Source organism: Papaver somniferum, chromosome 6 (assembly GCF_003573695.1).
Source record: "Papaver somniferum cultivar HN1 chromosome 6, ASM357369v1, whole genome shotgun sequence".
Taxonomy (NCBI): domain Eukaryota; kingdom Viridiplantae; phylum Streptophyta; class Magnoliopsida; order Ranunculales; family Papaveraceae; genus Papaver; species Papaver somniferum.
The window spans coordinates 173972965-174043562 of record NC_039363.1 but is presented as its reverse complement, the minus strand read 5'-3'; the positions used below and the strand labels follow the sequence as shown (position 1 = coordinate 174043562).

At 37.7% G+C, this 70598-nt stretch overlaps 3 protein-coding genes across 3 annotated transcripts; 1 reads left to right on the top strand and 2 right to left on the bottom strand.

The window, feature by feature from the left end:
• The first annotated feature begins 28828 nt into the window (after window positions 1–28828).
• Window positions 28829–29876, top strand: LOC113290164 (glutathione S-transferase-like). The gene is made up of 2 exons (XM_026539711.1): window positions 28829–29074; window positions 29191–29876. Exons 1-2 carry the CDS (start codon window positions 28925–28927, stop codon window positions 29680–29682), a joined length of 642 nt encoding a protein of 213 aa, XP_026395496.1. The 5' UTR covers window positions 28829–28924; the 3' UTR covers window positions 29683–29876.
• A 34-nt stretch (window positions 29877–29910) lies between these two features.
• LOC113290165 (histone H2A.1-like) lies at window positions 29911–30731 on the bottom strand. The gene is made up of 2 exons (XM_026539712.1): window positions 30425–30731; window positions 29911–30313 (listed from the first exon to the last, which is right to left on the bottom strand). Exons 1-2 carry the CDS (start codon window positions 30623–30625, stop codon window positions 30068–30070), a joined length of 447 nt encoding a protein of 148 aa, XP_026395497.1. The 5' UTR covers window positions 30626–30731; the 3' UTR covers window positions 29911–30067.
• Window positions 30732–53286: 22555 nt separating this feature from the next.
• On the bottom strand, window positions 53287–57001 carry LOC113290163 (putative protease Do-like 14). The gene is made up of 11 exons (XM_026539710.1): window positions 56813–57001; window positions 56588–56726; window positions 56075–56188; window positions 55803–55985; window positions 55556–55683; window positions 55160–55371; window positions 54838–54919; window positions 54578–54720; window positions 54217–54337; window positions 53960–54052; window positions 53287–53622 (listed from the first exon to the last, which is right to left on the bottom strand). Exons 1-11 carry the CDS (start codon window positions 56825–56827, stop codon window positions 53506–53508), a joined length of 1347 nt encoding a protein of 448 aa, XP_026395495.1. The 5' UTR covers window positions 56828–57001; the 3' UTR covers window positions 53287–53505.
• Window positions 57002–70598: the final 13597 nt, after the last annotated feature.

Here is a 70598-nt window from a genome sequence, read left to right as displayed (position 1 = left end):
AATTCACCCTAGCATTGGTAACAACTTGAATCGTGGGCCCCACCTATCACTTAGAGAAACATAGTTTAAAAACAAAATAAAATAAAAATAGAAGTGAAAAGGACTCAACGAGATATGGTGAAACTATCATGTTATTTCTAACATCTGAGCTCTGTGCTTTTATGAATAGACTCTTTAGATGTTTCCATCTAATCAGATTGGTTCCTCAAACTCCTACAATCAAAATGCTTCCATCCACTTAGATTAGTTAGTGCAATCCTCAATAGGCATAAATTTCTAGGCTCTGGAGTTTATTTATTGCAACTAAAAGCTAACAAAAAGTGTTTCTTCCCCACCCCCAAACTTAAATCTTACATTGTCCTCAATGTTCTAAGGATGAAAATAAAAGCATGAACAAGGAGAAACTATTACCACTGGAGGGAAAAGAAATAAGGAAGGATATTACCGTATCACATGAACGCGAGAGCCTCCCAGTAAATGCTAAATTTATAGTCATTAGCTAGACATCAAATACCTCAAAAAGAATTTTCACCTTCCAAAGTCGTATACCAATAGTCGAAATAATTGTGGGTCCATAAGACCAAATAGAACTGCCACAAATAGGAGACAAATGCTCAAGATCAGAAAAATGAGCAGATAGAGCACAACCTGATCTAAAGTTTCTCGCAAGACAACTGGATTTATCTGAGGTGCCCACTTGGGCTTCATATGAGTGTCTCGGCAAACAGATTCATCCGAAAAACGGGTCTCTAACATATGGATTTTCTCCTGGACATTATCAGGCGGATCAGGTTGTGGAGTCTGAATACACTCAAGCGATACCTCAGATGCACTAGGCTTGAGTCCCAAGTTAGGGACTTCTATTGGGGATAATTGACAATCTCTACCCCCAAACTTAGAATGTTGGGTGCCTCTACAATGACTAGTCACAATGTTCTTAATTTCTAGACCATCGGGTTCTTGAAAAAGGTCAATTGCTTTCTCTAAGTCATAATCAGGTGGTTCATCCTCAGCTTGCTTCATATCTTCTATGGTCCACTCTAAGGCTTCCTTATTTTCTTGAAGCACGGTCTCTGGACTACTTTCCTGATCACTATCCAAATCGGATGCTATAATCACAGGGAAAGACTCGGGTGGGCCTAAAAATGTATAGTTAGACTCCAACTCAGGAGGCTCTTTTAAATAAGGTATTAAGATAGACTCAGAAGCTAGTAATGGTTCGAACCTATCTTTCCATATATCAATATCTAACATAGGAACAGAATCCAACAGAGCATTTACTTGTTCAATGTTACTATCATCGTCGAAATCCAGGCTAAAATGGGATAAACAACTCTCCAATGTATTTTCCGGTACGATGTTTGGTAATGACTCCTGAACTAAGGTTCCTATCATGTTCACCTCTTCAATACATGTGCTATCTAGCTCAGAATGTAGCTTGTTTACATGAAAAATATTCAGCTCAATAGTCATATTACCAAAAGATAGATTCATAATACCATTTCGACAGTTTATGATCGCATTAGACGTAGCTAAGAATGGGAGACCTAAAATCACAGGTATTTGGTTCTCTGGGTCGGGGACAGGTTGGGTATCTAGGACCACGAAATCCACTTGATAAATAAACTTGTCGACCTCAATAAGAACATCCTCGATCACACCACGAGGGATTTTAACAGACCTATCAGCTAACTGGAGTGTTATCTGGGTAGGTTTCATCTCACCAAGTCCTAGCTTAAGGTACACATGGTATGGCAGTAAGTTCACACTGGCTCCTAAGTCAAGCAACGCTTTCTCAACACGATACTTACCTATTGTACAAGAAATGGTAGGGGACCCTGGGTCTTTATACTTAGGAGTAGTGGTATTCTGAATAATAGAACTCACATGACTAGCTATGAAGGCTTTCTTCTAGACACTGAGCTTACGCTTTCGCGTACACAAGTCCTTAAGGAACTTGGCATAAGAGGGAATCTGCCTAATTGCATCTAATAATGGAAGGTTGATATTAACCTGCTTAAAAACCTCCAATATATCATTAAAGTTGGACTCCCTCTTAGTCGGAACTAGCAGATGTGGGAATGGGGCTCTGGGAACAAAGCCGGGCTCAACATGACCCTCATTGGTCTCTTTGGAGACTCTATCAGTCTCCTCATTTTCTGGCTCAGCAGGGTGAACTACAGCATGTTCACTATCAGGCATGGCGACCTTGTTGTCAACTTTCTTTCCACTCCTAAGGGTTGTGACAGCATTCACATGATTGTACGATTTCTCTCCTTTTGGGTTGGGATCAGTACGACTAGGGAACCTTCCATATTCTCTCTCACTTATGAACTTAGCTATTTGTCCTACTTGAATTTCTAATTTGGCAAGACTCTTGGAATTATTCTTCAATTCTTGCCTAGTTTCTTGTTGAAAGCTCATGTGGTTCTTTGTTAGCATTTCATGGTTATTTGCTAACATAGTGAGAGTATCCTCTAAGGTAGAGATCTTTTTCTCGGAAGTGTTTTGAAACTGGGTTTGACCTGAAGAGTTCTTAAAACCAAAACCTGGGGGAGGCTGAGAATTGCTAGACTGGCCTTGACTCTGGCCCTTAGACCAAGATAAATTAGGATGGTTTCTCCAACCAGGGTTGTAGGTTTCTGAGTATGGGTCAAACTTCTGACGGTTCTCAAACCTAGCATTGTTATAGACAGCATGGGCTTGCTCTTCACTAACCTGACCTTCCCAAAATGAATTATCGGGCTCTATTCCACAACTAGAGACTTGAGAGGCTCTATTAGGTTCAACAAGGGACCTATTTTTAGTCTGACCCATTTCTAAAGCTTCTAACCTTCTAGATAAAGCAGCAAACTTAGCATCTGAACCAAAACTCGTATCTACCATATTGGTGCTACTTATATTGACCAAGAGTCTTTTAGGGGGTTCAACACAAGATTCCCACTGTTGGGATTTTTCAGCGATAGCTCCTAAGAAGGCAAAAGCATCATCAGCATTTTTACTAGTGAACTCACCAGCGCACATAGACTCAACCATGGCTTTGGTCGAATAGTCTAAACCATCATAAATAATTTTTACAAGTTTCATATTATCAAATCCATGGTGAGGACACTGAGATAGGAGATCATTGAATCGCTCTAAAAACCTATAAAGAGACTCTCCCTCTTGTTGCACACTAGCACTAATTTTCTGCCTAACAGCTGCAGTTTTATGCTTAGGGTAGAATTTCATATAGAAGGCAGCAATAAGTTCCTGCCATGTTTCAATGGATTCAGATGGTAGGTTGTTCAGCCAGGTCTTGGCTTTATCTCTCAAGGAAAAGGGAAACATCTTAAGTTTCAAGACTTCATCAGTAAGGTCTTTTATTCTAATTGTCCCACAAATTTCCTCAAAGTCCCTAATATGAAAATAAGGGTTCTCATCATCCTTTCCTAAGAATATAGGGATCATATGAAGAATACTAGGTTTTATCTCAAAATTAGCCGTAGTGGCTGGCAATTTAATGCATGAAGCTCGGTTGGTCCTAGTTGGGAACATGTAATCTTTCAAAGTTGCCATCGCTGGCACAACAGAAGTACTAGGGGTACTATCCTCACAAAGAGACAGATTCTCAAAACAGAAGTTTCCAAAAACAGGGCTCTCAAAAGAAGAATCTTCGAGCTCCCTGCTTAAATCAGAAGAACTACTAGGTTTTTCGCTAATCAATCGACCTAGAGTATCTCTTTTCCAAGCCCTATTAAAAAAATCGGGCATACACTAAAAAGAATTCAAAAAGAAATAAAAAAAATCCTAACAGGAAGGTTCTAACAATCACACAGCAGGCTGACTCGAATTTACCACAGCAAACCTAAAGATTTCTAGCAAACAACAAGCATGATGGCTCCACTTAGATTGTTTCTAGACCAGCTTCTAATCCTTCGAAAGGGAATTCGTTACAATTTGAGAAAACCCCTATGGAATCAATCCGAGTTTAAGCAAGTTGAATCGAGGCGAGGGAAGCTCAGTGGAGCTTTGATACCCAAAACCTCACCGCTCCAATGCGGCGCAGTCACGCATTCAACTCGCAGAAACCGTCAAGAACTTCGAGGTGTGCTTAAAAGAGTAACCAATATTTTTCGAATGATTGTCATGTTAAGCTCGATACCCTATAGGTCTCTTTCTAGTCCAAATTTTAGGCTTAGGTTCGCTTTAGGTTTCGTTTTCCTAAGGCGGGCAAGAAGGGAGCGGTGATGAAATCCGAACCCTTATCTTATATGGTCCAGTCCTTGCCCTTTACTAGGAATTTAAAAACAGTCCATATTCAAGTCCTCAGCATATATTCACCTTAAGGAGTCCAGTAACCCGCTTGCAGGAGATTCGCGGGTGTTTAGAATTTTACCTCCCGTACCAGACGGGCGAAGAACCACTGAAGTCGACTCGGGCCACGACTCCTATGTCGTGTGCGAACCCGAGGGGCCGAGGTGATATTGTAATCACCGTCCTTCCCTGCAAACAGTTTGTATTTAAGGTACCCTTCCGTAGGGTTTAAAAATAAAAATAAAAATGTCCCAAAATTAATGTCCAAAGTCCATAAAAAAAAGAAAAGAAAGTCTGAAAAAAAATTACAAAAATAAAAATGTCTCTCTTTTTATCAAAAAATAAAAAAAATTCTTCTTCTTTCGTTCCTATAGCTTTGCTTTTCGCTCCCAAACTTTAAGTAAATCACCACAAGCTTTGGCAAAATTGTCTTTCGCTCCAATCTTCAAAAATCTGCAAGGAAACAAGAAAAACCCAAAAAACGTAAAGAAGAACAAAAATAAATAAATAAAATCTAAAAAAAATGCTAACTAAACACAGGTCCGCGTCGGCGGCGCCAAAAATTTGAGTTTGAAAATTGAGAAGGGATGCCCCCTATCCTCTGATGGGGTGCGAATAGCAAGTGGGGCTGAAATAAAATTGTTGGGTGGAAATAACCAAAACTTGGGTGCCTTTAGTGATTTTTCTGGGATGTTTTCCGCACTTTTTCGGGGTTCCTCCGCGATATTCCTGGGGTACTTCCGGTACAATTCTGGGGCGCTTCCGGTACGTTATCAACGGAGGTCCAAATGCCGCATTTTTAGCCAATTTCGCCACAAAGCCTTATTTTTCCAAACACACCTACAAATAAATAAAATAACCAAATAAGTACGATATCGAGCACTAACAATATATACAAATGAGCTATATTAGACACACAAATGCGTCTATCAATTATCAACAGTTGAAGACCGAAGACCAAGAAGATGAAGAAGACGAGCTGAAGACTACGTTTCTATTGGATGCTATGAGAGTGGTGTTATCATCATTGCAATCAGATGTGAAGGTGTAAAGTACTCTCATCCTCGATAATAGTGGTTGATTTCCTTTCTTAGAGATCATCAGAAAAAGATTTTTATTTCTCACGATCTTGTGGGGTCTCCAGAAATAATTCGGAAGGTTTCCTTCGCACCATTCAACATGTGTAGGATTTCTCTCTTCATTCCTACCTGCACACATGTGAGACCCATAAAAAGCCGTCTTATTGAGTGCAATTATCATAAAATCCTTTTAAGTGAGGCAGAAGTCGAGGAGAAATGCTTATTGATCGCTCTCAAACATGCGTTCTCTCATTATGGTGTGGTTATTTCTCACTCAACATTTAAGAATGAGAATATGTTCTTTGGTATTTCTAACTTATTATTACTGGCATGCATAAATCTATGTCATCATAGCTCTTTGGATGCTTGTGATGCTGGAACGCTTTGAAGTTGGAGTAGGTTTTGTTGGTACATCTCCCATAAGCCCTTACGAGACTATAACTCGTCCACTAGGGACACCTAGGGGTTTAAAGGCATGTTGCATTTGCTAAGTGCATCTGTATCCTTGACGACATGGAGTTGTTGTAATTTTCGTTAAGTAGTTTGCTCGAAGACTAGCAAAAGCTAAGTGTGGGGGAATTTGATAAGTGCTTAATTTACATATTTAGAATGTCAATTTCATACTTGTTTTAGCTATAATTCTTGCACATTACTTGTTATTATGATTATTTTCTAGTTTATGTGTCACATCAGGTGAATCATCCAAAAAGGAGCTAAAAAGTGCTTAAATAAATTAGGAAGTGGAGCCTATCAATGAAGGAAGGCCAAATACCAAATTCAACTCACTCAAATCTAGGAGTTCTTGATACCATCTTGAAGAGAACGAGAATACGAAAAGAACGCAAAAAGAATGAGGTCATTCCGAGTTCGGACGAAGAAGTTATAGGCAAAACAAGATTGAAACTTGAAATTACAGAGAGAGGTTCGGCTGATAACTTCATCAGCTCGAGTCAGCCGAACCTGGAGCTTAAAAATCAATATTTTCGAAGAGTATACAGAAGAGTGTTCGGCTCAAAATCAATTTAATCAATTGAGTCGAACCTAACACTCGCCTACAATAAATTTCACTTGTCAGGTTCGTCCGGGAAAGGTCGACAAGTTATGAGCCGAACCTGACAACTTCCTGGGACATATTTGGACTCGAAATTGACTTTTATCTCAAGGAAACACGGTCCCGGAAGGATTCTAAAGCCTAACTTTGAGAGTTCTATATAAGAAGACATCCAGAGCCTTAAGAAGATATACCATACCTTGGGAGACACAATTCTACCTCCCATACCACAACTTCTACATCAAAACCTAGGGTTTACCCCTTTAGGGGGAACCCATTCTCTTGTAATTATGAGTAGCTAAACCTTTATTGATTGAGGATGAATTCAATGTTCTAGACGTGAAGTCTGATTTGTTAATATAAATTTATTCGAAGTTTTAATCATCATTGTTTGTTTTCACTATTTTTAGGGCTTATGATTGATTAATTAGATTGTTTGGAGTGCACGCTAGATTAATCTATTTATCATTCTATTGCCAGTATTGAGTTAGGAGATAAGTAATCGTCGAATAATTCATATAAAAGTGGAAATCACGAGACCCTGCAGAGGTATTCTGTGGAGCAATCGCGAGTGAAGATAACACCGGCAAGTGGACCTTGAGATAAGCATTCAACTATTGAAATCAACCTAATTCACAAAGCCTAAAGCATTCGATTGGATTACACCTTGAGTGAGCTACTACTTGGTGGTTCGGTTGGATAGAATCTGATATTGGAGAGCTTTCGTATCCGTGGTATAAGGACTTTTGGGGATAGCACTGAGCTAGTTGTTATTCTACGGTTGGTGAAGAATGATTCTGACGAAAGATGTATAAGTATTCCAATCCAGTTAACGTTTGGTAACGGCGAAGGATTCCTTGATCATTTTTCTTTTATTTGTTATTCTTTTTATTCTACTCTAAACCAACCCCCCTTTGTTTTATCTTATTTTGCTATCTAAATAACCTATCAATTACACACTCTTTGTGGGAACGTTCCTTACTATCGCTATATTACCAGTTAATTAGCGGGAAATATATCGATTAATTTGTTGTGGTTACGACACGCATCATGAATCACGATTTAGACTATGAACAATAAATTTTCCTTAACCGAAATTCATCAAGTATGAACAAATGTTCATTAATCTTATCAATATACATTTCGAGAACTAATTATCAAGATAAATTTGACTCGAAGTCCTTGATATGCTTACAATAGTCTAATTAGTCATGCGACATCGTCTCATAGATCGAAAGATAAATATAACTTGAAAAATAGGTGGTTTGGTCTTCACTTACCTTTTGTTGAAGAATTTCTCCAAAAAGCTTCGGTCCAAACGGTAGAATGCAGCGATGTCTGATTATCAATTACACATGTATCCTAATCTGAGACTTGACTAATTGTAGACTAAAAATCAAGATATAGTTTTGATCAGCTAAGTTTGACAACAAGCTTGATATAGCAACACTTGTGAGTTCGACCGATCAATGCTCAAACTATCTCACCCTTTGTCAATTTTAATGACAAAACTATTAATACATATGGATTAAAAAAATAAAGCTTCAAAAACTCCTTGAATCCATCATGCTTGATTTTCTTGGTTTCTTCAACTCCTTGAATTCTTTATTACTTGAAGTTGCAATGATTCTGAACATGTTCATCTCAGCATCGTTGTTGTTGAAGATCCGTAGCAATAACAACTTTAAAAAAATATTCCCAATCGTCGTTATTGTATCACAACTTTGAAGTAATACTACGGTGATATGTTTCTTTCCCCTAATCAATACTTACATATTTTGCATAATAGGTGAAACCTATTGATATTGATTCACTCCCACTTACATAATGATGTGTAAACCATATTGTATGTAATGCGAAACTACTAATTAATTCTTCCCCTTTTTGTAAAAAAAATCGACAAAGGTACGAAAATCATGGGATCATAATGAATACAACCAAAAGATACTTCAAGATGTAAAGAAATTACTATCAACTATATTTAGATGATATCATAGAGTATGAAATACTTAGTGCTCATCTAGGATATTTAAGATACAAGCATCCCCTTTAAATTCCACAGCCACACACCCCACAAAGATATAACAATTATGCACAAGTTCATTTAAGAACTCTCCCACATTTGATATCATTCTCAAGAGAACAACATGGGTGACCTTTATTTTGTAAAAAGAAGGATTTTGTCGGGCATTGACAAATCATATGGATTTGTATACTGAACATCGACATAAATTAATCTCAACGCCAATTACGAACAAAGAGATAATTGTAATTGATATGACTCAACATAAGAAAATCTTATGGAGTGTATAGTGCATTAATAACACAGAAGTGTGATCACAAGTAGATCGGTACTGCGAAAAAATTCTCACAAAGTGTATTCTATTTTCAGTTTATAAAAAACATAATAGATTTAACTTCTGAGCATATATGAGATATCAGTTCAATTTACAAAGACTAAAGGACACATACATCTCATAAGACTTTGCAATATATTAAACCAATTGTTAGAGCACTGCTCGGTCGAACTCGCATGCGTTGTTATCTCAAGCATGTTTATCAATGTTAGTGATCAAAACTATAAGTCTTGATTTCTAGTCTACTATTAGCTAAGTCTCGGACTAGGATAGAAAGTGTAGTTGAGCTCAAGACTCCATGACGATCATCATACAAAGACGAAGAACTACTCAAGGAACTTGTGGAACTTCATCGACTAAAAGGTATGTGGAGACTTGAACTTATCTATCACTCAAAAGTCTATCTACTCTATATCTTATCTTGAGACAAAAGTCGTATTGCTATATAGACTTTGATTATACACATTTGCTATTTCGAACCGAGTTTATCTCGCTTATCTATTTCTCGAAATATGTGTTGGTAAGCTTTCTGTTTGGCCAAGTTCATCTTTACTAGTGACGAAAGTTATATAACTTTCAATTACTTGAAAATTGCTTTGACGAAAAATGGTTTGTGAATAACCACTGTATAACATCCTCTAAGAATGTTTCAATAATTGAAATGAGGGTTTAGAATATATAACCTTGGAAGGATATAAACATTGTGTGGTAACACATACGTGTGTAAGTCCTTATTCCTTGAACCAAAGTATGCGTACTTTGCTGCTCAGGAAAACCGGAACTAAAGTCCGCGTACCAGTACGCGCACTGTCGGAAGTTCACGCCCCGCGATTTTCTGCTGGAGTTTGTGAACTGAAAACAAACTTATTCCGGGTACTTAAGTCCGCGTATCAGTATGCGTACTTAAGTTGGTTATTTTCTAAAAACCGTTATTCGTGAACCTAAATTTATATAAACTAAGGAATGCATAAATGCAAACTGTGGCTATAAAGTTCATGAATTGATTCGAGTGAATCAAATCGTTTTTGCTTCTATTGTGTCTTGTATACTTCTATAAGATCTAAGCAATTGAACAACTCTCTAACTAGTTCATTTGAGTCATTTGAACTAGCTGTGCTAAAGAAGAATATGGTTGATATGGAAGTGCTCATATGGCTAACCATTTGGTTAATTGTTGTTGAACCAACTAAGTGTACATGTTTGGGTACGGTTACACAAACCTAAATAAACGTGCATTTCATTTGTATGTAACAAGCTAAGTTTGATCTAACGGTTGAAATATATTAGCTTGAATCTAATCAGGTTTTCATCTAGTGGTGAATATTAAATGTGAAAAAGCGGCGGTCTAACAACCACACCTAATATTTTGCTTGCAAATATGTATGGACTAACTCCAATATACTTTTGAGAGAATCAACTAGACAGTCAGACTTAATCTAAATAAAAGTATATCAAAGAGCTATATCTCTCTTTCTCGATTCAATACTTACTCAAGCGAATAGAAATCTGCGAGTCTAATTGAATACGAGAGAAATCACTTGAACGGTACCAAAAACCAATGTTCAAGTACCAATCAATTTCAATCAACAACCAAAGGTTGGATTTCCTAATTGATTGATTCAAACGCACAACCTGTGATATTTCAATTATATAATAAAATATAATACGGAAAAGAAATAACACAGGCACCAGAAGTTTTGTTAACGAGGAAAACGCAAATGCAGAAAAACCCCGGGACCTAGTCCAGATTGAACACCACACTGTATTAATCCGCTACAGACACTAGCCTACTACAAACTAACTTCGGTATGGACTGTAGTTGAACCTCAATCAATCTCACACTGATTCAAGGTACAGTTGCGCTCCTTATGTCTCTGATCCCAGCGGGATACTACGCACTTGATTCCCTTAGAGGATCTCACCCACAACTAAGATTTGCTACGACCCAAAGTTCAAGACTTCAATAAACAAATCTGTATCACACAGAAAAGTCTACGGTAATAGATAAATCTGTCTCCCACAGAAATACCTACAAGTTTTCGTTCCGTCTTTTGATAAATCAAGGTGAACATGAACCAATTGAAAAACCAGACTTATATTCCCGAAGAACAGCCAAGTATTATTAATCATCTCATAATAATCTTAATCGACTCATCGAAATAAGATATTGTGTAATCACAAATGATGATACGAAGGTGTTTGAGATTGATTTCTCAGATAGGCAAGATATGAAAGTAATCACAAACACCTTCATCTCATCGTTTATGATTCCACAATAACTTGTTTCGTTAGTCGATTAAGTTTATTGTGAGGTGATTGATAATACTAGGCTCTTCTTCGGGATTATAAGTCTGCTTTATCAATTGGTTCTTGTTCACCTTGATTTATCAAAAGACAGAATGAAAAATCGCAGGTATTTATGTGGGAGACAGATTTATCTATTATCGTAGACTTTTCTGTGTGATACAAAATTGTTTATTAAAGTGTTCGACTTTGGGTCGTAGCAACACTTCATTGTGGGTGAGATCATCTAAGGGAATCAAGTGTGTAGTATCCTACTGGGATCAGAGACGTAACGAGTGCCATTGTAACTTGAATCAGTATGAGATTGATTGAGGTTCAACTGCATTCCACACGGAAGTTAGTTTGTAGTAGGCTAGTGTCTGTAGCGGCTTAATACAGTGTGGTGTTCAATCTGGACTAAGTCCCTGGGATTTTCTGCATTTGCGGTTTCCTCGTTAACAAAACTTCTGGTGTGTGTGTTATTTCTTTTCCGCATTATATTTTGTTATATAATTGAAATATCACAGGTTGTGCGTTTGAATCAATCAATTGGGAAATCCAACCTTTGGTTGTTGATTGAAATTGGTTGATACTTGAACATTAGTCTTTGATACCGTTCAAGTGATTTCTCTCGTATTCAATTAGACTCGCAGATTTCTATTTGCTTGAGTAAGTATTGAATCGAGAAAGAGAGATATAACTCTTTGATATACTTTTATTAATATTGAGTCTAACTGTCTAGTTGATCCTCTTAAAAGTATATTGGATTTAGTCCATACAGATTGTTAATCGAAATATTGGGTGTGGTTGTTAGACCCCCGCTTTTTCAATTGGTATCAGAGCAGGCAAACACGTTTAAAGACCTTATAAGTCTATGTTTGTAGCGATCTGACTCTATGGACAAGAGTGTTATCTCTGATAAACGCTTCACCAGAAATAAAAGTTCTGTCTCTACTATATTTATTAAATAGAGAGATTCTTCAATCTCAAATATAGACGAACCTAGTGTTCTGATGAGACAGAGAAACACTGACATGTGTTGTTCTGATTATCCTTCAAAAGAGTCTATCTCCTTTAATGAAAGGGAAACAGCTGAAGAGAGTAAACTGATTCTAAATCTTGTTAGAATCCAAGCTGATAGATTTAATCGGTTGAAAAACCATGTCAATGTTCTTCTTGGTGTAGTAAGATACTACAATTCCAAAAATGTTGAAGATCAGTCTTCACGTATCCTACTTGAGGCAAGTCTTGAAAAGGATGTTTTGGAAATTGAACATCGCTTGAATAAACTCTCTATTCAAGGTCGTGTAAAAAAATCCTTTATACCATCTACTTCTATTGAAACCAAAGCTCCAGGTTTAGAAGTAAAATCGGAATCCCTTCCTATTAAAAAGGATGTGCCTGAAATCTCCATCAATCAAGGATGTTGCACATCAAGTGGAAGGAATAAATCTTCAAACGATGATGTTAAGACAAAACCTTTTAATCATCCTCATCATCAGAAAGTATGTCTCTTTTGTTATTCAAAAGGGCCTGTTAAGCTAAAGAGAAACTCTAGGTTGAATAAGAATTCCATTGTTCAACTTCAATACACCTTAGACTTCATTCTCAAAGGTGTAACCGACATTCGCATTTCTAAACCAATTGTTTTTAGTACTTACCCTGTGCTTGATACCAGGAGAGTCGGTTCAATGAGTTCCTCGAATGCTCAAAAGCAGAATAGATATCTTAACAAAAATCGTCTAAGGAAAGATCAAGTCGTTTCCTCTGGAAATAACATTACCTTTGATGTGAACGAAATCCCAAGAGAGAGAAGAAAAATTGATGATATGCGAAATAACTTGAATGAGATAATTGAAGGCTATAAAGAAATTGTCAACAGGTTGTCATCCTCTTCAAGTCAAAATTCTTTTGGTAAGAACTCAAACTATGTCTCATATTTTGATGACAATAAGTTTTATGATAATTTTTCACATCAAAAGAGAGTTTTTCCTAGACTAGAAAGGAATAAGAAACTAAACCATGAACTTCGTTCATTTAATGAGTTGAAAGCTTATTCTTGTGCTAATTAATCATAAGGGTTGAGAACTTACTCATAAAAATCCTGTTGGGTAAGTCGTGTTAATAATCGGGTATACTTCTGTCAAATTATTTTCTGTTTAGTTGGGTTGTCTTCTTATCGTTTATGACTCAACAATTGACTGCAGATAACTTTTCCTAAAGTATTAACTGTGTCAAATGTGATTCTTCGTTTCTCCTTCTATTTTCCGAAGAAGTCTTTATTAGTTGCAACCATGTTGCTTGCTACTTTTGTGCTCTAATATTGTTTCTCTACTGAGATATAACATTTATTGAGCCAAAAACCTTGTGATATTTTTCATATAACAGAAACTCTGTCTTGTCGTAAATTTACTACCGGTTGCGTATCTTTTTTCTTGGGTCAAGATTGTGTTCGTACGAGTACCCGTGTTACTGTCACGAATCAATTTTTAGAAACCATAAAAGTTATCGTCCCTAAGAAACCATTTTTAAATACCAAAACCCTTGAGTCTCGTACGCATACTCTGGGATTTTTTTGCGGCAGTCAAGAATGTCTGCTTCTAACTCTAGCGGTTTTGCAAAAGGGTTTCTTGACAAAGGTATTGGTTTCGAGTCCAAGGGAAAGAAGAAAATAACCCTAGTAGAAGATGATCATCCTAATACCTCATGTTACTATTCTTATACACATAAGGATGTTGTGAATGAGGATATGGTTTTTGCTGAAGTGGTTCATGATTTTCTTAAATATTTTGAGGAAGCAAAACAGCAGCTCATTGGTACTTTGAAGAGTCTTGATGTGTTAAGAACTGAGTTGAAAAAGGTTACTTATGACCTTGGTCTCATAAAGACACATGTTAAAGATCTTCTCAATAAGGATATCTTCTCTGAAGAAGAATAAGATGTTGTCAATCACAAGCTCAAAGACCTCAAGCCTCGTGAGGATTCCGAAACGTCTATTTGATTTCAGTTCGTGTTCGGTTTTGATGGTTTGAGAGTCTGGCCTTGTTCTTTAGCTTGTTGATTTTATTTTGTATAGTAAATCTTCCTATGAGAATTTTATTTTTGTGTTTTTAGGAAGAATAACTAGAGCATGGAATAGCCATTATTGTGATTACACATAGCTATGTCCAACGTTTTCATCTTTTTTTGTAGGTTTTTTTGATTAAATTCTAAAAAGTTGTTTGGAAGATGATTTTTGCAGTATTAATATTTATGGTTTTATATATTGCAATATGTTATGGGATATGTGTGTTTGCGTCCGTGAACTATAATTGTCCCATACCTTGTCAAAAGTTAAGTCTTTCATATGTCGATATGCATGTATTGATAAAAGAATGAATGAGCTTTTGACATGACAAAAGTTTTAAGCCTATTATGTCATTATGCAAGTATTGATGGAAGATAGGATGAACTTTTGATTACGAGGATTATGTCTATTGTATGTCATTGTGCAAATAGTGATGGGAAATAGAATGAATCCTTGTCTATTCCGCAGTATTGATCTTCCCTGGCCCATATTTTTATGTATATACTGTGCGGCTCCATAAGTTCTCTTATGTTGAGAATTTCCGGTTAAATTAGTCATGAGTTTTCTTGTGGTTAATTTAATTGGGTGTTTTGGATTCAAATTCATATTTGTATGTGATTTGTTATGTCCAAAGAAATCCTTCTTTTCTTGTGAAAGTAAGGTCGCTCTTGTTGTTCTTTGGTATTTTGTCCACTAGAGCATCTGGGCTACATGGTCGACTCATCATCCCATGTAGCCGGTCCCTCCTTCACTCCTGGTTGATTTTCGATAAATCATCAATTGATCAGCAATTGATCGAAATTAGGGTTCGAATCCAAGGTTCATAATTCCAGATTCAAACACTAATAATTTTACGTTGATCCCATGATCGTCTCTTCACTTCCTTAAAACCAGCAACTCGTTTTGCCCCATCTACAGATTGGCGACCACATTGGGGATCATTCTATCGGTTGCAATCTCACATTTTCACAAGATGGTTGATCTTAGGTCAGGTTTAGTTACAAACCCTAACCAAACAATGCTAGCACTAGCAATACTGGTGGTACTCCGGAAACTGCTTCGGTTCCTAGCAACGACACTAGAGGTACCACTCCTCCCCAAACTAACATCGGGAACAATCCTCTCTTCGGCCGGTCTCCTGAGGAAGTCAGAGAAAACCCGCCTACCATAGGTGATCTCATGAAGGTGCAAGATACTCTTGCCAAGAATCAGATTGACATGGCTGCCACTCAGAAAGAGTTATGCAATTATCTCAAAACTCTCACAGACAAGATGTCAGAGAAAACTCAAGAGAAAGTAAAAGCTAAATAAACATCTTCGGACGCTGATCCTGAAGTCACTCCAATCTATGTAGTAGATGATGAAGAAGTTCCTAAAGCTAAAGCTGCAGACAATCCGCCAGCGAAGGAACAATCCAGTTTCATCATCAGTGAAGACTTGGAGCGCCTCTTGGAGGACCATGGAAAAGATAAAACTTCATATGTCCATCGTCACCAACCTCCATACCCTGCTGCTACACAAAGGATTCCTCTACTAACAGGTTATACCTCTTCAACATTCACCCTTTATGATGGAACAGGCAATGCTCGAGAACATGTTTCCCAGTTTTTGGAGGCATTAGGCGAACATGAACACAACCATGTCGTCCTTCTGAAGGAATTTTCAAAATATCTGAAAGGAAGGGCATATACCTGGTACAACAACATCACACCAGGAAGTATCACTAGTTGGGGAGAAATGATTAATGCTTTCTACAGAAAATATTTCTTCTTTTCAGAGCAAATCACCCTCTCTGATCTTGGAAGGATGTTTCAAAGGAGCAATGAACATCCTAAGATTGTGTGAAAAGGTTCAGAATTCAAGCTCTGGACTGTCATGATCCAAATGTCACAGAACAACAACTCGTGGACTTGTGCATCAATGGAATGATTCCAGTCTACAGGGCTTTATTGGAAAATCTCAGGTTCCAGACTTTCTCAGAACTTCATGAAGCGTCTAAGAGATCTGCAACTACTGCACCTGCTTTATTGGAGAGAGCTAAAACCACAAAAACTGAAGAACCATGAAAAACTCGAGGTAGCAGACGTTTAATCAACAAACAGTACAACCTCCAACCTTCCACAAATGTTGTCGCAGAAGGGAGCAAACGAAGAGCCGAGCCGCAGCGCAAGCACACTTCTCCGACCCCTTCGAAAGCACAATGAAAGGATAATCAAACTCGAGATGCACAAGCTCCTACCCAACGCGCAGGGGCTGATCAAGAAGCACCTGATTTCCCTTTTCCCATTGAAGAGGTGATTGAATTATTAGATGTCTGGGTTCAAGACGATGCAATCAAGTTACCTTATATCAAGAAAGAACCAACTGAAGAAGACATGGAAAATCCTCGTTACTATCGCTTTCATAAATTCGTCAATCATCCCACAAGGGACTGCAGAATCTTGAAGCGCATATTCCAAGAAAAAGTCGAATCAGGATAACTTAACTTGGGGACTGAAGGAGTGCACAGAGACCCTCTCACGGTCAGAAGCTTCACTCTCTCTGAACCACCCGTCAAGGAAGCAGTTCAGTCCTTAATCGAGCATGTCTGCGAATTGTCGTACTTATCAAAGGATCAAAGGAAAGACATGTTTGCTGCATTGAACCACATCGTGTCAGAGAAACGCTTATTGATCCAGGAGACGTTTCCTGACACTTCAGCAATAGACAAAGAAATGTACGACTGGGGACTTCTCACCACACTCCATCTCAAAGGGAACGAGTTCAAACGAGAACTTATAGATGTTGGCACTGTTGTTAATGTTATCCCTCTGAAAACTTTCAGAGCTGCTGATATCACACGATAAGAAGACATTCATGCTCCAGTATCAATCATGGATCACGAATGGATTCCCAGATATGCTTATGGACACATTACTCTCAAGGTGAATGTAAACTCAACCTGGACAGAAACCAAGTTCTACATAATCCGAGAAGATCCAGGATACAATATGATCCTTGGGCGTACGTGGATTCATTCTGGAAAGGTAACTCCAACACCTTCAATTGCACATTTCTCTGTTGAAGAAAGCTCTGTTTCGGAAGAAATAGAGGATACTCCACCATTTGAGCATCTGAAGGAAGTCAAAACCTTGATGGAGCTGACACAAAAGCATGAAGAAAACGCACATGCTTTCATCAAAAGTTTCCGCACTCAGGCAAGTCTTATTCCTCCTCATGCGTCCATTTTATCAGTTTTCAAGTATGCTACTTGGGTCTGAGGGCTTCACTCCACCAACAACTTAGCAATTGCAAAATGCTATGAATAGATAACCTCACCTCAGCAATATTTCACCAAGTGGTTGGACGCAGAACCTCTCCGAGTCGAGCATTTCGCTGATACTATTGTTTTTAAAATAATGGTTGAATTCAACAAGCAGTATCCCAAATATTCTCCCTTGCACGAATGTCCATATGTACCTCAAGATTGGAAGGCTTCACCAACGTGTAATCCCACTGCACGAGGAATTCTGAACCAACGGCAGATATTCAGGGCGCGGACAACCAAGTCTAACAAGTTCCAGGAAGGAGATTTAGTTCTCAAAGCAACTAAGCGTAATTCTCATCCTGCAAATAACTCCAACTGGGAAGGGCCTTTTATGATCTCTAAGTCTGTTGCTGGTGGATACTACAGATTGATCAACATGGATGGAAAAGAGAATGTGGCAGTAATACACGAAACATGGCTCAAAGCATTCGACGCCTAAGATATGGGATCTTTGAGGTAATTGGGTTAAGGCATAAACGCCAAAAATACCCGAATTTGGCATTTACGATTTTCTTTCATGTATTTCGGTTTCCTCCAAAATGTTTGCAATACTTGCATTCAGTAATTTAAGTTCAGCAATTTATCAAAATTCAGTTTACTTAAAGAAAATCTCTATCAAATCCAAATAAAATCCTCAATCATCTACTTATCCAAAACCAATCAAAACCAAAAATAAAACCTCACATCTCTCAGAAGTTCATAAGTTCAAGAGATTGTGGAAAGGAAATCAAAGAAAATAAGCAAAGAAAGATTTTCACTCCTCTGCATCCTTCAAGACTTATAAGGCCATATTCTCCATGTCCAGCTCTTCAGTCAGCCTAGCAATCTTGTCTTGCTTCTCCATCACAGCATCATTGGGAAAGGGTATATTATTTTCACATGAATCCTTGATGTAATTTATCTTCTTACGAATCCATTTCACGTTGAAGCCAAGTCTCTCAAAATTCTCCAAGTTGAACTCCGAATCAAAGAGTACATCTGGAGTAACAGTATTTCTGGCCCTAGCGCATATATCACTTACAACACGCAAGATAACACTTACTTGCATTGTTACGGAATAAGCAAGCTTAGGGTCTCTGTTAAGGATGATGTGACCGAACTTCCTCCATATCTTCTCGTACAAGCCTGCATATCCAATAGGAACGCTGAATCCACCAACTAGTTCATGGTATGGGAGTGATGCATCAAATGGAGGATCAAAAGCAACTCCTGCACTCGGGTATTCATGCACAACTATGCGAGTTTCCACCATTGGAACAGTCTCGTTTATCTCAAGAGCAGTCTCCTCCATCTCTGGGAGGTTTCTTGAGCAGCTTTTTCTATTTCCATCGATGGAGCAAGAGCAGTTTGGTTTATCACATTTCTTCCACACGAGGCGTGGTTTCTTCCGTCCCTGGAGTAATGACGATGTCGTTTTCCTTACTAGCTTCAACAATGACCTTTTCATGATCTTGAGGTGCATAAATGTTTTTGTTGCCACTTTGATTCATAATACCGCGCGTGCCATCGTCATCAACTCGGGTATTCTCAACTTCATCATTTGGCACCTAATATGATGATCTCGTTTTCCTTACTAGCTTCAACAACGACCTCTTCATGATCTTGAGGTGCATAAATGTTTTTGTTGCCACTTTGATTCATAATACCGCTCGTGTCGTCGTCATCAACTCGGGTATTCTCAAGTTTATCATTTGGCACCTAATATGATGATTACGTGAGATTAGAGCACACCAAGCATAAAAAGTAAAGGCAATTGTAAATTCAGGATGTGAGTGGTCTAACATCATCAAATTTCATCATTATGCATTCAAGACGCGAGCAAATAGCGTGAAAGTCATAAAAACGCGTTTTACGACAAGCTCATCTGAAGAGATTTTACACTGCCATGTATAAGACGGCGAACTAGGAGCAATTGGTGAATAATATAAGGTTGGGTTATATACCATTCTCTTCGTATGGATGTTATCAAAAACATATCAAAATTTCATAACGATTGGATGAACGAGTAAAACTATGTGGCCAAAACATCTAACTACATGTCAGCTGAAAAATTCCTGAAGCTCTCCTGGAAGTTTACTGTTTCGCTGATTTCAGCCCCTAAACGTGCCCAAAACTATAAAAGATTCTTTTCTAATCTTGGAAATTTCCTGGGCATAAGGATACATGGGTATATCGTGAAAATCTGACATTGTATGAAGATTCTACAGCGTTTTTGCTAAAGGGCTGAATTCTGGAATTTCTGGTGACGTATTTCGGCAAAACTTTTCGTATATTCACATGAGTTCTCATTCATTCATTCATAAATCAACAAATTTATACTTCTATGGATAAAATACAAGATAAATACTTACTTGGGTGGTCTCTGAAGCATTCAAAGAGCCGTGATTGCCTGTATCAGTATTAAGAGCATCATTACTCTCATTCGGTCTTGAGTTCTAAGAATCCTCTTCGTCACCAACTTCTGAAGATGAACGAGCATCGCCAGTATTCTCCACTTCCATGGCAACATCCTCCTGGATATATTTTCAACAATTAGCATTTTATCTACAAATCATCATGATTGGTTATGCGAAGAAATACTTACGTCAGCCTCTTCTTCAACACTCGAGTCGGAAACCGTTTGCCCAACAACAGAGAATTGAAGGCCGTCAATACTTGATGGAGTAAAGTTCTGCAACGGAATAACAAATATGAGTTTTATAATCCTAATTATGCGGATAAGAAGAAGTCGCGGCAAAAGAAATATTGACAACTCACCAAGGAAACAACTTGGGACTTTATGGTATTAGGTGACAGCTTATAATTTTTGCTCTTGCCTTCTCCGCCATGAATAATCGCCTCAGTTTCTGAGAAGTCTACATGGATTCGAGGTCTTACGTTACGACCGTCCTGTGATAAAATTTGATGCAATGATTAAAATACAATTATCATAATTTTAAGAAGATTATATAAAAGGTACATACTTGTGAACATCCTAGAGACGTCTTTCGTTTATCACCACCACAGAGATGCTTCAATCTTGGTCGAGTAGAAATCATCTCAACAGAGGGAGGATTTTTCACCGGAGATTGGCCAACCATCACGAAATCATGTAACCACTCAAGTTGTTGATTCCAAAAGTCTACATAACCTGGAGTTACATACGTAATTCTCTCAGAGCAAGGGAGCCAGTAATCGCTTCCTTCCACATGTGTACGGTCTAAATGGGTCCTAAGTTGCTCGACCGATAGTTTCCTTCTTCGAAAAGTCGGAACACACTAATCCATACCCATTTGTCGATCTGCTCTATCAATATTGTATTCCTCCACTGAAAGTTCTCCATATATCGCTGATATCAAGTGACCAGGAGTGCAACTCAACATAAAAGATCTCTCGCCATCACTCAGACCTGTACCAGACGCCAAATCCATACTCTCTCCAAAATTGAAAGTTGTCAGCTGGGAAATATAAGAAGAAATTTACACCCATGGGCGAAAATCTAACTCAGATTCATTATCTAACACATCAATGAGACGTGTCTTGAACCGAGGCTGCTTTGTAGACCAGCGCATAATCCTGGCATTATCTTTCTCAGAGAAAACATGACGAACATAAGCATTCGGTCCTTACAAGATAGTACGTGGAATAGGTGTGTAATTCTTGAAATGTTCCCACATCAAAGCTTGAAGAAACTTCGTATTGGCATAGTATGCGATCTTCATAAAGCCATTCGATACACTGGAGTCTATAATCAGGAAGTCTTAAGTTAGAGTACAAAGAACCCAAAAATAGGCTACCTATTGGAAGTTGCTCACCTTGATCCACCTTGATAGCAAAGGGAATCACGAACGGCTTCAACAAATCTCCACTATCTTCAAATACGTCTCTGGACAACCATAAACATAAGAAAGCAGCAATGGATAACATACCGTCAATGGGACTATCGGTAGCCTCATCTCTTGGCCACCAGCGTGTCCACCAGTGAGCATAACAACACTTGCTGGACACCTTGTTAATACTCTCCATTTCTGCTGCCAAGATGTTAGAAACTGCCGTCTCCTCAGCTGAGAGATCCTCAGGGAGATTTCCCGTGATTGGGAGATGCAACAAAGCAACTACATCCTCTAAGGTGATGGTAAATTCTCCTTATCTGCATATGAAGGTATGGGTCAGAATGCACCAACGAGCAAGTAGAGCCATTATACCTCGCATATCATGAAAGATGAATAAGTCTCCAGATGCTTGAATAGCTCTTGTCACATGTGCCTGATTTAGCATAGCTCTGATGCGAGGGAAACCCAGCATATGTCTCGCCCATCCAGAGAATTTTTCTAAAGGTCATCGAGAAAGCTTAAACTCTATAATTGACGCAAGGAAAAGTCCTCGTTCAAGACAAAATCGGATCACTTTCTTAGGAGTCACCAATTTTTTTTGAGTAAAACTTCTTGGATTTATCAGAAGACGATACGCTGGGGTTTTGAGACGTTTTTCGGCTTCCTGCTGAACCTCAAAAAACGCATCATCTATATTCGGAACATTCTTAATTCCAGGTGTTTCTTCTTCTTCTTCACCAACAGAAGTCTCATCCATGCATGTATCGTCTCTGGAAACATCATTTTCTTGGGAGTCGGACATCCTTGCGAGCTGTAATATGCACATAAAACTCTACTTCAGTATATTATCCATGCAAGATGCGAACATCAATGATGGAATGAAGCAATTGGATGATAAAAATGCTCATGCAGGCATCTACAAAATGGTAACTCTTAACTCTTACCCGTTTACGATTCCACTAACAGTAGTGATTGTGATAAAGGAGTTAACACTTCAAAACTTGCTCGCTTCTTCGAACCTGCAAAGAATGAGCAAAACGTTTTCAAAAATCGAAACCTGATTTTCATAAAATCATGAACATAATTTTCACTGTGTGAGCATTCACCATAGACTTATGAAAACTAAACAATATTTCATCATAAATAATTGTTCACTTTTAAATGTTACTCAAAGTCAGGCTTTGTCTTTCAAAATATATATATATAAAACGTGAATTATTCATGAAAAATAAATTTTATTATTTTGGTGTGAGCAAAAACTCACATTAAAAAAAATCCATGAACATGTCACGGTTTTATATACAAAAAAAATCGTGGATATTCCACGGTTTTATCAAAAAAAAAATCTCTTTTCCTTCGTACCATCGTCCGTTTTTGAAACGAAGGTTTATTCAGATTTCATGAAAATTCATACATCAAGATAAAGTTTTGGTTTTCATGAAAGCTCATAAACAAAAATTTATCACTAGACACAGGTCTGTATATATAAAAAAATAAATCTCTCTTAAGTCAGGGATTATTACTAGTTTCTTAAACTAACGATCGAACGAACATACGTTTTTCAAACAAGGGTTTTCTACAAAACTCACACTCATATATGTACATGTATATAACTTTAGCATTAACAAAGCATGAACAACTCATGAACTTCTGAAGAAAAAAAAATTACCTGTCGGTGCCGGACGGTGATCGGCCGGCCGGCGACGGTGGTTCCGATGAATTTTTCCTGCTTTTCTCTGTTGCTAACGTGAAGGGAGGAAAAAGATGAAGGTGGTGGTCGGTCGTGGAGGAGAAATAAAAAAAAACGGATTAATTCCTTTTATATCAAATTTTATTTCCAAAACCTAATTCCACAAGGATTTCCTTTCTTGGGCCCGGACCGTGAATCCTAAATCGACAAGGTCCCTTCACCAAATCAGCGGTGCTATACCACTTTACGCTCGTTAGACGATGCTCTATCATGCCACTGGGATCCTCGTTCAAGCCATGGTTCGCTCGTGTAATCGAAAATCCGGTAACATATTATCTTACGACTAAGTTCAATTACTTATTTCGTATATAACTGGAAAATCACCATCCAGTGCTGATTGAGGAACATGACTGTCCCTCACTAAGCAGGAGACTTAATGTAAAAGGGGGATTTTCGAAAAGCGCTAAAATCGTAAAATCATAATTATACATGCTCCTGATCCAGCAATCAGATGAGTATTGAGGATCATGTCTCTCATCGAAGCATGAAAGCTCATTCCTCAAGAACCTCTGACTGAGAATACTGTCTCTCAGAGTATATGTAGATGTGTAGTCTCTCGGCTGAGGCAACGACATATCTCATAAATACTGAGCAATTTCAGTAAATATTTCTATATAGAATCGAACGATTGGACGGCTCCTAAACAGCTTACCTGCTAGTATAGAGCAATAACGTCTTCAGGATGTAACAATGTTTTCCCTGACTATATAAAACAAATATGACGCTTCAACAAGCTCATATTACTCTACTCTTAGATAATAAATGCTCCTAGACAACATGCCTAAATTCATTAACTGAATATTCGAAAATATTCTACGTTTTTCATAATATTCCATTACTTCAATTTGTGGTTCTTCCCAACAGAATTCCATGGGTTAGTGATAAATATTTAACGTACGGGCATCTGAGCCGCTATCGAGTAAGCCCCGACCAAAATGGTGCAAGTGTACTCAGCAATAATGCACTAACGAGCACTTGAATGCACGAACGAGCATTCCAAAATACGAAGGAACGATGAACCTATGCAAAATAGGAAGAAAAATAATAATAAAAAAATATTAGCTAAGGCGCTAGGGGACTGGGCCCACCGACCGGCCAATCACGTCATGGCCAGTCCCACGCCTGATTCTCTATTTTATTATTTTTCCTTGATCTCATGAAAATCCCTTCATTTGAACAAATATCCTTCATAATAAGGAAACTCCTCAGTTTCATGGTGTTTCCCCCGTATCAAAGAAATAATTAAAAAATTAGGAAAGGTGTCGCGGGACCAAGCTCACTAGCCGGCCGGTCATGCCCTAGTTGTGGCCGGTCCCACACCTTGCTTTCCTTATTATTTTATTATTATTACTTCCTTCATCCCATGAAATTCCTTGGTTTCATGATATTTCCTTCGCATCAAGGAAAAGATATAAAGTTAGGGAAGACTCACGGGACCGGCCCTAGCCGGCCAACCGTGCCCTAATCGTGGCCGGTCCCACACGTCCCTTATTTTATTATTATTAATTATCAATGTTTCCTTCATCTCATGAAAACTCCTTCATTTTAAGGAAAACTCCTTTATTTCAACAAATTCCTTGATTTCATGGTATTTCCCTAAAATCATGAAAAATAATATAAAATTAGGAAAAGTGCTATGGGACCGAGATTATTGGCCGGTCGGCCATGCCTTGGCCATAGTCGGTCCCACACTTCATGATTCCTTATTTTATTATTATTATTTCCATCATCTCATGGAAATTCCCTAATATTATGAAACTCCTCAATTTCATGGTATTTCCTTCACATCAAGGAAATTACATAAAATTGGAAAGGTGTCACGGGACCGGGCTTGCTAGCCGGCCAGCCATGCCCTAGTCGTGGCCGGTCCCACACCTTGTAATCCCTTATTTTATTATTATTTCCATCATCTCATGGAAATTCCTCAGTTTCAGCAAAACCCTGAATTCTTCATATTTTCTCAAATGAATGCTCAAATGCACGCCAGAAAATATCAAAGTTCTCAGGACTGAGGAATGAACGCTTTAGTAACATGAGCATATTACCTTGACCGACCAAGGTTGGCTCTTTAGCTTGCAAGAGGCCGGTCCCGCACATTTTCATCATTTGACCTAATTTGTTCACATTAGGTTGAAACTCTTCCAAACAACTTGGAATTTCATAAAATGATCGCCAGTCGGTCCCATGACCAACCAGGGCCAGTTTCATGACCCCTTGGTCGGTCCTTCATCTCTTCATAATTAATTAGGTTTTATCACCTAAGGTTCAGACGAGTATTATTTCAATAAATGATTAAATCAGCATTTGTTCATCTTTTCACCAACTGGTCTTCAAGAGACTTTGGTATTTTGCACACTAGAGCATCTGGGCGTTACATGGTCGATTCATCATCCCATGTAGTCGGTCCCCCCTTCACTCTGTGGTTGATTTTCGATAAATCATCAATTAATCAGCAATTGATCGAAATTAGGGTTTTCGAATCCAAGGTTCATAATTCCAGATTCAAACGCTAATAATCTTATGTTGATCCCATGATCAACATTTTTATTAATTATACTCGGTTCAGTTGCCAGTATTCTAAATTAATATTTTATTTGGTTCTGTTACCAACAATTCATCAAAGGAGCAACATTTGCTCAGGTGAGCAATATTTGCTCAGACTAAGGAATATTGGTTCAACTATCAATATTTTACAATCCATCGAATGAGCAATATTTGCTCACTTTAACTATCAACGTTTACTCGAAAATTATACCTCTGTCTCAACAGACACGTTCGATTCATGAGTCTTAGAACATCTGCAAATCACGTTCAACTCAGCAATACAAGGACTCATCGTCCCATGAAGTCGGCAACTGACTAAATAAATACACGTCTGCCTTGCAGACCCACAATCACGAGACATCAATCATGTTACATGGGGGGATATTAACTAGGGTTTTGGTCTGGCGGTGTACGGCACGTGTGTTCATACACACGATGAGAATGTGAGCAAGTCGTGCAATCAGTTGGAGGAGTTAGCAAAGTAGTGGATGGAAAATCAACTAAGTCTCTGCACAATGAGCAACTGGTTTTAACACGATTTCCACTTCCCCACTCTTTGACTCCAGCAACTGTCAGACTTCATGGGATCAAGGTGTTTACAATTCTAGCAATCTGAATCATGATTGAAACAACAAACAGTTTTTGTAAAACAAGAGCACACAAACTCATCGTCTGAAAAAATTACTCTCAATAGAGCAAATTTAATCAATCAGAACTTATTTTATTTCTTCACGCAGAATACACAACACACCTACAATTTCGATCACCATTGATCTCACACATTTCTCAGCTTCCCTCCTACAGATCAACCCATCCTCTCTTGTGACCGAATTGACTCTGGAACGGCCATTGTCTTGGTTTAGGCCGGAGTCCTACAGATTGATCTCTCGAATTCAAAGCACTCCCTCTTGCAGTGCATCCGTGTGAGGTTAGACAGTTCGCTCGGTTCAAGGAGTTTCCTCCGCACGGTCGTCTTCTCAATTCCTTAAAAACCAGCAACTCGTTTTTCCCCATCTACAAATAGTTATATACATCGGGAAAATGTTGTTCACTGTTATCTACACTGCAAACATATGACAGTTATAAGTGTTGCTAAATATTTGGCAACAGTTATAAGCATCAGTAAATTTAATATTATTTTGAAAATCACCAACAAATTTTTGGGGCTTAGGCTGTATGACCAATATTCACAGACATATAACCCAATATTTAACGAACAGTGCTGAAAAGATTTGGGGAGCCTTTGGTCGCATAGGCAGTTCAATGTCGTTACTTTAAGTATATAAATCTATCTCTTCCTAGATTAAAATTCTAACTTTACTCCTAATATGATAACCCATAAAAGAGCCCATATTATTAGGTCACCTAGAACACCCCAAGCCTATAAAATGGCCCGGTCCGGACAACTGCATGGGACAGCAAGTCTCATTTTTCAGAAATGATCCTTCAGAAATGAAAGGTTAAAATATATATATGTATATATATAATCCGAAATGAGGTTTGATAACACACCTAACGTCCAGTAAAAATTATGTATCTTAAGTACTAGTTTGGATAATTTTGAAAAAAATCTATTCTCTACATTTTCTAATTTACGTGTAAAAATCAATTTACTGGCAAGTAAACTAGGATGGAGGAGTGGTTGAAATACAAACAGAGTCGAACTCCCCAAGTTCCAACAAGACGTCGGTCATTCAGTACGTCAGTGTACAATATAATGTGATTAAAAAACTTCAATTATTTTTCAAAGCTCAAAGAATCAAATAAAATTATTGGAAATTGATCTTCACCTCGAAAGAAGTACAAATTTAGGCCCTACCAGTCGGGGAGAAGAAATATCGTGTTAATCGTGCAAGCATGGCCGACCATCATCCAACTCTTGCATTTTGAATTCGTTGTCTCTTTTCCTGGAATTTGATTTTCTAAACAATAACTTTGTCCTACCAAACAGTCTAATGTCTAGAAGCTTCAGGTAAAAAAAAAAAAAAACTACCGCTAGAACCCATTTGACAATCTGGCAACTCCATTCGACATATTGGTCGATCTAATAACTAATAAGGCTGTCATCTAAACTCACAAAAGGCAAGATTGCTAATAGGGGGAATGGTTTTGTTTGGGGTGAACCAAAATGTTAATAAGACAAAACATCATTTGCTTTGGGTTGGTACATCCTCGGACAAATTGGTACCTCATTAACAGCCTTGATAAAAGGCAGCTCACTTGCCGGTCAGCTGCGTCAATCGTAAATTAAACCATGGACTTTTAGTTGAATTGATCAAATCCAATCCGTTATCTATATGGGGAATCAACACATCACTTTGGCCCAATTTCCTAATACGAGAAAGGAATTTTATCTATGAAATGATTCATTATTTTAAAAGGATGTTATTGGGGCGTCATACTCTTTCAGAAGGGCGTCGCTTGGATATCTGGTGACCAAAAATCTGATTAAGGGATACTTTTGATTCAATAGCAATTTGTCCAAAATGACCCTTCAATTAAAACTAATAAAAACAGATGAGGAAAAAGCAAACTGATCCTAGTGATGGTAATCAACATCTCAAACCTCAACTTCATCCTTAACTCATTCCACCGATTCATTCAATTGAAGAATGAAGTTTTCAAACTACTCAACAACAACCCATGGTGTATGTAAGGTAATAATCGAACAAACCCATCTTTTTGTACTCGTTTTTGTGCTTAAATCGAATGAAATCGAAGTAAAATTAGGATTTTATTTACTTTCTGCTAGTGTTACGCCTGGGTACGGTACTAGATTTTTTAATCGTAATTTAGTTTTTAAAGAACTTACGCCTAGGTTTAGTTCAATTTAAGCGTAAACTTTGATTTGCATGTCGTTCACGTCTAGGTTTAGTTGATTTCCAGGCGTAATTTCAATTTACGCCTAGGTTTAGTTGATATCTAGGCGTAATTGGGTTTAGTTGATTTCCAGGCGTAATTCCAATTTTACGCCTAGGTTTAGTTGATTTCCAGACGTAATTCCAATTTTACGCCTAGGTTTAGTTGATTTACACGCGTAATTCTAATTTTACGCCTAAGTTTGCTATATCTCCAACCTAAACGTAATTAATTAAACTAAATTAAAATTAACCAAATAAGTATTGTTTGGTCATCACAAAATTATATAAAATAAGGGGTTTTTGATATTATTTATGGGCGATCCGTTTTTGTCTTATTAGGTGATGTCCCTCTGAAGGAGTGTGACACCCCGATAACAGCCTTTTTATTTTATTGTTTTGCAATGATCCATTATTGCTTTGCTCCATTATAAATTGTCATGAAACCTCCTTTCACTTTCTGCATATTACAATCAAATCAAGATCTTCATTTTAATTTCGCTATCTCATAGTAATAATAATGGCTGTTCTCAAGGTTCATGGAAGTCCAATTTCAACTGCAACTCAAAGAGTTCTTGTTACCATCATCGAAAAAGGTCTTGAATATGAACTACTCTTCGTTAACTTAGCTGAAGGTGAACACAAGAAAGAACCCTTCATCTCTCTCAACGTAAGCAGCTAGACCAAACTTTGATCTTTTAATTTTTCAGTTCTAATTCATGGATCTATCATCTACAAGTCACACGAATTTTCACTAATTCTTCTTTTTAAATTTTTTTTGGGTAGCCATTTGGTCAAGTCCCAGCTTTTGAAGATGGGGATTTGAAGCTCTTCGAATCAAGGGCCATCTCACAGTACATCGCACATGATTACGCTAGCAGCGGAACGCCGTTGATTTCATTCGAGAAGATGCCAGTAATGGTGAACTGGATGGAAGTCGAGGCTCACCATTTTGAGCCAGTAGCATCAGTTTTGGGTTGGGAATTAGTTTACAAGCCCATGTTCGGTATGACTACAGATGCAGCTGCTGTTGAAGAAAATGAAGCCAAGCTAGCTAATGTCCTGGATGTGTATGAGAAAAGACTCGGCCAATCCAAATATTTGGGTGGAGATGAGTTTACTTTAGCTGATCTTCATCATCTTCCTTATCTCAATTGTTTGATGGGTACACCAACTAAGAAGATTTTTGAATCTCGACCATGTGTTTCTGCTTGGTCTAAGGATATCTTGGCTAGACCTTCCTGGGCTAAAGTTCTTGATTTACAGAAGAACCACTAAAATTTGGGTTTCTGAACCCTGAACCCCAAATCTGAAATTTCAAAATTACTGGTTTTCTTGTTTTGTGTTTTGAGTTCTAGATCTAGAACAGAAGAATAAAATCTTTCGTAGAGAAAATTTCTGATTAATAAATGATTTGTAGCTTTGTTGTTAGAATGTTAATTGAATGCTGTTTGTGAGATTTGGTTTGGAAACTAAGATTTCTAGCAATTGATTACAGAATCTAAATGTAATAAGATTAATTCCATTGATTTGTAGAGATTACAAACAGACTTTCAGATCTGAAACAAAGACAGATCTTGAAATCAGGAAAATGATCTTAAAACCCAAAATAGTTGAACCCTAAACTTCAATACACATTACTACTGCACTAGATCTATAGATCTTACTTCTTCTTTGGAGATTTAGCAGCAGTAGATTTTGATGGAGATTTTGGAGTACTGGCAGCCTCATCCTTCTTCTTTGGTAACAGAACAGAGTTGATGTTGGGAAGAACACCACCACTAGCAATAGTAACACCAGAAAGCAATTTCCCCAATTCCTGGTCATTCCTGATTGCTAACAACAAATGTCTTGGGACGATTCTTGATTTCTTGTTGTCTCTGGCAGCATTTCCAGCCAATTCCAAAACCTAAAAACCCAATTCAAAAAAAAAAACACAAATTAAAATTAAAATCAAAATTCATTAAAACCCCAGATTCAAAAATGAAGAACAAGACTGAAGATTAGGTTTTTGTTTTACCTCAGCAGCGAGGTACTCAAGAACAGCAGCCAAGTAAACTGGAGCACCGGAACCGAGTCTTTGAGCATAACGACCTTTCTTCAAGAAACGAGTGATTCTTCCGACTGGGAATTGAAGTCCTGCTTTGGCTGATTTTGTTACTGCTTTCTTTCTATCACCACCTTTCCTTCCTCCCTTTCCAACCTTTGCTGTTCCTTCCATTGATAATAACTTAAAGTGTTTCTGAAAACTAGAGTTTTTTTTTGAGAGTGAGAATTTTGCTGTGAATCGTTTGAGAGATGGAGATAAGATTTGTGATTAAAACTGTTGGTCTTTGCTGCTTATTTATATTGAAAATGAATTCTCAAATTCTTGGTATTCTGTTCTCTTTAGATTATAATCTAACGGCTGTTGGCTTATGCAAACGCGATCCGTATGCTTCATTACTAACCAATGAAATTTGATTGTTTTCTATCGTTTTGAAAGTTCAGATTAAAATCTGACGGCTGTGAATTAGTGGCACGTCAACAATCCGTATGTTTCGTGACTAACCAATAAGATATTAAAGTTGTTAGCTTATGGAAACCAATGATCCGTGTGCTTCGTTACTGACCAATGACATTTGTTCTATATTTAACATTTGAAGTTGAATTTACATCCCTCCGATTAAAATCTGATGGCTAAGAGATTATAACACGTCACTAATCCGTATGCTTTTTTTTCTTTTTGTTAATGCCAATAGTAAGGGCAAATCCAACAGGAGTTGGTTATTGGACGGTCCGGGTGGATAGGCAAATCCAATTTTGGGAACACATACCAACGAAGAATGAACTGATCAATCAATGGAAGAATATCCGTCGGATATTTGGAAATTCGATATCCGATAGATTAAGCGCTATCGGATATTCGATATCCGATAATATCCTATAGGATATCAAAATCAGATATCGATTCCGATAGGCTAAGCTATCGGATATCGGATATTTATCCGATAACATCCGGTTCCGATAAAAATTGTTAAAAACCCTATAAAACATGTTCATAATTGAAATTTAAGTTCAACTTTTCAAACATTTCATATCGGATATCGGATATTTTTCCTTACTCTTCTACTCGACTCTAATATGGTTAAGGTAAATCGCAAATAAGTCCTTGTTCTATCGGATATCGGATATTAACAATTCGGATGGAGCCTAATCCGATTCTGATATGTTAAGCAAGAAATATCTGATAGAATATCCGATTTGATATCCGATATCCGATAAAACGAATAAAATCCTATAGGATCTCGAATATTCAGAAACGGATTCCGGATATCGGACAGATATTGACAGGCCTACTGATCATCTCAACAAGGACGGTCATCCTAAGCTGAGCCGAGGAGCGTTGCATATTGAGCCGGCACTCGTATAAGTCTTGGATGGTCGCCTCTATCTCCGACGACAACGGATACATCTACATCCAACGGCTGTACTGTTTATATTAATTATATAAACTGTACTGTTTAAGACGAAGACGAAAGGACGACGAGCGCCATGATACAATTATACACGGGGCAAGTACCGCGAGATCCAGGACGGAGTTCAACAATGACAAGAAGATATAGTGGAGATTTCGAGGAAAAGGACACTAACAAATGACGCGTGATTATTTTATCAACAGACGTGTTTACTCCGACGAAGATTTTCAACGACGCTTTTGTATGTTGTAGCACTTGGTTATTAGGCGTATGAGAAAGCTTTGTCGGGTAAACCCTAAATTCAATTACCAATTTGTTGCACGAAATATACGGGGACATAGTCTTGAAAAAAAGCTCATATCAGTCCTATAATTCTAGGTTATTGTATACCAGCGGATGCATGTCATAAGTACATTTGTATGGAAAAAAACAGCATATGAAAACTTCACCATGTTTTGCGAAATTGTAGTTAACCATTTTGGTCCATGTTTTTTTTTGGACAATCAACAAAAGAAGATGTAGACTGATTACTAGTTGAAAATGCGAATAGAGGCTTTTTCGGAATGCTAGGAAGCCTTGATTGTATGCATTGGGTGTGGCATGAATGTCCTTATGCTTGGCAAGGGCGGTATAAGGGACACTACTCAAAACCAAATGTTGTTCTGGAAGTGGTTTCTAATGATTGTTGGATATGGCATATGTTTTTTTTTTGGACTTCGGGGTTCAAATAACGACATTAATATTTTGCACAAGTCTCCTTTGTTTAAAGAACTGAAGTATGTAAATGCACCAACTAAAAATTTCACCGTCAACGACAATAACTATAAGATGAAGTATTTTATAGCTGACGAAATTTATCCAGCGTGGTCAACTTTATTTCTAGCTTAAAGTGATATACCCGAAACCGTGGAGCACCGTGCTAGAAGTGTTAGAGCACTGCTCAGTCGAACTTTCAAGCGTTGATATCTCAAGCTTGTTTGTCAATTTTAGTTACCAAAACTATAAGTCTTGATTTCTAGTCTACTTATAACTATGTCTCGGATTAGGATAGAATGTGTAGTTGAGCTTTAAACTTCACGGCGTTCATCGATTGAAGACGAAGAAATACTAAGGGGAGCTTGTGGAGATTCATTAACAAAAGGTATGTAGAGACTTGAATTCATCTATCACTCATAAGTCTATTTTTAGTCTATCTCCTAATGAGACAAAAGTCGTATAGCTATATAGACTATACTTTATACATATTTAACTCATGAGTTTAACTCGCTTACATGTTTCTCGAAAGAAATCTCCAAACGATAATGTTAGGTCTACAATCTCTAATCACTTCTGTGATCAGAAAGTGTGTCTCTTTTGTGATTCAAAAGGACATATAGAGCAAAAAGGGAAAGCCAAGTTAAAAAACAAATCGTTAGTTCAACTTCAACACACCTTAGATTTAATTCTTAAAGGTGTAACTGACATTCGCATGTCTAAACCAATTGGTTTTAGTACACATCCTGTGATCCCTACCAGGAAAGTCAGTTCAATGAGTTCCTCAAATGCACAAAAGCATAATAGACCGTTTAACAAATATCGTCCGAGAAGAACACTTGTTCTCTCTCCTATCATAAATGGAGATAATAATAACCCTGATGTGAATCATGTATCAAGTGAAGAATGCAGATGTGAGCAGATGGATGACAACCTAAAGTTGGTCATTGAGGGATATAAGGAAATCATCAACAAACTATGTACTCCATCTAGACAACACCCTTCAGGTAAGAATCCTTACTATGTGTCGTATTATGATGATAGTAAATTTTATGATAAATTTTCACATCATAACAGTCTTCTTCCAAAGTACAAAAGAAAGGGGTTTAACCAAAAACAATAGTCATTTGATGAGTCACAAGCTCAAAGATCTCGAAACACGTGAAGCTTCCGAACGTGAACTTTGACTTAGCTTGTGATCGGTTTCTAGTATATTGTTTTTTATTTGTCTAGGAAACTTCTTAAGAGAATTTTTATTCTTGTTTTGTTTAAGAAGGATAACTAGGGTTTGGAATAGCCATTATTGTGAGTACACATAACTATGTCCAACATTTTCATCTTGCAATGTTTTTAGATTTATTTATTTAAATTCTAAAGTTGATTTGGATGATGATTTTTGCAGTATTAATCTTTATGGTTTTATATATTGCAATATGTTATGGGATATGTGTGTTTGCGTCCGTGAACTATTATTGTCCCATACGATGTCAAAAGTTATCTCTTTCATATGCCGATATGCATGTATTGATACAAGATCGATGAACTTTTGACAAACAAAAGTTAAGCCTATTATGTCATTTATTGATGGAAAATAGGTTAAAATCTTTTGTTTACGAGGATTATGTCTATTGTATGTCATTGTGCAAATAGTGATGGAAAATAGAATGAATCCTTGTCTATTCCGCAGTATTGATCTTCCTAGATCCATATTTAATGTATATACTGTGCGGCTCCATAAGTCTTCTTATGTGAGAATTTCCAACTGGAATAACCATAGATTCGTTTGTGGTTAATTTGGTTGTGTATTCCGATTAAATTAATCATGGGTTCTCTTGTGATTAGTTTAATTGAGAATTTTGGATACAAAATCATTATTATGGTTTTTTGGTGTCCAAAGAAAACCTTCTTTTCTCGTAAAAGTAAGGTCGCTCTTGTTGTTCTATCGGGAATGACATCAAATGGGGGAGAGTTCTTTTGAAATTGCGCTTAATTTCCATATCTTTGTGGGGAGTGCAGCTATGGAATATTTTAAGAGTTATCTTGTATCTTTATAAACTCCGTGATGAATGCATTTAGCTTCGGCTTTATGATTGCATCTAAACAAAGTTGATATGTACTTTTCTTTGGTCTTGAAGCGTCTCCATGAAAATTTCATTAGGATCCCGTTTTCGTACCTTTGCCAATTTTATTGACAAAAAAAAGGGGGAGAATTAATATGTAGTTCACACTACAAATACATATGGTTTTCGGATCATTATGTAAGGGGGAGTGGTTTTCATGTTGAGATGAAAGTATTGACTAAGGGGGAGTGATACATATCACCAATGTATTGTTGTCAAAGTTGTGATACAGTTGAACTTTGATACTGTGTAATAATACTATGACATTGTATAACAATGATCAAAAGCTTTTGTTTTCTCATTGTTATGGCTACGGATCTTCAACAACTATGGTGCTGAGCTGAACATCTATGGAATCATGGGAGTACTTGGAAAAGACGAAGTTTTCGAGTAATGTTGAAGCACCAAGGAGATCAAGCATGTGGACGAGAAGCTACAAAGTTTTATCTATTTTGTATTCCATATATATTGATAGTTTTGTCACTAAAATTGACAAATGGGGATATTGTTAGAGCATTGCTCGGTCGAACTCGCAAGCGTTGCTATCTCAAGCTTGTTTGTCAAATTTAGTTGTCAAAACTATGTGTCTTTATTTTTAGTCTACTTATAGCTAAGTCTCGGACTAGGACAGTTAAGTGTAGTTGAGCTCCGGACTCCATGGCGATCATCTTACGAAGACGGAGAACTACTTAAGGAACCATTGGAACTTCATTCGACTAAAAGGTATGTGGATACTTGAACTTATCTATCACTCAAAAGTCTATCTACTCTATATCATACTCTTGAGACAAAAGTCATATAAGTATGATAGTTTTCATACATACACATTTGTTATTTCGAGCCGAGTTTACTCGCCTATCTTTATCTCGAAATATGTGTTGGTAAGCTTCCGCTTTAACCATTTTTCATCTTTACCCACGACGAAAGTCATGATGACGTTTCAATCTTGAAAATGTCTTTGATGACGATAGTTGTGAATAACGACTATTATAACATTATAGAAGAATGTTTCGACGATTGAAATGTAGAGTTGAGATTACCATCTATGGATATAAGCATATACAGTGTGTTCGCACATTAGTGTATAAATCCATGTACCGGAAACCAAGCGTGTGCATATGTGTGCATACGGTATTGGTGAAGGAGACATGTTGGGTACGCGTACTGGCGGAACTTTTCCTCCCGGAAAATTCTGCTGAGTTTGGAGTTTACGAACTCATAAACCAGTCACCTTAGATACACGTACTGGCGGAACTTTTCTACCCGAAAAATTCTGCTGAGTTTGGAAACCAAACCCAACTCAAATCCGGTAGCTAAGGTACGCATACCCATACGCGTACCCAAGCTGGTTATTTCTCAAATCGGTAGTTCATGCACTTAAAAAAAATAAATTATAAGGAATGTGATCTTTGAAAACCGTGGCTATATTGTTCATGCATTGATTCAAATGAATCAACTGATTTTGTTTCGATTGTGTCTATGAATAAAGACCTAAGCAATTGAACAACTCTTCAACTAGTTCTTATGAGTCATTTGAACTAGTTATGAGAAAGATGAATACGGTTAATATGGAAGTGCTCATATGGCTAACCATTGGTTAACTATTTGTGAACCAACTAAGTGTACATTACTCAAACCTAAATGAAATACATTTCATTTGTGTGTGACAAGCTAAGTTTCTATCTAAGGGTTGAAAAATATTAGCTTGTATTTAATCAGGTTTTTCATCTAACAATGAATATTTGATGCTCTGTTACTAAGCTAACATAGATTGTAAACCCTAATTTGAAAACCATATAGGGAGAACTCTAGCAACTGGAAAAACTAATCCCCACACCTCCTGTGTGATACTAGTTGGTTTTGCTAGAGTCGATTCTCCTGTAACCTTAGGTTTCTTCTCGATACCCTGTAGGTTAACGACTTAAAGACTTCATTGGAATTTTGAAGCCAGACGAAACTACTTCTCTTGTAGTTGTGCGATCATATCTTGCCGTTTTCAATAGTACGAGTTCAGTTGAATAATTGACTTGAGATTATATCTCCGATAAGGCAAGATAAAAATAAATCACAAACATCTTCGTCTCATCGTTTGTGATCCACAATATCTTGTTTCGCTACCATACGATTAAGATTATTGTGAGGTGATTGATAATTCTAGGTTGTTCTTCGGGAATATAAGTCCGGGTTGTCAATTAGTTCATGTTCACCTTGATTTCTATCAAAAGACGGAACAAACTCTTAGGTTTATCTGTGGGAGACAGATTTATCTATTATCGTAGACTTTTCTGTGTGATACAGATTTGTTTATTCAAGTCTTCGAATTTGGGTCATAGCAACTCTTAGTTGTGGGTGAGATCATCTAAGGGAATCAAGTGCGTAGTATCATCCTAGGATCAGAGACGTAAGGAGTACATCTGTACCTTGAATCAGTGTGAGATTGATTAGAATTCAACTACAGTCCAGACCGAAGTTAGTTTGTAGTAGGCTAGTGTCTGTAGCAGCTTAATACAGTATGGTGTTCAATCTGGACTAGGTCCCGTGGTTTTTCTGCATTTGCGGTTTCCTCGTTAACAAAACTTCTGGTGTCTGCGTTATTTCTATTCCGCATTATATTTTGTTATATAATTGAAATATCACAAGTTGTGCATTGTATCGATCAATTATGAAATCCAACCTTTGGTTGTTGATTGTAAATTGATTGATTCTTGGATATTGGTCTTTGGTACCATCCAAGTTTATATCTCTTGTATTTGATAAAGACTCACAGATTTCTATTTGTTAGAGTATATATCAAATCGAGAGATAGAGATATTAACTCCTTGATATACTTTTTATTAAGATTGAGTCTGACTGTCTAGTTGATTCTCTTAAAAGTATATTAGATTTCCATACAGATTGCTAATCAAAATATTGGGTGAGGTTGTTAGACCCCCGCATTTTCAATTGGTATCAGAGCAGGCAAACACGTTTAAGACCTCAAAAGTTTGTGTTTGTAGCGATCTGACTCTATGGACAGGGGAATTATCTCTGATAAACGCATCACCAGAAATAAAGACTCTGTTTCTAATAAGTTTGTCAAAGAGAAAAATCCTTCAATATTTGTTACAGACGAACCTAGTGTTCAAATGAAACAGACTTACACTGACATGTGTTGTTCTGATGAATCTAACTCTGTTATTCAAGAGTAAACAGCTAGACAGAGTAAACTAATTCTAAATCTTGTTAGAATTCATGTTGATAGATTCAAACAGTTAAAAAACATGTCAATGTCCTTCATGGTATAATAAAAGACTGTGGCTCCAGGGAAAAAGCTTCTTATAAGGAAAATCCTGAAGTTCGATCATACCGTATCTTACTTGAGGTAAAACTTAAAAAGGATGCTTTAGAAATTGAACATCTCTAGAGTAAACTCTTTATTCAAGGATGTTCAGAAAGGTCTGTTATACCGTCTACTTCTTTGCAAACTGAAAGAGCTCCAGTTTCAGAGTATTCTCAGATTCTCTTCCCACTCAAATTAATGTGCAAAGGATTCACACATCAGTTGGAAGAAAGAAATCTCCAAACGATAATGTTAGGTCTACAATCTCTAATCACTTCCGTGATCAGAAAGTGTGTCTCTTTTGTGATTCAAAAGGACATATAGTGCAAAAAAGGGAAACCCAAGTTGAAAAACAAATCGTTAGTTCAACTTCAACACACCTTAGACTTAATTCTTAAAGGGGTAACTGATATTCGTATGTCTAAACCAATTGGTTTCAGTACACATCCAGTGATCCCTACCAGGAAAGTCAGTTCAATGAGTTCCTCAAATGCACAAAAGCATAATAGACCGTTTAACAAATATCCCAAGAAGAACACATGTTCTCTCTCATATCAGAAATGGAGATAATAATAACCCTGATGTGAATCATGTATCAAGTGAAGAATGCAGATGTGAGCAGATGGATGACAACCTAAAGTTGGTTATTGAGGGATATAAGGAAATCATCAACAAACTATGTACTTCATATAGACAACACCCTTCAGGTAAGAATCCTTACTATGTGTCGTATTATGATGATAGTAAATTTTATGATAACTTTTCACATCATAACAGTCTTCTTCCAAAGTACAGAAGAAAGGGGTTTAACCAAAAATAATATTCATTTGATGATCTAAAGGCAAACACGTTTAAGACCTCATAAGTCTGTTTTTGTAGCAATTTGAATCTATGGATTGTTCTATCTCAAACGACGCATCACCAGTTCAGAAATGTTCTGATATGGTTCAAAGCAGTAGCTCTTCTGAGAATCCTCTCACATCTTCTTCATCACCTAAAACTGTGTACAACTAGGAATCTCGCCTAGACGAACAGTTGAATGAACTCTCAGATGAAAGTGATTCAGAAGATGAAATTAATGTTGATGAGGAAGTCTCACAATATATCAAGCTTTTTGACCATCATCTAAAAAAGAATCCAACATCTTGTCTGGCTGAGTTTCTAACCCCTCTCTGTCTAGAAAACAAAAAATTGAGAAAACTCTTTAAAGGTTATGATTGTGGATATAAAATTCTACAATCCTTTGTTAAAGATCGTGAAGAAAGATGTACGTTCAAAAAATTCTGAATGTGAAAATCTTCGTCGTAATCTCTTTATGTTGAAAGAAAAACTTGCGGAATCTGAAGCAAAGTGTGACTCTCAACAAAATTGTTTCAATGACAGAAAAAATGTTTATTTCGCTCGAGAAAAACGCCTTGAGGTTGATTTAACTGCTGCCCTTGATAAAATCAAGATGTTGGAAGATGACTTGAAAAAGTTCAATACTAGTTCAAGCAAATTAATCACAATGCTAGGAGCAAGTAAAAATCATCGTGATACACGAGGATTGGGCTATACGGGAATAAATGCTCCAAATATTAGCAAAGAGGTAAAATTTGTCAAGACTAGTAAATCTTCTCAACAAAAGATTTCCACCGATGGAAAAGGTGAAATACCTTCACCGGCGGTTAAGGTTCGAAATAGCAAAGTATATCAACCTCCAAAATCAGCACACACAGATCGAGGTAAGAACATTCCTTATGTTTGCCACTATTGCGGAAATAAAGGTCACCTGGAAAGGAGATGTCGTTTTCGTATAAGGAATAAGAAACTTCATGATGTTCTTGTTTGGGCATCACAAGAAGTTGTGAAACCAAGATCTCATGTTAAGTCTAATCCCCTTAACATTACAGGTTGTAACTATCCAACCTTTAGGCAAAGGAATTAGTGCTATGATAAACCTAGATTTTCCTATAAACGTCATACGAATACTTTTCACAATCGTAATGGTTATCAAAAAGATAATTTTGTAAATACGAAGACAAGATACGATGCTCCCAATTGGAGAAAGAGTAACTTGCAAAAGAATAGTCAACCCAATTCTCTTCCGAGAAATCTAGAAGAGAGTAATGGGAAGAAGGTTCATACTGTTCCTAAACGCACTCAGAAGTGGGTACCAAAGAAATACAATGATGCTTTGAGTGTGAAAAAGAATGATCTCCCAGAAAATTCCGTGACTATGAAGAAGGAAATATCCATGATGTTGGAACTTAAAAAGTTCTTTGGAAAGATGGATTTGGATGTGAAAGTTTCTAAAAGCGATATCTTTCATAATAATCCAAAAGTGAAATGGAATAAGCCAAAAACTATAGATGGTGAAAATTCATAGTTGCGGAAAATTCGGTTTCAGTCACTTGTGGTGAGCAAGACATTGTTCACCTCAACACAACTAGATTGTGTTGTAAGTGCATCGTCACCAAGGAATGCCCTGTTAAGTATACGGTGAGGGAAGCACGAGAATTGGGGCACACATATTGTGTCAGGTATGTTTTTGAATCTTTGGTAAGGCCGTAGAATTCGATTGGATTCCTCTAAAAAGGTATGTTTATAAACTTGAGAAAGATTTGTGTTTTTATTTATTTACTTTGAATACTTATAATGATCCATGTACCTTGCTTATCGTTCATTTCTACCTAACCTGATATGTGTTTAAGGTTCTTAAATGTTTAGGTTTGAAAATAGTAGTTCGGGATGTTTGGACTTCATGGTACACATACCAGGTACGCATACCATCATTTAAAATCAAAATCTAGGGATTTTAGTTCGCAAAACCGTTTGCATACTGCTCCAGGTCACAAAAATTCATTTGCAAACTGGTATGCATACTGTCCTATAGACGTTGATGTGCAAATGATTTTATGTTGATTTGTCGCTGGATCAAAACCAAGTTCAATGCAGTCAACTCCGCATTTTGGCCGTAAATTTTTCGTCCGAACTCGGTATGACCTCATTCTTTTTGCATTTTCTTCCTCTTTGAATTCTCTTCAAAATAGAGATGAGAATTCTTGAACTTGGATGATTTAAGATTGGTCTTTATTCAGTCTCTTGTTTTTGAGTGTTGTGATCCGTTTTATCGCACTTGTTCCACTTCTCTTGGACTTGGGCACTTGGATTCTTGGAATACTTTTCTTCTAAGCTCATTTGAAGCTTTTATAAGAATTTTTTCGGTGAATCACAAAGAAGAAAGTTCAAGAATGGACAGTAATATGCATTGTTATGGGATTCTTGAATGTTCACAATCATCTTATGTGAACTATGGTGCATGGTCATTAATGACTTTATATGTTCTTCTTTGTTAGGAAAATCTTTTTATTCGCCTTTGGTAGCTATTCTTGGTGTAAATCCGTTCGAAAAAGATTGATTCCACCTTCAAAGGACAAATCATCTTGTATGTGCATTACGAGTTTGTCTTGATGTCTAGGAAACTTCTTATGAGAATATATCTTTGTGTTTTAAGAATGATAACTTGGGTTTGGAATAACTTATATTGTGATTACACAATGATATTGCCAACGATTTTCATCTTGCAATGCTTTTAGATTTATTTATTTAAATTCTAAAGTTTATTTGGAAGATGATTTTGCAGTATTAATCTTTATTGGTTTTATATTGCAAAAAATAATGTTATGGGATATGAGTGTTTACGTCCGTGAACTGTGATTGTCCCATATATGTCAAAAGTTAATTCTATTATGTCATTATGCAAATATTGATGGAAAATAGAATGAACTTTTGATTGCAAAGATTAAGTCTATTATATGTCTTTATGCAAATATTGATGAAAAATAGAATGAATCTTTGAATATTCCGCAGTATTGATCTTTCCCTGATCCACTTCTTTGTGAAACTACTGTGGGCTCCGTAAGTTTTCTTATGTTGAGCATTTCCGATTAAATTAATCATGGATTCTCTTGTGGTTGATTTAATTGAGTTTTCTGGATACAAATTCATGTTTCATGTAATTTGTTAATGTCCAAAGAAATCCTCATTTTCTTGCAAAAGTAAGGTCTCTCTTGTTGTTATTTCGGGAATGATATTTTATGGGGGAGAGTTCTTAATTGAACTTGTGCTTAATTGCGAAATATTTGTGGGAAGTGCGGCTGCGGAATATTGTAGGAGTTTTCTTGTATCTTTATAAACTCCTTGATGAATACACTAAGTTTCGACTATGTGAAATCATCGAAATAAAGTTGATATGTTCTCTTTTAGTCATGAAGTACCTCTATGAGAATTTCATTATGATCCCACTAGTTTTCGTACCTTTTACAATTTATATTGACAAAAAGGGGGAGAATTAATGTGTAGTTCACACTACAAATACATATGGTTTACGGATCATTATGTAAGGGGGAGTGGTTTTCATGTGAGATGAAGTATTGAATAAGGGGGAGTGATATACATCACCATAGTATTGTTGTCAACGTTGTGATACAATTGGACTTTGATGTTGTGTAATAATACTATGACATTGTATAACAATGATTGAGAGCTACTGTTTTCTCATTGTTATAGCTACGGATCTTCAACAACTATGATGCTGAGTTGAACACGTTCAGAATCACTGGAGTACTTGGAAGTGACGAAGATTTCGAGTAATGTTGAAGAACCAAGGAAATCAAGCATTTGGATGAGAATCTACAAAGTTTATTTATTTTGTAATCCATATGTATTGATAGTTTTGTCATTAAAATTGACAAAGGGGGAGATTGTTAGAGCACTACTCGGTCGAACTCGCAAGCGTTGCTATCTCAAGCTTGTTTGTCAAGTTTAGTTGACAAAACTATAAGTCTTGATTTCTAGTCTACTTATATCTAAGTCTCGGATTAGGATAGAAAGTGTAGTTGAGCATTAGACTTCACGGCGTTCATCGATTGAAAACGAAGAACTACTAAGGGTAGCTTGTGGAACTTCATCAACAAAAAGTATGTGGAGAATTGAACTCAACTACCACTCAAAAGTCATTCTATTCTATATCATATTTGAGACAAAAGTCGTATAGCTATATATACTTCGATTATACACATTTGATATTTCGAGATGAGTTTAACTCGCTTACATATTTCTCGAAATATGTGTTGGTAAACTTTCGCTTTAACCGAGTTCATCTTATATTCTTGATGAAAGTCAAAAGATGATCTTGTGAAAATCGCCTTGTAACATCTTACATGATTTGTGTGAGACAGTCATTCGATGTAGACTCGGAATGTTTCGTATTGATCATTCGATTACTTGAAAATTGCTTTGAAGCGAATAGTTTGTGTGAGATAGCTATTGTCATCTTCCAAGAATGTTTCAATGATTGAAATGGGAGTTTAGAACAATTAACCATGATTGGATATAGCACAGTATGCGTACTTGTATGCTAACTATTACAAGTTATTCCAAGTCCGGGAACCATAGTATGCATACCCGTATGCGTACTGGTTGTATAATGAAAGTCTGGGAACTTAGTATGCATACCGGTATGCGTACTGGCGTGAGTTTCAAGTTCCGGAAATTCAACTGAGTTTGGAAGGTATGCGTACCCGTTCGCATACTGGCGAACCAAAACTTAGATATGCGTACCCATTTGCATACTTGAGTAGGTTATGTTCTAAAGTCGATTTGCTCATGAACTAATACATTTATATAATAAGGAATGCAATCTTTTGCAATTCGTGGCTATAATGTTCATGAATTGATTTGAGTGAATCAAAATCGATTTTTCTTCAATTGTGTCTTGTATACTTCTATGAGAATATAAACAATCGAACAACTCTAGAACTAGTTTCATTTGAGTCATTTAAACTAGTTATGGTTAAGATGAATATGGCTGATATGAAAGTGTTCATATGGCTAACTTCGGTTAACTATTGTTGAGCCAACAAGGTGCGCACGTTTAGGTACGGTTATTCATATCTAAATGAAGTCACTTTTCATTTGTGCGTAACAAGCTAAGTTCGATCTAATGGTTGAAAGATATTAGCTTGAGTCTAATCAGGTTTACATCTAACGGTGAATATTTAATGCTTTGTTACCAAGGTAACATTGATTGTAAACCCTGATTTGAAGACTATATAAGGGAGAACTCTAGCAACTGGGAAACCTAATCCCCACACCTCCTGTGTGATACTAGTTGCGACTAGAGTCGATTCTCCTTTAACTTTAGGTTTTTCCAAAACCCAGTAGGTTAACGACTTGAAAACTTCATTGGGATTGTGAAGCCAGACCCAACTATTTTCTCTGTAGTTGCGTGTTCTAATCTTGATGTTTTCTATCGTGTTGAGTAATATCTTCTCGAAGATTTGCTCGAGATTTAATCTCCGATAGGCAAGATAAAAAGTAGTCACAAACATCTTCGTCTCATCGTTTGTGATTCCACAATATCTTGTTTCGCTACCATACAATTAAGATTATTGTGAGGTGATTGATATTTCTAGGCTGTTCTTCGGGAATATAAGTCCGCTATATCAATTGGTTCCTGTTCACCTTGATTTATCAAAAGACGGAACAAAACTCATAGGTATATCTGTGGGAGACAGATTTATCTATTCAATATACTTTTCTGTGTGAGACAGATTGGTTTATCAATTCTTCGACTTTGGGTTGTAGCAACTCTTAATTGTGGGTGAAATCATCTAAGGGAATCAAGTGCACAGAATCCAGCGTGGTTCTAGAGGCGTAAGGAATGCGACTGTACCTTGATCAGTGTGAGATTGGTTAGGGATCAACTACATTCCAGTCCGAAGTTAACTTGGAGTAGGCTTAGTGTCTGTAGAGGCTTAATACAGTGTGATGTTCAAATCTGGACTAGGTCCTAGGTTTTTCTACATTTGCGGTTTCCTCGTTAACAAAACTTCTGGTGTCTGTGTTATTTCTTTTCGGCATTATATTTTCTATATAATTGAAATATCACAGGTTGTGCGTAAGTTCAATCAATTGTGAATCCAACCTTTGTTGTTGATTAAATTGATTGACACTTGGATATTGGTTTTTGATACCGTCCAAGTTATTTCTTATATTCAATCAGGCTCACAAATTCCTATTTGTTTGATTGCAAATTGAATTGAGAAATAGAGATATAACTCTTGGATATACTTTTTATTAAGATTGATTCTAGCTGTCTAGTTGATTTTCTTGAAAGTATATTGAAGTTAGTCCATACAGATTGCTAAGTGAAATATTGGGTGTGGTTGTTAGACCCCTGGTTTTTCAATATGGCTAACTTCGGTGAACTATTGTTGAGCCAACCAATTGTACACGTTTAGGTACGGCTACCCATATCTAAATGAAGGCACATTTCATTTGTGTGTAAGAAGCTAAGTCAGTTTAACGGTTGAAAGATATTAGCTTGAATCTAATCAGTTTTTCATATAACGGTGAATATTGAATGCTTTGTTACCAAGGTAACATTGATTGCAAACCCTGATTTGAAGACTATATAAGGGAGAACTCTAGCAACTGGGAAACCTAATCCCCACACCTCCTGTGTGATACTAGATACGACTAGAGTCGATTCTCCTTTAACCTTAGGTTTTTCCAAAACCCAGTAGGTTAACGACTTGATGACTTCATTGGGATTGTAAAGCCAGACCCAACTATTTTCTCTGTAGTTGTGTGTTCTGATCTTACTTTGTTCTATCGTATTGAGTACTATATTCTCTTAGATTTGCTCGAGATTCAATCCCCGATAGGTAAGATAAAAAGTAGTCATAAATATCTTCATCTCATCGTTTTTGATTCCACAATATCTTGTTCTGCTACCATACGGTTAAGATTATTGTGAGGTGATTGATATTACTAGGATGTTCTTCAGGAATATAAGTCCGGTGTATCAATTGGTTCATGTTCACCTTGATTTATCAAAAGACAGAACAAAAACTCGTAGGTATTTCTGTGGGAGACATATTTATCTATTCAATAGACTTCTCTGTGTGAGACAGATTTGTTTATCAAGTCTTCGACTTTGGATCGTAGCAACTCTTAGTTGTGGGTGATATCATCTAAGGGAATCAAGTGCGTAGAGTCCTTCTGGGATTCAGAGGCGTAAGGAATGCGACTGTACCTTAATCAGTGTGAGATTTGTTAGGGCTCAACTGCATTCCAGTCCAAAGTTAACTTGTAGTAGGCTAGAGTCTGTAGCGGCTTAATACAACGTGGTGTTCAAATCTGGGCTAGGTCCCGGGGTTTTCTGCATTTTCCGTTTCCTCGTTAACAAAATTTCTGGTGTCTGTGTTATATCTTTTTCACATTATATTTTCTATATAATTGAAATATTACAGGTTGTGCGCAGTTCAATCAATTGGTGAATCTAACCTTTGGTTGTTGATTGAAATTGATTGACGCTTGGATATTGGTATTTGGTACCATCCAAGTTATTTTTCATATTAATCTGGCTCACATATTTCTATCTGTTCGATTGCATATTGATTTGAGAAATTGAGATATAACTCTTGGATGTATTTTCCTCGATTGAGTCTGACTGTCTAGTTGATTCTCTTGGAAATATATTGGAGTTAGTCCATACAGATTGCCTAAACGAAATATTGGGTGTGGTTGTTAGACCCCCCTTTTTTTCAAGAAGACATTTTAACGAGAAACAAATTGGGTGTGGGAAGGATGTTGAACGAGCATTCGGAATTTTGAAGAGGAAATTACATATAATTTATGGACCATATCATTCATTTAAACTAGTAGAAATAAATAAGGTTATGCTCACCTGCATCATTTTGCAAAAAATATTAATTGAGGAGTCCCAACGGGATACCAGTTGGAAAAGCTATCCAGATAAAGATTTGAGGAAAGAAGTTCAACCCCTTCATGGTTTGCCTGCAAAAGAGTACTGAATGGTAGAAGAGAGAATTCAGAACAGAGATTTACATTTAAGACCAAGGGAGGATCTCACTACGCACCTCTTGGCTGAATTCGAATCTCCACAAGATTTATTTTACTTTATGGTTTGTGTAATTTGGATTAAACAAACGTTGATAGTGAAATTAAAGATTACATTGAGTTTAAAACTTAAGGATTACGTTGAATTGAAATTGAAACTAAAGGATTACATTGAATTTAAAAACCAACTATTACATCCATAATTTGAAACTCAAACTAAACAAGTGTAATGGCATTACTTTCATTTTAATTTAAGTCATCTTTATCCGATTCAATGTTAACTCCTTATTTCCTAAATGTATGTTGGTTGTTGTAGTTTATGTTCCTTGTGCCTATCATTTTCTGATGCGCTCTCTTGGCAGGATGTTTTGTCAATTGCCAATGTTGTCGAACAACATGAAGTGTGGGATTTTTTAAGTGTTTCATCAAAGGTGGGCATTTCATGGCACATATTTTTTTAGGTTTAGCAAACATACCATCAATCAATATATATGCACTTTTTAACCTGGAGCGCTCTAATGGTTTTTTTCTGAAGAATTATTCTTTCGACAAATCTTCTTCCGTGATGAAAACACTGGCAGGTATCTAGTTCCTCATCTGAGTTGTATCTAGTTGCTTATCTTCCAACCACCTTTTTTTCAGTCTTATTTTTGTAAATTATTTGTGAATAATATTTGTTCATTTTATCCTTGTGCATCGGCTTGGAGCACGGTATTTGGAAATCCTCAGTTCAATGGCTAAGTTTTTCATAGAAAGTATTCTCAGTTACCTTAAATATTTTTCGTTGTGCTCTTTTATCAAGATAGTAGTAGATGCAGTTAATAACTACAACTTTAACATTGACAGGAGGTTGCGTAATTTAATTCTGGATATTAAAACTCTTTTTAGTAGATTTACATCTTGGCATTGTGTTTATGTGCCTAAAGAGAAAAATAAGGTAGCTGATTCGTTACTTAAGTTAGCTAGAATAAAGTGTTTGAGAAGTGTTTGGTTGCTAGAACCTCCACAAGAGATCTCTGCCAAAGTGCAAGAGGAAGCAAACTATGTACTTTCCCACTCTTAATTAAAATTCAAATTTTCAGTTTCAAAATAAAATAAAATAAATATTTCTTTCGTATTACAGTCAACGTGGATGATGACATGGATAATATCCTATGCCAGGTGAAAAGGGTTTCTGATGGTCTAATGCGCATGGTTGTTGGCTCATCTTTATCTCCTTATGAAGTTTCCTCGTTGTCTGGGTAGAACCTTGTTATCGTATCGTCTCGACCTCGTCCATAGACAATCACACAAGGTATAAGACTTATAGGTTGATATTTAAAAGATTGTGGTGTATTTGGGTACACTCGTCTTTTCAAATATGTTGTCTCTATCTATATTGTAAATGCTTGTCAGTTATTACAAAAATTTTCAAACACAACCAAACCTGTTAAATCAGAAAAACAAAGGCATATAATAAGTTACAGACAAAAGAAGATAGAGATAATAATTCAGGTTTGAGGAAGAGCTTGTTGAGATGGAGATTCAGAACAATGTAGGGAATCATAATGGGATAGACATGACCACCACTACTAAACCACTACCATCTCAGCATCCACATCCTTTTTCTTCTCCTAATACTGCCAAGGTGACAGAAGAAGAAAAGCATGGTACATTCTGTGAGATTCAGACTTGCTCTTAAATAAGATTTTAATACATTATCATCCTCACACACACCTACATATTTCTACAAATATCAGACTCCTTTTCAGAGGTATTATAACTTATAAACAAAAAGGGTATAAAAAGAAACATAGGCCTAAGCCACATATAAAAAAAGTTAGAATAATTATAGTTAGTTGTCCTGAAAATCCATTTTAGGGAGAATCATCAAGTCAGTGACTTCTTCTAATCTTACTATACAAGAAAAATCTAAAGATAGAGAAAGAAACAAATGTAGCAAGGATTAATTGGCACTGAGCAAAAAAGAAGTGATTATCTATTAATTTACGCGCACTTATTTCGCCTGCACTTCGTGCATCTTGTAGACCTTGATACAGTTAAGCCCCTATCTTCTCTTGATGGTCCCATAACCATCCAAGTATAAATGAATCAATCTTTACCCAGTTATCCACAACTATTATTGTAGTATCCTTCCACCTCAGAGAAAAAATGATGTGTCGTTGCTTCAGATCTGTCAAAAAATAATGGCACCATTTATTAGTTCTCCTACTAAATTCAATTTGTAAGATTTTTCCTCTACAGAAACTTGTTTTAGATAATCTAACTAATATAATGAGAACTATACCAAGATGCATAAATAAACTCCAAAATCTTAGTATTAGAAACAACTCCGTCGAAGGCAGTGTTTCTTTCTTTTGGTTAACAATTCAAATCTAACATACCTGGATTTGAGTTTTAATATGCATGTATATGTAGTCATAGATGAACAGTTAAATCTGTATCATAATCTTAAACTAAAGAGATTATGGTTGACCTCGACCAATCTCAAAGGCTTTCTTGATTTTTATTTGTAACTTGACTGGTCTTTGTAGCTAGATTTGAAAATGTCTTATACTAATCTAACATGAGATATCCCTTACTGTCTCTACAAACTCAAGTATGTGGATAAATTATATTTGTCAAATAACATGTTTTTAATATTATACCTCTTTCACCTCCAAATTTTACAGAATTTGATATATCGATTATATATGTTATGTGTGTCCAACATAATATATATAACTTCAATTATAAAGTGTAGTTGTTAAACATTTGTACCTGTAGCATGTAGGAGTAATACTCAAGGAATGTAAACTTTCTGCCCTACTCATCCAAATTATCTGATCCCATCCATGACTCCCATATGGTATCAAAAGTGGATATTGCAGAGGATCATAATAACATGCTATTTCTGTTTTTTCTTTGATAGATAAACAACTCTTCTCTAGCTCTCCAGTATGCCAGACCCATATTCTTCAACTACAATTGAGGAAACTTGTAAAGCAGTTGAAGAGTGTACTGCTTCTCGACCATAGGTTGTTCTTTAATAATCAACCTACATTTCTGATTCTCTGAATGTCTTCTCCTTGTCCAAGTGGTCTGATTACATGTACGAACCTATTATGTCTATCTAAAATTATCCTCAACTTCTGCATCACATATCTGTCTAGATTGTCACCACCTTCTTGCATTCTCCAACTGATCTCGTTATCTGAATCATAAATATACATCTATATATATCTTGGATGAACTTTTCGTGGGGGAACTGTTTCACTTTCATCTGCAGGCGGTAGAAGACTTCTTATTCTATGGTAGATATCAACTTGATCACGAAATGTATATACACCTTCTATATTATCATCTAATGTCATACTTCACACCAATTTAGGTTAATGAGAAACATTGATTGTAACATTGTATATGTCTCCGAAAGTGTATCCTTGTTTCTATTTGATCATCTGAACAACAAAAGCTTTTCGGTTCACGATAAAAAATCTTCGTTTGGCATATTGGACATGTCCCTGGTAGCGGCAAATAGAACTTCTGGAATCCAACTTGGTAGGTGGTCCCTCTCGCACAATTCAGGAATGAGGATCTTCCTGCAACACTTCGACGTGGACGACCTCTCACTCTTTGTTAATATAAATTATTGAAAAGCTTCGCTTGGCATATTATAACACGTCAGCGATCCGTGTGCTTATATGTTAATGTAAATAGTAAAGGGTTCCAAAACGTGTTATTAAAAGTATTGACAAGCTTCGCAGAGTTTTTATTTGGAGATATAGAGATGATAGCCAGTGACTGCATGCTATAAACTGGGAGACCATTCGTAAACCTACTTGGATGGCATGATTGGGCATTCGAGACCTATAATTACACAATTTAGCCGTCTTAAATAAATCAACATGGAGGATTCGACTCTAATAGAGTGGTTTCTCAATCCCTAAACGCAAAATAAGTTCAAGATCGATCTACTTGGTCATGTATTCTACCTAAAAAAGCTTCTCGGTGTTGGCGAAGTATAATAAGAGGATGAGAAATCCTGAAATCTAGTTTAAAGTGGTTTGTTGGGGATGAAACTGATATTAATGTTCGGACAGATAACTGGGTAGCTAGGGTACCCCTTAGTTATGTAGTGGATGATATTCCTACACATCTTGTGGTATGAGGATATCAGACTTAATCAATTTGGAAACTACTCAATGGGATATGTCTTTTTTTGAGAATGTTATTTCCCCTCACATATATGATCAGATTAAATCCATTGCTAAAAACTTCTTCTATCCCAAACAAGATACTTCAGTTTGGAATAGGGAAATACTGGTCAACCAACTGTCAAAAACTCGTACAACTAATTATATCTTGAAAATTTTAGGGATCTTGCTGGAACTAAACACTATACTAAACTCTGGCGTTTGCTGATCCTTTCATATATTATGCATTTTTTGTGGTTGCTTGGTTATAGGAAAACTTTGGTCAGAGCTAAGTTGTGTCAGAAAAGCCTGAATTTACCTGATAGATGTTCTCTTTGCTGTTCAGATCAAGAGTCGATTAATTAACTTTTTATTCAGTGTCCTTGGACAATGCTGGTTTGGCGATGGACTCAAATCACATTGGAGGTGGTCCATCTCAAGGAATCTTATAAACCTTGAATGGATTCTCAATAATGTTAGCATATTCCCACCGCACCTCAGGTCTTTTAAGGATTGTATTTTCCCTATCATCTTGTGGGAAATTTGTAGTGCGAGGAATTATTTTGTTTTTCAGAATGTTGTTCATGATCCATGAGTTCCAGATTCATACTTCTCACCATTCAGCATCACCTCACTCTAAGGAGATGATTACCATGAGACTGTCCAACAACAAGTTATATGTTAAACACATGCGGCCCGTCTAATCATTTTGGTTTTGCAGGAATTGATGGCATTGTTAGGAATGATAGAGGAGGCTTTGTTGGTATGCTCAACACATTTGTAGAAATAACAATAACATGGCTGAGCTTCGGGCGATAACGCATGGCATTCATTTAGCATATAAATTACACAAAAAGAAACTAATAGTGGGGAGTGATCCCGCTTATATTTATCAGTCTTTGTAGAGGCTTAGCAGTTTGTCCTTGGTGTTTTGCTACAACCTCCTTTTCAAAAAGATAGACTTGTTTCATGTGAAACCATCATATCTTTTTGAAACTGAGAGAATAATATGAAGTCAGTTCTCTTTCTACGTAGGTATACAGAAAGTAACACAACTGCAAATATTTTGGCTAAGAAAACATCTAACTGAAGGATGGGCTGATAAAGCTCCTTGTTTTTTGATATCTGTTTTGTTGGAGAATCGTAGGGGAAGGGCTTTTTCTTGTTATGTAAAGCCCAGCTAGCTATGAATAACGTAGTTTACCAAAATACTACCTCCGTTTCTGGAAAAGTGTTACTTTCATTTTTTCATTTTAGCCTAAAAATAAGCTAAATTGAAAAAGTGAAAGTAACACTTTTCCAGAAACGGAGGGAGTAAAATAATAAATGAAGTTTTGTTCCCGAAATTGGTTTGTAGGTTTATAGTAGGCCACAGGGTATGTACCGTAATAGATTGAATCACAAGAGTGTGCAAACAACCAGATTTGCTTATCATGGATGTATCACTGAGTAGCTTGGTTGCACGGACCCTCCGATTTTTGAGCTGTGTCCGCGTCCGACTCGCGTCGGACACATGACGCGCGTTGGATGCCGACACGATGCATGTCCGACGCACCAATATACGCGTCCTGCACGCGTCTTATTTGGACGCACCCATGACTCGTGTTTGAAACATTTTTTTTTTCATTTCATTTAAACTTCTTCCTTTATTTTTACTATTATTAACTAAATGAAGAAAGACAAATATTTAGATCAATCATTTAAGTTCTTATTATGAGTCCTGTAATTGGAAATGACATCACATATATCCTTGGTTGGGCATATGTTGTTCTAAGAATGCACTTTGATTATGCCATGTGTTTAATAGTGATAATTGCTTGACATTCGGCGTGTATAAACAAATGATCTCTCTTTTTCTTTTGAAATTTATACACATATATCATTATTTTCTAATATTTAGGATCGAAACACTTGACTTTGCTGTATAAATACATAATTATGTACATAAATAATATATAACTAAAGTATATATATACGTGTCCGCGTCCTAGTTTTTTGAGAATTTTATAGTGTCCGCGCCCGCGTCTGTGCAACCCAGCTGTGTAGGCATATTTGCTTATGATAATTTGTTATCCCTGGTGGTTTTACCGTTCTTAGCTTACCTCGGCCATAACGTGGGTCATAGCTTTCTGATTAATAACCGATTGTTTAGCACTTCAAAAGTTCATCTTGATTTTCTCGACTGTTTGATAACTTGATCCATTAACGTGGGTCATAATTTCCTCTTATAGAGGTTTTACCGTAGTAACTTCCTACAAAGTTTTGGTCCCAGAATCCATTAACGGTTACGTCACCAACATATACAATGACCCAAGGAACAGCCATCTTCAGCATAACACATTAGTTAAATACTGAAAAGGTTATTATTAAGAGTCCGGATTAGCCTCCTCAGGAACCACAGTCAAATTCACTACCTTATTGTTCCCTCTCTTCACAACCACTTTCAAGGGCTTTCCAACCTTGTCCCCCATAGCTTCGATAATCTGCAGAATGAAATTCTTAAACAGTCATACACCCCAACCATCTCTCTAATAATTTTTTACAAAACAGACTTCACCGTCCAAAACTAAAAGAAACATCCTGAAATCTTGTGGAAAGGTGTTATGGCTACAATATTGAATAATTTTAACCAACTATATGGAGGTATATCATGTGGTAAACTAAAAGATCAGGAAATTTTATGCATATCTGTGTTGTCATATGCAGATTAGATGTAGGATCAAAACCTAACTTTCTTGCGAGAGGATGGAGCTTGATTTTACATGTGGCTAATTAGAGGAAGCATCTTTTACAAATAGATAAATCAATTAACAGACATACCTCTGTGATGCTTGAAATCGGGATGTTATCGAATTCAACGACAATATCACCAGGGCAAAATCCAGCACGGTCAGCAGGAGACCCTGGTGTTACCTGTTTGGATGTTAAAAATCTCAAGTCAGATCAAGAAGGTGGACCACCATGCTTCATTTGTAAAAAGACAGTGAAACATTTGATGGGCCTTTGCGAAATGCATTTGATTCCAATGAAAGAAATGGAAGGACAACAAAAGAAGAAAAGAGAGCAATAAAACTCACCATCGGTACAAGCACACCCTTGCTAACATTTGGAAACGAAATATCTCTTTCCTTGAGCTGAGCTACAATCATATCATTCAAATCAAGCATTTTCAACCCAAGCCAAGGTCGGACAACTCTCCTACAAAATATTAGAATACAATATTAAAATATTAGACAAACCTCATAGCCATGTTATAACTCAACTCCTTCATTAGGTCGATCCTCTGCAATGGATTATATCCATTCCGACATAGCTAATTAAAAGAAGTGATTGCAACCAAAGATTGAGAAATCATCCTAACATATGAGAATTAGAACTTCTTTTGCGATCCCAAACTGTTGAAAAGGGTAGGATGATAAAGTCAGGAAAAAAAAATACCCATTTTTCTTGAAGTGCTCTATAATTTTAGAGACAGCGTCGATTGGCACAGCAAAGCTCAAACCATCAGCAGCAAATACCTTCATAATATTGACTCCAACAACTTCTCCGTCAAGATTGACAAGTGGTCCCCCAGAATTACCCTATAAAAGAATAAGGGCATGGAACGATACAGCATTAAATAAAAATTCTTAGATGATACAATCACATATTACGAAGGTTAAAGGAGGAAGAATTGTCAGGGTATAAGATCTTTATACCTGATTAATTGCACAATCAGTCTGTAAATACTCTCTCCGTATTCCTCCAAGACCCAGATCACTACTTTTACGATCAACGCAACTAAACAAAAAGACAATGAGAAAACCAGAAGTAATATCAGATGGTACTGTTCAACAAGGATTGCTTCAAATTTGGTAATTCATCTAGATAAAATATCTAATGTCTATATCTAAATGTTTGCATACCAGCTTCACCAGATACCAAGCGGAAACCAGAAAGATGCGTGTAAAAATATATAGGGGAAGCAAATGTTCATAACGAGATATGCCGAATCACTTTTTCAAGAATTTTATACTCTACCTGACAATACCAGCAGTAACAGTATTTTGTAAAGATAGTGGGCAGCCCATTGCTACCACCCAATCCCCTGGACGCATCTTAATTGACGAACCCAGCTTTGCTGCTGGTAAAGGAGTTTTAGAATTGATTTTAACTACGGCAATGTCCGAATGAAGATCAGCATTGACAACGGTACCCTCGAATGTTCGTCCGTCTTGCAAGGTAACATCAACCTGCGGTACATAAATTGAAAACAATCAAGAGAACCGAAAACATAACTCGAATACGAGGTCCAGACAAATTACCATACGGGCACAAAAATAATTAATGTAAAGCTTGCAAGCAATCAGCGAAAAAACTACATCTATACACCTTAAGTTGAACTTAAATAAATGCTAATGGGCATCAAAAGCGAACCTTTCCTTTGGAGACTTTTTTCGTACTCTGAAAGTCTACCACGACATGAGCACAAGTTAAGATTGTACCATCTGAATCAATAATAGTTCCTGATCCTATACTCTTCCCCAACGCCATTCCTCGATAACCTTGAAAAACATAAAGATACCCGAAAATAAAAAATCTATCCCTGCAATGTCTAAAACTAACTTTGTCGATCAACAACAAAGATAAGTAATCTGCACAATAGTAAGCCAAACATACTGACCTTGTGAGACAGATATATTGACAACAGCAGGACCAACTGAAGCAGCTGCTGAAGCAATGGAATCTCTACCTAAACATCCATGACAACATTTTCTACCATCCTTTCCATCTTCACCAGACATTTCCTTCTTTATATCAGGTAATCCATTGGACCAAGCAGGACTTAATAGTGAAAAACTATTCCCTATTTTTACAAATATAAAACAGGAATCTAGTCAAATTTTAATCAAAGTAGATTAAAACCAAGCAAACTATATTACTAAACCTGAATACCTGATTTCCACCAAGTTTTATCCAGCGCAACATCTCCTCCAAGAGGTAATAATTCTTCTTTAGTTAGCCATGGAAATGAAAATTGTGGAGAGATTGATGCTGATATTCTTGTTTCTGTAACATAAGAGTGTATACCAATCCATTTAGATATCATTTTTTTTACTTTAGTGGGACTTGGGGAAATCTCCACCACCATTCCACCACCAACAGCAATACCACAAAATCCCGCCAACAACATCACTCGGCCACCGCCAACAACACCAGCCAGATGCCATCAACAAACCCCAGCACAAACACCAACACCATATACATACATTTACGGCAGGTGTTGTGGTGGCAGAGGTGGCCAGTGGCGCAACCAGCATGAAACATAGAACTTGGAATTTGTTTTCACTTTCTAACTAGTGCATGTCCTAGCTCCGCCACTGGTGGTGGTGGGATGGTGTTGGTTTATGGTTAAATTGATCAATGTCAAACCAATTCCAATATAAATTTGGATACGAAGACACTTACTAAAATCTCCACGGCCATTGTCAAACCCTATAAGACTAGCTCCAGTTGCAGTTCCTGCTGCTAAAGCTATTATCCGTAGAACAGAATTCCGACCATTAGGTCTACGGAAACCACTTTGTGAGACTTGAAATAGTCGTTTCTGCGAAGTTTTAATCGAAATTAATCAGGAGAACCTCTTGAAGATAAATTGAATTTCAAATACGGAAGAGTTAGGGTTTTAATTACCAGTAAATGTTTCATCACGAAGGTCGCCGTATATTGAATTCCCGAAAACCCTACCAACACCTCATGAAAATCAGGGAAGGAAATGATCTCCAATCGTTAAATATTTTGATCATAACTCAGTTTAGAAGAAGAAAAACAGAAGAGAGAGTCCAGGTTAGGAATAGGACACCGTTTGGTCCATGGGCCGCGGCATCGGCAATTGGTACTGCCCCCGTGATCCTGTTTAAGGGGAACCAAATGCGAACCATTTAACCGGTTGATGGCATTTAAGCATTGGTTCACCGTTGGTCCATTTGTATTAGTCCGCCTCTAAGGAGGTTTGTTTATTTTTGTTTATTTTTCTTTTGGCATAAATTAAAAACCAAATTACATAACTGTGTTGTCCATTAAGATAGGAGAAATTAAAAATGTGGAGCGTGGTTATCCAGTTTGTAGTAATACTATTATGTCTGATATATCTCGCTATAGTATCACAATTATTCGCTAATCTAGTCTGTTTACGTGCTTGAAATCACAATTAACTATAGTTAACACGGTTAAAATCCGGAGGATTCGAGATAATACTACTTCCATTTCATGCATTGGAATTATGTTCAGGCTTGTTAACAATTTGGCAACATCAAGGGATCCTTAAAGTTCAAAGTTTGGCAAGGATGATCGAATATGAAAAGCAATTTTTAGCGCAGTATTGTGAGAATCAAACTCAAATGCCAGAGTATTAGGGCGCAAGCATACCATGACAACTATCAATCTTGCCAGCCTGAAAACGCACACCATTCCAAACGGGTGGGGATGATCAGTCACATTGTCTACCTATCTTTCCAAACAGTCTTGGGGTCACCAACTATTTAAGGGGTCACTACTTAAGGCTTGGGAAAATCACAGTTCTCAACTAAGTCTACCACGATTTGCAAAGTAACTGGCTTAGCAGTTATGAACTTTCTTCACGTGCAACAATTAGTCTCTTTTTCCAACTTATTCCTTCACTTTCCAAGAAAAACTTTGCAGTCTCATTACAAAATACTCGCGGAGGAGTCCAACACGCATATCCCAAGTACTATTTTAGAACTTGCTCTGATACCAACTGCGGCCAGTGACGGAGTCAAAGCTCTCACGCTATGGGGTCGAAAAAAATATTCGACATTCACTCTGAAAAATCGAACCGTCATACAGAAGCTCGCACAGTAGTACTAAAATCAAATAAAATAAATGTATAAACACCACCAATATATGATCCAAAGCAGAGAGACATACCGATGATTTCTGCTTGAATAAGACTGGAACGAAATGCGGCCGGAGGCCGCCAGAAAATTTTAAGAACAAAGTGCAATATTAAGTGAACAATTGGGGTTCGTGCTCGATTAAAAGACAGATAAACATGAAATTACACAAACTTAATAATAATAAAAGATAACTACAGAAAGAAAAATGGTACATCAATAGCATTTTTGTTTTAACTTGAGTAGTGGCATGATTCTAAATTAACTAGAGTGAGTGGTCAGCAGACATTTTTACCAATTTCCATTACATATTGCCCCCACATATGACTTGAATTACAAAATTACTAAGCCTTTTGTAGCTGAATTCCTAAAACAAGTGGGGTCTAGGGACCCATTTGTCTCACCGTGCCTCCGTCCCTCACTGAGGCTGACCAAAAAATTTCGCTAAGCCGCACTGGATGAAACTCCCCAATGCGCCACTCGTAGTGCAGTTACCGGGTTGTAAAGATTCACTTCTCGCCAGAAAAAATGCATATTGATTTCCTTTCCAAGTATAATTCCTTAAACGTAGATTCTACACCGTTTTAACATATCCTTGTTCTGCAAAGGGTGCAAGATCATATAGGCTAAAGTTGATGCGTATTGTGTACATCACTGATTTCCGAATCCTGTTCAAGCATAAGGCATGTTTTGGACTTGCACATATATCATTGCAAACCTATTTCTAACTTCCTTACTTCGCTTCGGTATTGAGCTGAAAGCATGCACCTTCAATCAATACCGCTTTCTTATATGTCTTGTTGACATTTTTAAAAATGTAGAAACGGAAGAGGATGATGATGTACCAAGTCCACCTACTTTGGCGATGACGAATTTTAGATGATGTATCATAGTGATGCATTTCCTGTTATTGATAAGTGTATCTCAGAAATCGTGATAAGTGTAATTCATGATTTTAATTTGGATCTCCTATATACGCATAACACATCTTATTACGTATTTTATCCTTATTCTATCGAATAAAATGGATCCTGGGTTCTGTATGATGTCTGAAATTGAAGAGTAACTAGCAGCAGCAAAAGCTAGGTCCGAAAAGGGTTGAAATTGGTTGCATCGATGGTGCAAATTTAGGTGGTTTGCATGAGATGGTGGTCAAATTGGTGTTGATTTCCTTCGATTGTTTGCTCCGAACTAAAATTGGGTCTGAAATGGTGTTGGCAAGTGATATCTATGATGTGTTGATTGTCACGACCCTCTCTTATAAGTTCCTAATATTTAATGTTAAGAGACTAAACTGTGAATCATCCTAAGACGAGAAGATTAAAATGAAATGCAAATAAGACTTTTAGAACCAAAAAGAGCTTTAATATGCATAAAACCACTGTTTTGCCACAGACTCGCATGTTTTGGTTCGCTCAAGTCTATACAAGATACAAAAGAAATATTCACATAATATAAGAAGTCATAGACACCACAAAAGATATATACACTATGCACAGAATAAGATGAAGACCTTGGCACTCCAATCACTCCACTAAAGGATACTCACTCAAGCCAAACATAGATCTCGCCTTCCGTTTCCTTTGGTTCGTTCTCAGCTGCAATTGTTTCACCCGACACTCAAAGAAAGATAATGAGCAAAGTGCCAGCGGAAGCTTACAGTAAAGATATCAAATTTCAGATTGATATTGGAACAAAGGAAGAAGAACAAAATGTAACTCGAGCAAAATGTTATTATTCAAACATTGTCTCACCAAACAAACTATCCTCATGAAGACCCCACCCAAGCCATGATATCAGTATCAAGAAGAAACACAACAAAACAATCAAATGGGGTATGCATACGAATGAACATCCTAAATAAACTAGTATATATAGTATCGTAACGGGGAAGAAGCCGTCCTACTAAATACTATTGAAACGGGGAAGAATCCTCCCTACTGTTAATATTATTCATAATATCGAAACGGGGAAGAATCCGCCCTACTGTTAATATTATTCATAATATCGAAACGGGGAAGAAGCCACCCTACTGTTTTAATATCGTAAACGGGGAAGAAACCGCCCTACCGTGACGGGGAAGAAACCGCCCTACTCAACATAGCTAAGAACTGTGGGGAACACAGACACTCCTTGCAGGACATCCATACAATGCATACCACACATACCCATTGATATTAATAACAATCACACCATTCAAAATACATACATTCAGAAACTCATAGATAAGAACATCACAACTAAACCAAAGGTATCGATTTAACATTCTAAACGCTTAATTAACTTTCGTGTAGAACTCCCACCTTGTCTCTGTAGTAAATCCTTACACACTTTAGTCCACCTTTTGAAGCCTCAGACTCTCAATCCTATACACCAGCTATATTAGAAGAAAGATAAGTTATAACAGTTTAACCAGTTCTGAACAACAAGTATTGTTTCAACTAATATTCCCAACCCAAATTGTGTTTTCGTTTCAAGGCTTGTACCGTTCCTAAATTTCTACATGTCTTCTAATTCAACCTAAAGCTAATTAGAAACAGATCGTAATTAACAAAAAAGATGTTTTCTGCCGTGGAATTGATCAAGTATTGTTCTTCTGAAAGAAAAACTACCTAACCTACTGATTTAAATTCAATTACAATCAATTTCATAAATCAAACCTTTAAATAAAGCTTAAACTCACCTCAAATCAGATTGAATTTCACCTTTTCCCTAACCTTCTCTTCACTCTAATCAACTTAGGTTTAGTAATTCAAAGGGTTAACCTCAAAGTTCACCTGTAGGATGAAGACGTAACTAGTTCTTCAAAATTCCCCAACCATCCTATTCTAGTTTCAGTGAGCCAAAACTCTATCTTTATCCCGTGTGATTTCCCATTTTCTTCTTCTTATTATTTTTTTAAAATTTCTTTTTCCCTATTTTATCCCTGAAATCACTACAGATGTTGTCCTAAGAAGACACCACTTCTTTCCAAGCCTTTCTTTTAATTCTGTTTTAATTTAAAGAATAACACCAAACATGAACACATCCAGACACGCACTACATTTTTCTAACGACTAACCATAACATAAAGAGCTTATCCTGGTCAGGCTAATTGTTGGGACATTACTTAATACTAAAATTTGAATTTAAATGCTAACTTATTTTCGATCTTTACATTGATTTCGATTGCAGTCGGTGGTGTTTCTTTATTACATACAATGTGATTCGATTAAAATTGGTGTTGGCCGATGGTGGTTGATTGGGTATTTGTTGTGGTTGGGGTTATGGTCGAATGAAGGAGATGTTTGAATTCTGATATTGTTCAAGGGAACAAGAAAGAATGAGTTCTCAATTATATTGATTTGGGTTCGAATTTGGTTTTATATAGATTGAATTTTGTCCCGGAAATCAAATTGAAGGCATGTTTTTGTTGTCGCTCATACAAGTGATAATGTATGGAACTGTCTATTGGTTGAAATAAAAGTGATTTTGCCGGTGCTGAGTCACGATTTGATTAGAAACTGATTCACTAACTCAGCCCTAGTTAAGCGATCTGGGGTTAGAATGTCTTTTGACATGACTGATTTAGTACCACCTAGTCACTACCTATCGTTAGTAGTTTTTTCAACGAAAAAAAAAAACGGGACAGAAAAGGTCAAAGTATGAGAACTAAATACATTATGAAAAAAACGTGGGCATTTTATTAAATGCATTTCACCACATGAACATTTTATTAAAAACCTCATTTTTTTTCCATGTTATTCTTTTACAATGCTTGAATACAAACAACAAAAAAATTCCCCAAAACCGTGAATCTAATGGAGGTTATGTTAGAGCATTGCTCGGTGAAACACACAAGTGTTGTTATCTCAAGCTTGTTGTCAAATTTAGTTGTCAAAACTATATTTTTATTTATAGTCCACAATTAGTTAAGTCTCAGATTATGATAGAAGTGTAGTTAAGAAATGAACATCACGGCAGTCATCATTGCGTTCTACCGTTTGAAGGCGAACCAAGTGTACACGTTTAGTATTGTTACCCATATCAAAATGAAGGCACATTTCATTTGTGTATAACAAGCTAAGTTCAATCTAACAATTGAAAGATATTAGCTTGAATCTAATCAGGTTTTCATATAACGGTGAATATTGAATGCTTTGTTACCAAGGTAGCATTGATTGCAAACCCTGATTTGAAGATTATATAAGGGAGAACTATAGCAACTGGGAAACCTAATCCCCACACCTCCTGTGTGATACTAATTGCAACTAGAGTCGATTCTCCTTTAACCTAGGTGATGATGGTGGTTTTTAGTTCAGGGCTAAAATTGTAAAACCATGTATTTAATGCTCCGTCTGCAAAAGGACTGAGCCATTCAAAAGTAATGAGTGCCCGGGACTCTCTACTCACACATGTATTGAGCAACTCAGTATATTTATTCAGAATGGTGCATGTAACAACAATCCCAAACATTCTGTAAAGTCTCGCCTGCATTACTCATTAGTGTATGGTTTATTGAGTATTTTCCTATGCCACGTTCCCCAGATGAACCCTTAGTATTGGTATGACATGACAATTAGTGTTCACTCGCAGCTGAGTAGCACGAATTTCCCGAAATATCAAAATTAAGGTCTGCAATAAAATGCTCAATCAGAAGACGCGCTAACTGCTCTCTGAGAATAAAAGAATTTTGTGTCAATACACAGAATTTGTTAAATTTGTTCAATTTTGTGATAACTCAAAGGATTCAAGTTTTCGGCCTAATTAATGTGCAAACATTAGGTCTTGCGCCTTGTGCAAATATCTCGAACCCTATTGGTCGAGCCCAAGCCTAGGTAAGCTAGGAAACCGATCCGCCATGGAGCTAGTAGGTACAAAGCCATACCAGAAGACAAGAAACAAAAGAGGAACAGTGGCAAATAAGAGCAATGACAAAGGAGGCACGACCACAAAACCGGTCGATCCGCTCCAACAGGCGCCGCCTGTGGCCACTGGTCACGCTCCATGTTTCCCTTGCCAACCCCTTTTTTATATCGACCAATCAGGTCGCTCTAAATGCGCCACACACATTTAGAATGAGACCGGATCCACATTGCTTGCCGGCCCTCTTTCCCATCGACCAATCAGGTCGCTCTAAATGCGCCACACACATTTAGAATGAGGCAGACCCCATATTGCTTGCCGGCCTTCTTTCCCATCGATCAATCGGGTCGCTCTAAATGCGCCACACACAATTAGAATGAGGCCGACCCCGACGCCCCCCTCTTTTTGCAATAGATCAATCAGAACGCTCAAAACCCGCCACACACACTTTTAATAAAGTTGGAAGTTGTTTGGTCGATGCACCTAATTCCATTAGGAACCTAATCTAGACGTCCCAAGCCAGTCTCCAAAAAACAATCATGGCCGCACAATTTGGCCACTTGATTTATTAAGCTTAACCGCTTCTAATGCGCCCAAATAGGCATCACCATGCCTCCACAAGTAACGTGCCAACACCGCTGCTGCAATCGGCGCCAAGGTGCTGAGATTGCCTACAAGCCATCCCAAACCGCGCCTAGTGCATCGCAGGCGCCATGACGATTGGCTAGCTAACCTGCCAAATCGTTTCAGCGTGCCAATTGGCAGGCCATGCCATTCCGCGGCAACGATATACTAACGTGCCACAACGACACAGCTGTGTGCTACTGATGAGTGCCAAATATTGTATATATTTATCCCTTTTTGTTGGCATTTTAACTCATCTTTTGTGCAGTAATTCTACATTTTATCCCATATTCTGTATTTTCATTGTTTTCAAGAATAAATATTTTTATTAATTAATTTTGCATTTTTAGGTAATAAATAAAGTTCGGATGAGTCGTGGAGCGAAAAGAGCAGAAAAGTAGTGAAAAGCCGGGAGAAATTACGCAAGGAAGCCGCGAAGAATGGTGCGCACAACCTCATTTTCTACACACAAAAGCGCCTCCGTTCTCAGCCATCAGATCAGTTCTCAGAAGCATCCGACGGTCGCTCCTTCATAGATCATCAAAATCGGATGTCTCTGCTGAGCACCACAGCGCTGAAATTCCAAGCCTTCAGATTAGATGGTAGTTGAATCCAACGGTCGCTCCAATGCCTGTGCATCAAATCCCGATGATTCCGCCTTACACTACAGTACCTAACTCCATCTGGTGCCGTTAACTTCGTTGCACCTCAGAATCCGACGGTCGCTTCACACATCCTTCCATCTATCCGTTCGATTCCACTCAGAACCAATGATCCAACATCTCAGATTCGCCAACATCTAAATTTGATATCCCGCCTCACACAGTATCAGACTATACCTATACCCTGACCCGACCCATTCTTCTCCTCTTTCTTTCTTCTCCTCCACCCGACAGTAGCTCTGCAACTGCAACTGCACCTCCCCTCTCTGCCATGCCGCTGTCGCTTACACCACCATCACCTCCACAGTTCTGTCACCTCCACAGTTCTGCCACCACCACCAGTTCCATCACTGCCACTACCATCCCCAACACCCTAGCCTAGCTATTTTCTTCATCTCACAACCTCTGAAACCCTAGGTTTTGGGGTGAGTAAAATAGCTAGAAATTAGGGGACAATAGGAGAAGGAAAATCATCAGAGAAACATCAAGAAGCATGGGTCGAGCAAATTTTGGAGTTTGGAAGCTAAATTTTGGGTAATAATTTAAACCCTAATTGTACTGTTGAGTGAGGACATTTGGGGAAAATGGGTGTAAACCCTAATTTGCTAATTTAGGTATAAATAGAACTGATGTATGAGATGTAAAACTTGTTCTTGGACTAGCCAAGTTTCCACCCAATTTGGGTTAGCCTAATTTCAATTGTTCATTGTTAGTGTCTTGTTTCTGTTAGTGTCTTGTTACTGTTAATGTGCAATGTGCAATTTTCAATTGTTCCTGTTAGTGTCTTGTTCCTGTTAGTGTCTTGTTCATGTCATTCTTAGATGTGTGAAATGTTCTAGGATAAAATTGAATCAAGGTAAGCCACATTTTACTCTCACAGTGCATATCATGTATGCTTTGTAGTTAGGATAAAACTATGTGATATTACCACAACTCATACCTTATTGACATTGTCAAATTCTTTGACTAATTGTGCTTTAGTCAGACATTTAGTGCTTAGGATTGACACATTAGTTGTGATTCAACTATCCATTGGTGAAACACCTTAGGTAAAAGGCAGACTTGAACCTTTACCTTTACCTGCTTTAAGGAAGAATTGGCATGATCATTTGAGTTCATCCTCTTGTCTTCACTGTTTTGTTTTTATTTTGTTTTTTTTCATGTTTAGACTCATTCCATTGTTTACTGTTTTCTTTCTTTCATTTGCTATTTTCTTCACATCACTGCCCTTGGCCTTAGGCCTTGGTTCACCTTGCACTGATTTCTGATTGTTGTTGCTGTGTTCTTTCCCTTTGCTAATTTACATTGTTCCTTGCTTATAGTTGAGGTGTTCTGTCACTTTTTCCTATTGCTTTTACTCTTCTGCCCTGTTGTTGCATTCTCTGCTGTGCAGCACTTGTGTAGCTGCTTCTTCTTCTCCTGCTGCAGCTCCATTCTGCTGCACCACTTCTGTTCCTGCTGCAGCTCCATTCTGCTGCACCACTTCTGTTGCTGCTGCAGCTTCTTCTGCTGTAGCTGCTGTTGCAGTACTGCCTTCTTATCTTGGCCCTGTGCACTGCTTGTGCTGCACTGCTACTTTCCTCTCCTGCTGCCATTCTTTGTTGCAGCACTGTTGTTAGCCCAGCTGCTTCTGCTTGCATCTGCTCTGCTGTGCACTCAAGCCCAAAGTACAGTTCCTACAGCCCAAAGCTCACTTCATTCTTGAGCCCAAGTTAAACTCAGTGAAGCCCAAAAGCCCAGAACACAATTTGAGCCCAACTGTAAGACCAATACTAAGGCCCATTCCATTAAAGCTCCAAGCCCAGTTTGGGTTAAGGTTGAAGGCCCAATTCAAATCAACTGTGGGCTTAACCCAAAGCTCAATCAAAGGCTCAAAGCCCATTTGCACTTTAAAGATAACTGAGCCCAAGCTCAGTTCATTTTATGTTTAACAAACCCACTAAGCCCAATCCATTCAAAGGGCATTCAAACCCAATAGTACATTAAGCCCAACACTTCCAAAGGGCTTCTAAGCCCAAAGCAAATCTAGGAACCCAATTTAGCTAAAACACTTCCGAAACACACCCGATCTCTGTGGATCGACCCCGTACTTGCACGAGCTACAACTGACGACCGTGCACTTGCGGTATTACTGTAGGCCCGTTTTCATCGCATCATTTCTATACACTAGTCCGGACCTGCCAGCTACCTCATTCTTTGTTCATGGCCAATGCCATAAAAGATTCCTGTATGATGTTTTAGGATATTGGAAACCCATGGCAAAATCCTAGCGTGGCCAAAATAACTTTGTAGCTAAAGCTAATCAAACGGCCTAAAAGAGTCCAATTTGGCTCATACTCTCTTCACCATTAATGGAGTAATATTCAAACTCTAACCAGGCTATCCTGATCAGAATATAATTCTTGTTTTAATGGCTTTGGTTAAACCAAAAGGAAACCCTATTTTTTAGTCATGACCTTGCCATGATTTCCTTGGTCAAAACGGCCAAGGATGGACTTGCCAAGATGCCGCCGCGCCACACAGCCGCACACGCCATTTAGGGTTTTGACATGCCAAATCCTAATTTTGTCAGGGCCATTATGCCGCCCCATGCCAAATAACATCACCTATGCATTAAGTTCGATGTGACAACTAGAGATAATATCATTGAGCCATATTTGGATCTAATACCAATATGCCAAGATATAGCGGGTACCACTTTTCCGCTATGCCACTGGCAGGCGCCACTTTGACGCTATGCCATTGGCAGACGCTACTTTGCCACCTTGCCACACCACCATTGGCAGGTGCCACCTCGCCACTTAGCCACTGGAAGGCGCCACTATGCCATTGTGTCACTATCCGGGCGCCACTATGACATTGTGCCACTAACGCCACTATGCCATTATACCGCCTAGCTGACGTGCGATTGGTCAGAATAACTAGGTCTTGCACATTAGACCCACTCAGCAACTTGTTGCACATTTTTCCAAGAAACACTCGAGACATCAAACATGTCACAAAACTGGGGGATACTCATCAGGGTATTGGTATGGCGGTTTACAGCATGCGGCGTGCAACGCGCCCATTACAAGAAAGTGACAGGAAAGAGCGGACGGTTAAATAGCAATAAGAGAATAGTGGGTGTCAGGCTGACCAGTTTCCCCTCATAATGGGAACGTGATGGTAAACCGCTTCTACACAACCTCACTTCTCCACTACTTAACTATCTCCACTTCCTACGAGATCAGGGGTGCTCAATGACTTGTATAAATAGGTTTTCAACCTATTTCGACCAAGGAGATAGAGTTTTGGGTTAACAACACAATATCCAGAAAACATAAAAAAAACTGATAGCTTACATTTCGCAAGCCAGTTCTAAATTCTGATACAAGTCATAAAACAGCCACACCCTCAAAATTCAATATTTTGATCTCAACACCTTCTTCGCTTCCCTCCCTAAGATCAACCCTTATCCTTCACTTTGTGACCGAAGCAAGTCTGGAAGGACCATTTCTTGGTTTAGGCCAAAATTATACAGATTGATCTCTCGAATCTAAAGTACTTCCGTGCAGTGCATTTGTTTAGGGTTTAGATTCGTTTCTCGGCGGTACACCCAAATTTACCAAAACCAGTAGAATCAGTTTTTACCCATAAACAACTGGCAACCACAGTGGGAGATTAATCTGTCGGTTGCAAGATCAATTTTCAATTTCATTTCAATTTTCCCAATTTCAAAATGGTGGATCTTAGGTCTGGATCGACAACAAATCCCGATGCTACTGGCGCCGACAGCACCCCTGGCGTCAACATTCCTGCTGGTGACACCAACGTACCGCCTACCAGTACGATCAACACACGTGGCACTACATCCTCTATTGCAAACACCAGCGGCGCAGGAAATATTCCCTCCGGCGTGACACCTCGTATCACCAGAGCCAGAGCCGCTGCCGCCACTCCCAATGTTTCTTCGAGCGTAACACCCCCAATTGTTACTAGAGCCGCTGCCACCCCTCCATCAGGACGAGAGACCGAAGGAGCCATAGGAAACCAACGCCCTATTACCATTGTTGATTTGATGGAGAGACAAGAAGTTCTCGCCAAAGCTCAGACAGACATGGCCATAACTCATAAAGAGGTACTCACTTTCCTCAAGGAACTGACGGAGCGGCTACCTCAAGAATCACGTCAACCCCAAATGGAGCCAACAAGGATTTCTTTTAATACCCCCGGCACAGGCACCTCAGCAGGACGCACCTTCATAGATGAAGAGACTCGTTTTTCTCCTGAACGTCCAATGGAAAGAAATCAGCCATCCAATTTCATCACGCATGAGGATCTGGAACAACTTCTCCAAAATCGAAGCAAAGAAAGCCCGGTAGACCTGCACCAGCATCAACTTCCTTATCATCCGTATGTGCAAAGAATTCCTATTCGGAGAGGATACTCTTCTCCTCAATTTTCCCTCTATGATGGTACTAGTAATGCTCGTGAACACATCTTTCGTTTTCTGGAATCCTTAGGGGAGCATGAATATAATCACATCCTCCGCCTGAAAGAATTTTCGAAGTCACTCATAGGAAGAGCATACACCTAGTAGAACAACATTGCACCAAACAGCATATCCAGCTGGTGCGAGATGGTGACCGTTTTCTACAAGAAATATTTATTTGTGTCTGAGCGAATCACCTTTTCAGACTTGGAAAGAATGTTTCAACGAAACAATGAGCATCCAAATGATTATGTCCAGAGATTAAGGATTCAAGCACTGGATTGTCACGATCCAAATGTGATTGAACAACAGTTGGTGGAGTCATGTATTAATGATATGGTTCCTATTTATCGCGCTTTACTAGAGAACCCGCGCTTCCAGACATTCTCTGAACTCCATGAAGCTGCAAAGCGATCGGCTACAACTGCACCAACACTGTTGGAAAGAACCAGACCGACCAGGAGTGAAGATGCACGTGAGACTCGAGGAAACAGGCGTCTCATCAACAAACAATATAATACTGGTCCCTCTGTAAGTGTAGTGAGTGAAGAAGGAAAGATGAAGGCTCCAAGGACGGAACAACAACCCAAGCGTGCAACACTAGCGCACCAGACGGCTCCACTTCGGAAAGGCGCGGCTAAAACTCCTGCACAACCACAAGAAGCCGGAAATGGTGCTCCAAACTTCCCGTTCCCGATTGAGGAAGTGATTGAACTCCTGGAAGCGTGGATTCAACATGATGCCATCAAGCTACCTCCCGTCAGACGCCCGCCAACTGAGGAAGAAATAGCAAATCCCAAGTATTGACGTTAACACAAATTTGTCAATCACCCAACTAATGAGTGCAACAAATTAAAACACATCTTCAAAGAGAAGGTGGATGCGGGAGAACTTCAACTAGGCACTGAGGGAGTTTACAGAGACCCTCTTCAATTCAGAAGCTGCACACTTTCCGGGGACTCTGTTCAGAAAGTCGTACAATCTATGATAGAGCATGTACGTGAAATTATTTAATTCTCTAAAGTACATCGTCAAGATATATTTGTAGCTCTCAATCGCATTGTATCGGGCAAGCGACTTTTTTCAGTTGGAGAAGTCACTCTCAAGCCCCAACTTCCCTTAGAAGGTGCTATTGGAAAATGCAACTGGGGACTGCTGACCACTGCCCACCTGAAGAACGTCGAGTTTGACAGCACGCTGATTGACGAGACATCTGACTTCAACGTTGTTATCGTCAAGACTCTGAGAGCTGCAGGGATTTCAAAGCAGGAAGTTATTCATTGCCCGACTCAACTGTGATTAAAAGCGCAGAAGGAGAATCAAAAACTGCTTACGGGTACATTAATCTCGAAATCAAGATAAGAGACGCTCTAACATACGTCAAGTTTCATATTGTTAAGGAATTCCCGAATTATGATATAATCCTAGGCCGTTCGTGGGTACATGACAACAAAGCAAGGCTAGGAGTGTGTCCTTTGCCAGTGTCTATACCTGAAAGGATTTCCAACGAACCGTCCAACTCCGAAGATTATTTGTTGCCGTATCAACAACTTGCAAATATGACTCAACTACCTGGAGAGAGCCCGTCGACGTACATTCGAAGATTCCGAACCCAAGTAAGTCTTATTGAACAACCCTTTTTGCAACCAGTCACTCCTCCTTCCACCAAGTATTGGGGACTCAATCCGATTATCAACCCATCCGTCACTAGGAGATGTGAATGGGATGCCGGTCCTTTCAAATGTTTTATCCAGAGTTTAGAAGATGTCACGGTTAAGAGTGAGGAATTTGGGAAAGTAATGACGCAACACCCAAACCCATTCCAAGTTGGAGATATGGTAGTGAGAGTTGCTGCCCAACCTGCTCCGAATGATTCCGTACAAGGGAAAGGCGAGCCATATCTAGTGGCAAAAATTATTTTGGGAGGTTACTGCAAGATCATCAATGCCGACAAGCTAGAAGGA

Bases quoted from the DNA above. Each gene is read 5' to 3' on its own strand.
- LOC113290164 (XM_026539711.1), top strand. From the start codon at position 28,925: ATGGCTGTTCTCAAGGTTCATGGAAGTCCAATTTCAACTGCAACTCAA. The intron at 29,075-29,190 runs GTAAGCAGCTAG...TTTTTTGGGTAG, and splicing joins AACCCTTCATCTCTCTCAAC to CCATTTGGTCAAGTCCCAGC.
- LOC113290165 (XM_026539712.1), bottom strand. From the start codon at position 30,625: ATGGAAGGAACAGCAAAGGTTGGAAAGGGAGGAAGGAAAGGTGGTGAT. The intron at 30,314-30,424 runs GTAAAACAAAAA...TTGGGTTTTTAG, and splicing joins TTGAGTACCTCGCTGCTGAG to GTTTTGGAATTGGCTGGAAA.
- LOC113290163 (XM_026539710.1), bottom strand. The intron at 56,189-56,587 runs GTAAGTGTCTTC...CTTATGTTACAG, and splicing joins CAATGGCCGTGGAGATTTTA to AAACAAGAATATCAGCATCA. The intron at 54,920-55,159 runs GTAGAGTATAAA...CTTTTTGTTTAG, and splicing joins GTTACTGCTGGTATTGTCAG to TTGCGTTGATCGTAAAAGTA.